We start from the raw sequence: 72089 nt of genomic DNA, 5'->3' as shown, positions 1-72089 counted from the left end.
TAATAATAAACACCATTTACATCTTTTTTTATAAGATTAAAATGAATTTAGGTCCGATTTTGGGGTAACTTGTATGCGTACAGTGTCAGAGAAAAACACATTTCAAATGATTTTTTTCCGATTTTTTTATCGTCTTGATATCTGCAAAAGTTTTTTTTTTAAGAAAGTTAATAATTGCTCTAACGAAAAAATCTTAGCTTCTTTATCATTTAATGTAACATTTTATCTACAAACTAAATTCACAGTGTACATGAAGTTCATGTGCGTCCTGTTACCGCTACTTAAAACAGCGGTTCAATTGTTCTCCCTATGAATATTGAATTAGTCAGTGTTAATTTCAAAGGGGGAAAGTAACCTTAACATTTAACACAACACGTTTCTTGAACGACAGTGTAGAGAAAAGAAATTTAAAGACATTAGTAAAACAAAATAGAGGGTACTTTTTTCATGTTTATGCTGTTACCAACATTTAAAAGTATACTTGTAAAAAGTGCAATAACGTGTTGGAAACCAAATTCACCTCAGAAAAACATTATCACTTCACCAAAGGGAGTAGATATTTCAAATCAGCATTCAAAAATTAAGAAAATTTGTCTTCCTGTTATGTCTATCCTGTAACTATGGTTGCTATGATTACAGTAACAGGTTAGACAATTGTAGACAGAAACGTCTTTAAAAAAATTATCATACCATATAGTTGCAAACAGAATGAAATCTTTCGTTGTTTGAACTCTGCTTGTTGTTTTATAACGTCTTAATCTTCCCAATTTAGCATTTGCAGGCTTGATGAACTATGTCCAATACTGATATCGGTAACAGGATTGACAAAAAGGTAACAGGATTGATAAAAAGGTAACAGGATTGACAAAAAGGTAACAGGATAGAACTGTATATAGTGATATATCATTAACGTACTACGTTCCTGTTACCAATGAAATGAAGACAAAAGTAAACTAACATATGAGGGATTTACTTGATGTTTGGTTTATTTTAAAGAGAGAAAAAATGCCGAACAATATGAATTGCTATTTAAGACTTGCATTACTGGTGGTAATTTTTATAATCTATAAAAACCAATTTTTAGAGGCATTTTTAAGTACAACCTGGAAAATTGACAAAAAATCTATTATTTCACAGAATGAATATATAAAGAAGATTATACCCTTGAAAACAATCTAATTGGCTATGAAAAACAAGCTTACAATTTTATCTAAACCTTTTCTTTACAACCCAAAATTTCTTTTGAAAATGGTAACAGGAGAGAAAAAATGTTGTACCACCTATCAAAAATCGTTTCAAGATAATCGTGTATGACATTATTAGGATTGCATCTGTTAATAATTTAGTTGTTGTAGAAGTACTGTTTGTTTTGATTTGCTTAGTAACTTTTAATAAATTTTTCAATTTCAAAATTCAACATCTTTTGAAAATTACCCATTTAATGTACATTGTATCAACATAATGTCATATTATCTATACAAGTATATCAATGATAAAAAGTGCTTGAGTTCGCACCACGAGAGACGAACAAGACGTACAAATTTTAGAACATTCAATGGAATGATTTCTCACTGACCAACAGAATGTACAAGATTTCGAACGAGCCGTAGTTTATTTGATGTAATAAGAAATTAATGGTTTTCATAAGCAACATAAACAACACGACACACTTATTTTTCAAAATATCAAACTGCGAAGGTTGCTTCTTCCATTATGTTATTTAGTTTCATCTTGATAAGGTACAATAGATAAAGAATGTTGATGGTAAACATTTTCTTTAAGATATGTTACCCTTCCCCCTCCCCCCCATTTAAATGAGTTTGTATTTGAAAGACAATTGTTCGGTCTAAGATCGTGGTACGTGCTATTTTACAGTAGTAAGAAATAATGTATTTACCTTCTAGAAGATAACAACATGTCAACAAACTTCCATAAGTCTCCATTAAATAATTAATCATCTCTGCAAGATTATTGTAAATGTTGATGTTTAATTTCTTCAACATGTTATTTTATGAATTAGTACTACAAAATCGTATTTGTACTGAATATTGATTTTAATATATATAAGATTCGTATTAATTCATATAACAGAACTACGACCATGTAAAATATTTTCAAGAATAAGTATGTACTATGAAAGTATGTACTATGAAAGTTAGACGGCAAATTTAAGCAATTTGATTGGACGAGAAGTTATAAGTATGTGCTAACATGAATTTATGTGACTTTAATAAATCAAAGTAACAAGTATTTAGGAAGGGCATGTAATTGCATAATCATTTCTTACTTAACCAACCTTTTGTAACTGAAAATAATATGTGTCCTACAGCATGATTCGATATTGTTTTGTTTAGATATTACAAACGAGGACGCCATAAATCAAAGACGTCATGTCCTGGACCTTTGTCTCTGCTCTTTGGAATTTCCCGAAAACAACAAACAATTGACATAAAAGTGTGTTTTAAGTATAACTCCTTATTTAGGTTAGATTCGTTGTAATAAATGAAGGAAATGTTGTTATTATTTTTTAAACATTCTCATCGATGCAAAATGTTGTGCTTAAACTATTATTAATCTATTCAATGAACAAGTTGCATAGATGTGTTGAAAAACATATGCATTGTATTGCTGAATTTTTCAACAATGCTTGCAAATATAACAATAATATTTAGAAATAAACACTTACCCTGTCCATGAAATTTTCAATTACGAAAAAACTTCCGCATTTTGACAACAATTTTTCAGGAAGTGATTCCAATGACGCATACATTTTTATAATCTGAGTGGACCAAGTGAAACTAATATTAAATCTGTAATGAGCTTGTTAGGCTAGAAAAAAATCTAGCACTTCATATAATGTATATCCGAATAATAAGTTATTCTAAATAAACATTTTCTTTTATTATTCATGTAATGATAATTTAATTGATCGTTCTGGTGATAATACATGTTTTGAATGTAATATTAACAATTTTTCATTTTAAACGCACTGCAATCGATATTATACATGTAACAGTTCGTCACATCTATGCAACTTATTCATTGTAGATACAACCATCACTCTCCTTACTTCTCTAGGTTTTATAATAAACACAGAAAAGTCAGATTTAATTCCTATGCAAAAAATAAAATATATATGAGGATTATTCAGACTAGATCTATGACTAGTGTATCTAACTCCAGAGAGAATCAAAAGCTTGAAAATAACAATAATTCAGTATCTCGATATTTTAGCGGATTTTTGTTGATCGATTAATAGCCAGTTGTCTAGGTATACTGCTAATATTATACCTTGTTTTCGCAGTTGTGCTGCCACAACTGAAACTATCTTTGTAAATACCCGAGGTGAGCTAGTGGGACGGAAACATACAGGGGCGGATCCAGCCATTTAAAAAAGGGGGGTTCTAACCAGGACAAAAAGGGTGGGGGGTTCCAACTATATGTCCCCATTCAAATGCATTGATCGGCCAAAAAAAGGGGGGTCCAACCCCCGGACCCCCCCCCCCCCCTTTCCCCTGGATCCGCCAATGTCATAGTACTTTGAAATGGTACACTGCTTCGTCTATTCCATACCGTAGGTATTTTCGATGTTTTGGAATTATTGGTACATGTAAATAAGCATCTTGTAAATCGAGATAACAAGCCTAGTCTCCTTTCTAGACTAGATTTAAGATCTTGGACATTGTATCCATTTTGAAGTGTTGTTTCTTGAGATACTGGTTCTGTGGTCGTAAATTTATAACTGATTTTAACCTCCCGTTTCTAACGAAAAGTGTGCTGTAGAAACGTATATGTGTTTTTGCACATTTTCTACAGCATCTTTTTCTAATAAACTTTTTACTTCTTGTTTTAGACGTTCTCAATTTGTGACATTTACAAATGTCCTTTTGACTCCTAAAAAGGGAGTTTTTTGTAAAACATTTAGTTTGTAACCATTTTGAATTATAGCCAATCCCATTTGTCGCATGTAATTTCTCCCCATTTTGGAAAAATGAACAAGACGACCACGTACTGGTATCTCCGGAAACAACACTATTCTCAACTTGTCATTTTCTATAGGACTTCCCTCCTCTAGTCGGAAAGGGAGTCTTCTTGTAACCAGTGTCTGGTTTGGAGAATTTTCAATCCTCTGTCTTTTTGGTGAACTTTCTAGGTCCTGTGTTGGAATACACTTTTGAGAAATGAAAATTCTCTGAAGGCTTGTTTTTGTTTTGGTCTGATTTCTCTATTTTAGCCTTCTTAGCTCTACTATAATCATCTGTTTTTCTTTTCCTGTCTTTTCGTAATCTATCGGGCAACAAATCATCAAGAGTTTTATCTTTGTCTTTTCTAGCTTTTAAAGCAGAAACTAAATGGTTACCAAAATACCTTTCCAGTAAGAGTATGAAATGTCTCTTGAATCATGAAGGAGAAACATGGATGTATTCGTCATATACATTTGACGTCTGATAATATGGCGAAAAGCACCTGCTATTCCAGCTTTATCTAACTCTTTCGTGGACATTGCAAAAATATCCCTCACTTGTTTAATTGCCTAGTCAATGTTTGGTTTCTCATCTGTTAATAATTCTAACAAATAATCCAGACTATGTTGCATGTACATCCAAATAACAATACCCATAAAACTTGCTTTCTGCCCTTTGTACATGTATGCTATTTTTTCAAGCATTTTGTTAGGCTGTGAATATAAATTCTTTCCTTTAGGAAAAGAGGCTTTACTGTCATGTCTTTTAACTAAACAATTTCCAATGAAATCTTGATACTAAATTAGGTTTGGGTGAACGCCAGTGACCCATTAAAAGCTCTTTTTGAGAATCATCCATAGTAATGCCAAATGATTTCTCAGCTTTCTTGGCAATGGCGTTTTCCCCCAAAATACCAAACAAATATTGTTTTGCCTTACTTTACAACTGTTCATCATTAGAGCCTTTATTGTCAGACTCTGTCTAAGCACTTCGTGTTGACCTGGTTGCAATTCCATAAAATCACCACGTTCATCAAGTTGATTCACCATTATAATCTCTAGACCTACGTATCTGTCTTTGACTAGAACTAAACTGTCTTTGTAACAGACTTGAACTGGACTATCTTTGTGATAGTGTATTTCCAATTTTCAGACGTATTTCTGTCCCCATCTGCGGTACTTGTCTGTCTAGAGGTTCTTTCATCCTTTATAAAATCAAACATATTGTCTAACTTACTGTTTAAATTTCCAAACTTAGTGTTTAATTTTTCTTCTAACTGAGTGTACTTGGACATCGACTTCACTTCTTCGTTACTACTGACGAAGGTGAAGGTGCACGTGGCTTCTGTCCTTCATGAGAGGAATCCTCCAAAGTATCTTCGAACGGTGAAATATCTTCATTTCTTATTTGCTCTGCGATCTCAAAACGGCAGAATTACGAGCACGTATTAAGACGACTATCTTTCAAGTGGCCAAGAAAGAAAACTGATAGTTCATGGTGAACCGGATGTAGTATAACATCAGGATCCCGCGCGTTTTGAACGTCCGGTCGAGTCTGATACAAACGAGGTTGAAATCCTTAAGTACATATTTCAGGTAAGTACCTTAATCTATGATATAAAATTAACGGCCTGATTTATGAATAAAACAATAAACCAAAAAATATGATATACAACAACACACGAATTTTGCGGGGTTAAACATGTTTGCGGATGTCTAAGTTCTTAACTCATCAATGGATGGATTGATGGATGCAAAGCAAAAACCTACTATTTTAAAAGGCACAATGTACTGATTTTGTGTCATTGATTGGTGATATCCACTATTCTCAGTTTTTATACGCCCGTTTACGAGACGTATTATGGTATATCGTTTTCCGTCCATCCGTCGTAAACACGACTCAAAAAACGCTTCCACCATTTTTCATGAAATTTTGGTGAATTGTTAATTTCTAATGATGTGAGTTCCCTTTAGATTGTTATAAATTTTAAACTTAACGTTTCCCAATAATGGGATTTTATTCATAGAAAATTGTTGATTTTCTAGTTTTCTGACCATAACTCAAAAATGTTTTTACAATTTTCATGAAACTTTGGTGAATTGTTTATATATATTGACATAAGTTTCCTTTCGATTTCCCAAAAAATCACATTTTACATTTTAGAGAATTTGGACTCAAAAACCCCTTAAGCAGTTTTCATGAAACATTGGTGGCTTGTTTATATCTATTGAAATAAGCTCCTCGTTTAGCCTAACATGCAAAAGCGCAAAGTGAGCCTTTTATATCACTTGGCGTCAGTCGTCTATCCTCGTCGTCCGTCGTCGTCTTTTAACTTTTACAAAAATCTTCTTCTCTAAAACTACTTGGCAAAATTTAACCAAACTTATCCATAATCGTTTAGTTTTAAAAATGTGTCTGATGACCCAGCCAACCAACCAAGATGACCGACAAGATGAGAAATAGAACAAAGGAAGAGGGAAGGGGGGGGGGGGGGCGAATGCAAGTTTTTTCTGTTATTTAAAAAACCGTTATAAATATAGAAAAATCTAACAGAGCAAAAACGTTAAAAATATTGAGCTCTACCAATTGTCCATATTTGTCAACTTTCAGACGACTTCTTATAGAAGTAATGGTCCTTGAATGACAAATTTTATAATTTTTGCCTATGTTTGCCTTTTATCTTGAAAACTATAATAGATAGAGAGAAACTTTAAATTGCAAAACTGATCAACAAGACAAGTTCGTTCTACGAGTAAGTTTGATGGTTGAAATCGTCAGGCGACTGCTAATGAGAGTCATTGCCCTCTGATGAAGGTTTTTACATATTGTGAGTGTTTTTGCATTAAATCTTAAAATTTATATTAGATAGATAGAAACTGAAATAAGCAAAAATGATCAGCAAGACAAGATCAACAATTAAGACAATATGGCGAAAATCGTCTGACGTCTCCTTGTTGGAGTTATTGCCCTTAAATGATTATTTTTTTGCGTTTTGCCTCATATGATAAAATGACTAAAACTATTTATAAGAGTGATTGCCCTTGAATGAGGTTTTTCTTTTACCCGCTTTTGTATTTTGAGCAATAAGTAAAGAAGATTGAGAGAAACTTAACAGACTAAATGATTACCAATTCAAGAAAAAGAATACATAGATTTTTGTCATGAATTCTACTCTCGTCTACAATGCTGGAAAGTGTCCTTTGTTGATTATGCATATAGACCAATGTGAATGACACATGCTCTTTAGAGCCTTTAGGTATACACATTTATTATAAGACATTGTGGTGATGTGGAACTTTATCAGTTGAAAATCGTCGAAAACTGTCCATATTTCACACTTTGAACGGTTTTTATAATTTTATTTTAGAGGTCACAAACATGGGTAAACTTAAGGTAGCCGTAATAGTGCCAAATTATTCATGTTATAAACACATTTATTGGATTTACGAATTTATTATACCCCACACAGCAAAAAAAAAATAAGAACATTTTCAGTCTTTTTGTCCGTCGGTCGTGTTCTTTTCATTGCAACACCTTTGAAACCATACAACATAATTTCAGGAAACTTCGTAGATATTTGGAACATAGTAATAGTTCATATCCACAAGATTTTTTCATCAATTTTTAAGACTTATGAGCAGCTGTATTGGTATCTACCATATCTGGCATATTGTCGTTCCTTAAAACCATACTATACCTTCTAAGAATCAATTTCAACATTTAAATGAAATCTTTTACTAATGATACTGGGATGATCCTTAACTTTACAGTTTGTGTTGACAAACCCAAGTAAGAACTGACCACCACAAACGAACATAAATAGAACAATGCATATAATTGTACATGTACATGCATGCAGGTTATCAGATACCTTCTCGCATATTAATAAAATCACATTATGCAAAAAAGCACCTAATGTGTTCCTCTTCTAATTTTGAGATTTTGCTGCTATCCAAAATCAAAGTCGTGGAACATATTTCATCAGAATCATTTGGTAATTACAAGAGGAAATTATGGGAGGAACACACCATTTGCATTTCATGTTATAAATGATATAGGGGAGATTGGGTAATTGGACATGTGGGGTAAGTGGTCATCGCGTCAGTTATTTCAGGTGGCTGTTTTAATGCGAGTAATCTCCCGTCGGACACGTAGATGATCAACACAACGGACAAAGACAAAAAAAAGTTAAAAGGTAAATTGAAGGTCAATGCACCGTAGCAGTAAATAGATATTATGCCCGCGTCACACTGTACCGATTTTAATATACGATGGACACTCGAATGCGAAAATTGTAAGTTCGTACGAAGTTGGTCCCGATCTCGTTAAAATACCAAAAAGTGACCGAAGCAAGTGCGATGAATAACGAAAAATTGCAAAAGTTGAACATACGAAGGTTAACCGAAGACGGGTATTTAAGCTTCATATTTCAGCCGAAGCCTACACGATGGATCACGAAGGCTACACGATGGATTACGATGATGGCGCGATGGCCATACGGTGTTTAAAAGACGTCGTGTACTCTATTACCAAAATGCTCAAAACTTGGTATGGTGTTACTCGTTAAGAATATCTTAAGCGCTATTGACTAGGTTCAAAGGTCAAAGTCACAGTGGCAGTTGTAATACAAGGCAATATCACCCTTGTGGACACTCTAAAACCAATATGCTTCAAAAGATTTTAACCACATTTGGTATATTGTTCCTCCTTGTAATGATCTGACATTTTTTACTTTCAAGGCCAAAGGTCAAGGTCATGCAGATGGACTTGTTTTTTCTCCTTGAAATAGCATAAAACACAGGAAGTTGGTTGCTCATTTTTTTACCTGCTGGTTCTAAAGACAATATTAAAGGTATTTCCAGTTACTGAATGTTTTGGTTGATTTCTAAAAAAATAGTTTATGTATCAAATATGCAAATTCAATTTACCATTTTCTGCATGTGTCATATACACATATAGTGTCCATATTTGTCCCCAATATGTTACATACGAGGGGATGCCACGCTCGGCATTGCCTTGTTTGAACTGTAAAATGTGTGCACTAGTCTGAATAATCACCCATAATTATGCCCATGTTTACTGATCTATCTTAAAGGTAAGATAATGGGTCCTTAAAGGTAAGATAATGGGTTCGTTGATCCCTTTTATTCAAAAAGAGCTCTTCCAAGAGAATATCATAATAATATAGACAAAAGGAAGGATGTGGGAAAAGCAACAAATGCGGAAAAATATGTAATATAGAAAACAAAATGGTTATGGAGTAAACATTCGTGTGACAACAACTCAGACGATACATAAAAAATCAGAAAAATGAAGAAAAAGTTGGTTTCCCTTTATACGTGTACCTGCAGTGTTGGTGTACGGGGCGCGTTTATGATTTTCATTATGTTACTTGATATGAAAAATTGACAAAAAATAATATTTTACTTGTAAAAGTAAATCCTGAGCCTGTAATAGCTGCTCTTCTTGTTCCATTTGAATTAATAGAAACAACGCTGTCGCCTTTCTTGTTCTCATAGAATCATATGATATGAGCTCCATGTTTTGTGAACGTCTTTCTTTACTGTCGTATTAGACTGACCAGTGCATATTGCGCACGGCACTTTAAATGTATTTTAGCGCGAAAATTAACTTACATTTAGCTGGATTTATTGCCGTCGTAGTTCCATCTTGTCGTATTCGTACTTTTATTCGATGGCAACACGACGGCATTACGAGGTCTTCACTTCGAAGTCGTGTTGCCATCGTAAGACCTTCGGGTAGCTTCGTGATTCATTCATGTAGACATCGTAATGTCAAAGCTGCCCGGATGAAACGATGGAAACACGAATGCAATACGATGTTCAAAGATGCATTCCCGGTGACATTACGATGGTGAGGATGGGGATACGAACTCATTACGAACCCTCAACATCGGACGCACCTCCGGGGATTTTTTAACATGTTAAAAAATTTAAAACCCTTCCAGAAGTTGTCCCCGAAGGCTAGAAAAAGTGGCCAATGGTTCTACGATGGTTAAAGATGGCACTACGAATAGCCCGATCTGGATACGATCAGTCCCGATTTTGAAAATTTCCACAATCGTGTTGCCATCGGCGTAAAAATCGGGACAGTGTGACGCGGGCATGATGCATATTATTTGTTTTGCTGGTTGTGATAATGGAAGTAAGAGATAATAAGTATGTATATATAATGAATCATACGTTTGTTTTAATGACATAACACAAAAAAGGTGTCCCGTTTGGCGACAATTTGTGAATGCCTGCTTGAGATTCTCAAAACGACACATATGCCTTAACATGAGACTTTCTATGATGCTTTTGTTAGTACAATTGCATAAAAAATACACATCTAGCTGCATGAAAACATGCTGCCTCTGCAATATGGCGGCGTACGTGTCGTATACCGCCGAATATGTTACTTTCTTAAAATTGTCTTTTACAATATATTTTTGTGGGATTCCGTTACAAATAATTTGATCTAACTTGGATATTAAGGATAACGATTCAACCCCAAAGACTTATTAATCTGTGCGGAAATTGCTGCTTTTAGTGAAACAGAAAAAGCGGTGCCGTGTTACAAGTAGCTTGCAATATGACGTCATAGCATTCATTAAAACAGAAATTTGCCTAAAACATATCCTAAAGCAGAACAGTGCGCACAAACCCCATTTAAGCTTCGTTATAGTTCTATACCTACAACAAATGCGTCATTATAAAAATGTATCACATTAAATGGTCTACAAGGAATACATTTGTTTTGTGTTTCTTGAAAACACGATAACAACCGAGGTGTCCACTTATCCCATAACCGTGGGGAAAGAGGACAATTAGTATTGTTAAAAAATAAACATACTTGGTATGTGTCTTTACTTTTCTATTGCTTTGTATTGTGCATCAAAATTTATGAAAAACTAACAAAAAGGTTATTAAAGGTTTTTTAAGGATTTTTTGGTACATCCTAGGAACAAATCCAGACGGGGGAATCGCGGTCAATAATATATTGGATTGGATACATCCAAAAGAGCTCGAGAATCTGATAAAAAGTTACTATTACTAGCCAATGTCTGTAAACAATATTTGTTTCCCGCAAATTTCTTGGTTTTAAATCTGTATATCGACGCAAATCTCAGTTCTTAAATATATAGCTTATAAAACACTCATATTAAGCAATACAACCTGCATCATTTTTATTTCAGCAAAATGGTTCGAAAGAAAAAACTAGAGGCTCTAAAGAGCCTGTGTCGCTCACCTTGGTCTATATGAATATCAAACAAAGGACACAGATGGATTCATGACAAAATTGTGTTTTGATGATGGTGATGTGTTTGTAGATATTACTTTACTAAACATTCTTGTTGCTTACAATTATCTCTATCTAAAATGGACTTGGCCCAGTAGTTTCAGTGAAAAATGTTAGTGAAAATCTACAAATTTTATGAAAATTGTTAAAAATTGACTATGAAGGGCAATAATTCCTTAGGTAGTCAATTGATCATTTTAGTCATTGTGACTTTTTTTAGTTTTTACTTTGCTGTACATTATTGCTGTTTACAGTTTATCTCTATCTATAATAATATTCAAGATAATAACAAAAAACAGCAAAATTTCCTTAAAATTACCAATTCAGGGGCAGGAACCTAACAACCGGTTATCCGATTCATCTAAAAATTGCAGGGCAGATAGATTTTGACCTGATCAACAATTTGACTTCCAGTCAGATTTGCTCTTTATGCTTTGGTTTTTGAGTTATAAGCCAAAAACTGCATTTTCCCCCTATGTTCTATTTTTAGCCATGTCGGCCATCTTGGTTGGTTGGCCGAGTTACCGGACACATTTTCAAAACTAGATACCCCAATGATGATTGTGGCCAAGTTTGGTTAAATTTGACCAAGTAGTTTCAGAGGAGAAGATTTTTGTAAAAGTTTACGACGCCGGACGCCGGACGCTGGACGCCGGACGCTGGACGCCGGACGCTGGACGCCGGACGACGGACGCCAAGTGATGAGAAAAGCTCACTTGGCCCTTTGGGCCAGGTGAGCTAAAAGGGACTCCAAAGCAAGGAAAGTGGTCAAAAGAGGGTCTGAAAGAAGCGTTTCGCCATGAAAAGAGTGGTGGCATTTCAAAATTATAAGCATCAAAGGTATATAATATACCAAAAACAACACTACTTCGGAGACTTAAAACTATGGATCTGGATTCACCAGCAACAAAACCTACAGTACTTCAATGTCTTTCTATAAGGAATGAAGAAGCTCTGGTCGGGCATATACTAAGAATGGAGGAAAGAGGGATTGATTTAACCATCACAGATATCCGAAAGCTAGCCTACGAGATAGCCGTGAGGTCGGGGAGAAAGCATTGTTTTAACAATGTCAATGAAAAGTGCCGGTTATGATTGGTGGCAAGGATTTAGAGATCGACATCCATGTTTATCTGTACGCATACCAGAGGGCCTTCGCGCAGCCCGCAGTTCAATGCTGAATCCAAATGTCATCTCAGCTTACTTTCAAAAGCTTGGGTGCCGAACTTCACGGACTCATGCCGCAAGTTCACGGGGTTATAGATAAACTGAACATAAAGGATAAGCCCAGCAAATGTTTAATGCGGATGAGACTGACATGAGTACCGTACATTATTCACAAAGGTTGTCGTTAAAGAGGCAAAAAGAGTGTTCATTACAAAACAAAGCAGAGAACGAGGCTAAACTGTAACCGCGTTATGCTATGTGAATGCAGAGGTAAGAGTTATACCACCAATGCTCATCTTTAAGGGACAAAGAGTAAGCCCAGCATTGATGGACAATGCGCGCATGCACCAGCAAACACATTATTTCGTGCAGTAAGAGTTCCTTTATTGATTCAGATTTATTCAATAATTGGTTTCAAAAGCTCTTTATACCTAATCTTCCTCCTCAGAGACCTGTTCTGCTAATACTCGATGGACATTCTTCACACATAACAGCCGTATCTTATCAGATACACATGTTCTGTCTTCCTCTCCATACAACGCAAAGGACACAGCCACTCGATAGAAGCGTATTTAGACCGCTGAAAAGGTGGTACAATCTATGCTGTGAGGCATTTCTTAGTCAGAATTCAGGAAGAATAGTTACGCGCTACGATTTTTGTGGCTTATTCAAGCAAGCATTTAATGAAAAAAATAATCTAGTTAATATATTCAGTGGCTTCAGAGCTACTGGGATATTTCAATTTAAACCGAATGCTATTCTTATAGAGGCATATGAACCATCAAAGACGTCTGTGCTCGATGTCGAGGTTGAAGCGTGAACAGAAAATGGCAACGAAGTAAGCAATGCGTAAAACCAGTCGCGAGTAACTGCAACCGCCAATGAAGAGCAACCTGGATCTGTCATGTCACCGCAAGTTCCATCAAGATCATCCGATGGAAACTATTCGAGGGAAATTCTAAGAACCCATGAAGTCGTCAAAGAAAGAACGGAGAAAAAGACCAGACGAGTAACTGAGTCTGACAGAAAGAAAATTTTAAAATGAACTGAAACAAAAAGAAGAAGAGAAAAACAGAGTTCAAGAGAGAAAAGATCAATGGAAAAGGGATAGGGAGGAAAAGAAGAAGACGGGAGAACTTTAACAAACATTGAGGAATAGCAGTAAGGCAAACAAGAACTGAAATAAGCATTTGACTAAAAATAAAGATAATGACGGGTCATTGGCTAAAGATCAGTCTGACTCCTGATGTACTTATTGTAACGGGAACTACAAGGATGACAACTCTGACGATGGAGACCGGGTTAAATATACGAGATGTAGCGATTGGTATCATGAGTCGTGTACTGGAAAATTTGGGCAGGAACTTTTAAACTTCATGTGTAACAAACATTAACATGTTTCAAAATATGACCAATTACTAGTATTATAGTGGGTTGTCAATAGTTTGCATATTTTGGCGTTAATATTGATTCACTTATAGGGACTTTGCATCGGAACTAAACACATTTATTCTTAATAAACCAGTTGTTAGCATGACACGGGTTATGTTCTTCTCATATATGTTATGATGATATGATACTAAACCCCTCACGGGGAGGATTGTGTCTGATATTCATATGATGAAGACATAATTTTTCAATCAGTTTAATTGAGGTCCGGAGCTGGCATGTCAGTTAACTGCTAGTAGTCTGATGTTATGTATGTATAATTGTCATTTTGTTTATTTTCTTTGGTTACATCTTCTGACATCAGACTCGGACTTCTCTTGAACTGAATTTTAACGTGCGTATTGTTATGCGTTTACTTTTCTGCATTGGCTAGAGGTATAGGGGGAGGGTTGAGATCTCACAAACATGTTTAACCCCGCCGCATTTTTGCGCCTGTCCCAAGTCAGGAGTCTCTTGCCTTTGTTAGTCTTGTATCATTTTAACTTTTAGTTTCTTGTGTACAATTTGGAGTTTAGTATGGTGTTCATTATCACTGAACCAGTATATATTTGTTTAGGGGTCAGCTGAAGGACGCCTCCGGGTGCGAGAATTTCTCGTTGCATTGAAGACTTGTTGGTGACCTTCTGCTGTTGTCTGTTCTATTGTCGGGTTGTTGTCTCTTTGGCACATTCCCCATTTCAATTCTCAATTTTATACATATATTTTCATGATTAATTGATTGAGATCTAGTTACAAACGTCACATGCATAATAGGCGAGTGACTTTAACCATAAAATAAAATTTCTAATGCACCTACCTAACACACGGCTAAATTATATATCATTTGAAAGCTACACATCTGTACTATCTGTTTTGCCCGGTCGTAAAAAAATCGTACGGTGCAATTTCCGTCAAATCAAGATCATAGGCCAAGGACGAATAATTGCATATTTTCTAAGATTTCAGCCTGATTGCATAATATGACTTTTATATACTAAATTCACATATGCAAACAATTTAAACTTTTAGCAGAGAGATTAACAGTCATTATTCAAATGCATTTTTTAATATTTAAAGCGTGTTTTTGTCAGAGAGCACATGTTTCCTGAAATTCGAGTAAAAGTTAACAAAATGTGTGAAAACTCAAATTTTTCTTTTTGGTGCAAATGCTAATCAATTAAAACTAAGTAAAACCCTGTAATGACTATCAAAGAAGTTTTTGACACCATAAAATTTCCTAAAATTATGCTTACTTCTAATCAATCAGCAAATCATAACAACTCATACAGTTGCCCAAAATACCGCCATCTACAAAAACACCTTTTTAAGCATTTCTTCCTATTTAAACATTGTATGTGGTCAATATAAGATTTAATAAACAAATTCTTAAGAATCTGAAAAATTTAGAGTAAAAAAATATGTGCGCGAATCATCTTATTGCTTGAAATAAAGGGGGTGAAACTAAGAGATTGCAATCTGCATTGTAACGTCTACCAGCCTGAAATAAACATATTTCGACTTTTCTAATTGTTTGATTTGTAGCTTCATTATAAATATTGATGTAGTGAAAAGACTTTTTATTCATTTAATGTGAATTGAAAATTTAGACCAAAATAAATAGAAAATAAATTGATGAAAATTAAAATTTCAAAGAATTTCAAAAACTAGTAAACACATTATAAAACTTGACTACTTGATTGCTTAAATTGCGTTGTTCATTGTTTACATGCATTAATTCATCAAATAAGAATAATTTTGAAGAAAAAATATCCATTAATACGCAACGATTCTAGTTACAACTAGACTTCCTGAATAGCTTGAATGACTAGTTCATTTTTCATACGAGGATGACTTCATACAAGAGTTTCTGATGACGACTGAAAAGAAGCTATCAGTATCTTGAAACTTCACTTTCCATTATATAGATGATGTAATCTCACTGAATAGTGCAAAATTTGTGACAATGTTGGCCTCGTATTTTCCATTGAAATAGAAAATAAAAGACTCAACAGATATAGTTTACTCTATCACGTATCTTGAAATCGATGATGAGGGTTGGTTGAGAACAAGTTTTACGACAAAAGAGATGAGCATAAAACAACCCATAAAAACACCCCTTACTACCAAATTATAAACTTTTCATTTTTATGTAACAACATTATAGCAACGCCTGCATATCTATACTACTAAAGATGGAGACCGATTTCATTGAGCCTCAACTCCTCTGAAATAAAGGCAACTATAGTATACCGCTATTCAATAGTCATCAATCGATTTACTAGTAACTGAAATAAATCCGGGTCACAAAGCAAAAACTAGGAAAACGCATCAACTATAAGAGGAACACAACGATATAACAGAAACACAGAACTGCTACAAAAACAAACGCCAACATACAAAGAAACAGATTATTCGATACCAACTGCCATATGCCTGACTTGGTACAGGACATTTGAAGAAAAATGCTGGTTTAAACATGTTTTAAACCAGAGTTCAAATGCAAAGTTGAAATCATCCCTTTGAAAATTTCATGGACGCCACTACTAGTTTGTTGACAATTATGAGATATCTGTTTAGCCAGATGACGACTGATAAGTTCCATCGACGTAACCAAATTGCCGTCATTTCTGCCGTGAATGTCACCAACCGAATAAGGCTTGGCACCGAGTTAGGAAATACATGAGTCAAAAGATGTGTAAAAGAGAGCCGTGGTGTAGTGGTTAGTGCATCGGACTACTAACACAAAGGTTCCTGGTTCGATTCCCGTTCCGTGATGAAAATTTCAGGGACTGAATTTTCGGCTCTTCCTTGACACCATTTGTGAGTATGGTCTTAAGGAAACGATGAAAGTCCGTCTGAAGGGGACGATAAATGGCTGACCCGTGTTAAGAGAGAGCCATATCTCTTGCACGTTAACACACCTTTGTAGATTTCGAAAAAGAGCAGGCTAATGCCGCTACAAGGCAGCACTCGCACCCGCAAAGTGGAAAGCGATTAATTTAAGTTGCAAAACTTGTTTCCCAATCCACTATAAATAAATATATTTAAACTAAGACGGGTGTCACATGTGGAACATGATCTGCCTACCCTTTAGGAGCCCCTGAGTTCACTCAAATATTTTTTTTTTTGGGGGGGGATTTGTGTAACTCAATCTGTAGTTTTATATGTTGTGTTTTGTATACTGTTGCTTGTCTTGTTCGTTTTTTGCCCGGCTTTGTCAGTTCGTTTTTAATTATGAGTTTGATGTCCCTTTGATATATTTCGTCACTATTCAAGTAGTAAAAGGTTTAAAAATTATAGATCCGTGTAGCTAAATGTATCATGATAACGATTTGGTTCTATATATATATCACCGTGAGCAAATTAAGTTATTTTTGCGGATATTTGTCTTATTGCGTTAATCTTCTTCACTTTACTTTGAGGTGATTTTTTGGCCGATTTTCATTACTGCAAGTTAATGTCTTTAAAGTAAAATAATACCAAAGGGGCAATCAACATCTCAAACCATGAATCAAATAAAGTTAATTAAAACCATGAACAAAATAAAATTAAAGTCCAAGAGACAAACAACAGTCCAAAAAACACAGCATACCATGAAAACGAACACTCATAAAACAGCGAATGATCTTATGAGATCAGGAAGGGTATTTAACTTTTTCATTTTGTTATTTCACAACTGCTTATAGTGTTTTACATACACAATGACATGCATTTGTATTTTTAAAGCTTATGTAGAAAATACTCGAAGCATCATTTATTCAAAAAGTTAAAGCGATTAAACTTCTCAACACATTTAATATGACTTCCTATAACACGATTTTAAACTAAATAAGAAGCAGCCGCATTTTATTTAGTTCGTTTACATCCCGCTTTAGACAACCAAGTGTTTCTGAACAAGGTTACTTATTTCAATGTTGCCTACAATTTAGTCGCAAAGTAATGTTTGCATTTAAACATGATTACAAAAAGAAAAGTAAAAAAGTTTGACTTCGTAAAAAACATATTTTAACCTCAATTACCTCGCATATATTCTTTTCTTACTTTAAATACCCCTTCTTTTATTATGGAAAATCATTCTCCTCCCTGATATTCACAATTAGCGATGTGCTATTTTAACATAGATTAACAAAATGATCGCTATTTGCAGATGGCAGATTTTTGGGCAACTACAAACACTTCAATAGAAGGCTGTTCCATGAACAATAATTCAGTAATAATTGCATCTTAAAATTACAAAACAAATATTCCTTGACCTAAAACATATACATTTATCTATTTTTTTAGCATACAAATATCGATTCCCCAAGATATATTTTGCTTTTTGAATAATTTTTCAATTTTTTAGGATTTGTGATAAATTTCAATTTTCGGGAAATTTTGTGCATCGAATCTCTTATTTTTTGTTAGATTTGGAAATTATGTATCATGTTCCATAAAGTTCATAATTATGATCTTTTGGAAAATTTTATGGTACAAGAATTAGAAAATGGCGTTTTCTTTAGTAATCGCAAAAATTGGAATGTTTTTTCGTGACCTTTGACCTTGATTTAACAAAAATTGCACCGTACGATTTTTTTTACGACCGGGCAAAACAGAAAGTACAGATTAACAGCTTTCGCATGATATATAATACAGCCGTGTGTTAGGTGGGTGCATTAAAGTCGTTAACTAAGCGTCTTTTTGAAATAAGTCACTCGCCTATTACACATGTTATATCAACTGATTTGGCGGAGTTGACGTTTTAATTTGCATACGGACAGTACTCTATTTGAAGATATGCGTGATAAGGATGGTTGCCAATATAATCATCATAATCGATTTCTAATCACCTATCAGTGTCACCAAATAGATAAACATGTATAAAAGAACTGAGCGAATGATATGGGACGAATAGATTAGTTTAAATGTTAGCATTTATATGTGCTATAGCTTGTTATTTTAAAGTATCGGCTATTGTATTTTTCTGTTAAAACCCTTTCTAATTGTAAAATTAAAATTGAATGTGACCTTCAGAAATCATATATAAAAAAATAAAATGTACATCCTTATATAATTATGATCATAATATACACGGTGGGTATGGTTGTCTTGCGAGAGAACGTTCTGTGCTGGTGATTTGGTCCTGTCAGGTGCTGGTGGGTCCTGATTCTGTGCTGGTGGGTTTGTTTACATTGTATCAGAACGGCAATAACACGACTGTTTTGTTGCTTAATTTTTCTCTGATGTGTCATAAGTACCATGCAAAGTATATTACAACAATATTATATTGCAAAAGTCATGCAAGTTCGTTAAACGGAATTGTCCTGACTTTGTGCTGGTGATAAGAAAAACGGTCCTGGTTCTGTGCTCCTATGTCCTGGTTCTGTGCCTTTATATTTTAGTTAAAAGTGGCATATATTCAAGATCATTGATGCTGTACTGTTATTGACTAATTAACTGTTGTCTGCTTTCTTGAAATTGACATTGTTGTGAATCTGTTTACTGTTATTATATTATGTTATATTTTTTTATTTTTTTTTTAAATTAACTGTAATCTTATTTATTGGGCTGTTCATGGAACCCTTCTTGCCGCCTTTTAAGATAAGAAAATATGTTTACGATTTTCGGGATTACGATCATTTTGCAAGATCCCCAAAATACGTTCTAATTTATACAATACTTATATAAAGTATATGATGTGGTATGTTTGTTGTCAATGGACAAATTTCCATAAGACACCAAAGGAAGTATGTGTTAACAACCATACGTCATCGTACGACCTTCAACAATAACCCATTAAATCAAAATGTAAAAGGTTTTGCATAAAAATGGAGAGCAAAAATATAGAACAAAGGAATTTCTGAGCGTTTGAAACATATGTCTTTAGCAGCTTAAAACACATTTGTGTGTGAACAATTTAGTGCTGACTATAAGAATGACAATAGTATTGCGGGTTTGTTTGTTTGGGTTTTTTTTGGGGGGGAGGGATGGGGGATAAGTTAGAGCGAGGTTACAGTGAAAGTTTTAAGCTTGGAATAGTTTCTCGTAAGATTTAAAAGTTGTATTTTAAAAGAAAAATGTATCTTACAGCTATTAAGAATCACTTGCTGTATCTGTAAGATTTTTTCAACATAATTTTTTTGTCTGGCCGGTTATCAGGTATTTTTTTCTTTTCGAAAGTTCGATAGGCCACTAAAAAAACTTCACTATTTTATGAAAGGGCAGACTTTTTTTTTTTGGGGGGGGGGGGGGGGGGTCATGGGGTTTATTTCACCCTTTATTTATAACAATTTAAGTTTCAATTCTTTACTAAATTTTTCTATTTCTTTTATTCTTTCTAAACTATATAGAAAGTTCTTGATGTTTCGCACGTCTAACCAGGTGTCAAAACTTCTCTTGATGTAGTTGTACGTATCTGCTCTCTGATCTTTATAGATAAAGTTGTCCAGCTGAAGTGTATCGCTTCTTACTAATAGATATAAGTTCTGGTCAGGACTATCTATATCTAACACGTACATCTGTTGAGGTAGATCTAGGCAGATTTTCTTTACTCTTAACCCTCTGGTATAGCTGCAAGCTTCAAGTTGTTTCTTTTTTCTTTCTCTTTTTTTGTCCGTATCTTTTTCTTGTTCTTTTGTTGATCGACCCTCGGCACCCTCTCGGGCGGGATCTTCTTTCGAAGACTTCCTTATTTCCATTGTACGTGTCGGTGTGTCAATCAACGTTTCATCAGCCGAGTCCTGGCTTGCTGATGGATTGCTGTCTATAGACGTGTCTTGTGTACCTGTTTCCATATCAGTGATGATCGGAGGTATTTCCAAGATCTCGTCATTTGTGGGTGGTGCGGTTGTTTCCAGCTCCTCGGTGTTTAAAGTCGGGTCTCCTGACGGTTGTGGTTTTTTGCGGGAGAGGAAAGCTTGTCGTCGACGGTTATTCCTATCTTGACGTGCTTTTGATGACCTCTTTTCGTCTCAGTTTTCTGTCTTTCGATTTGACGCCATTTTATCTTGATGGAGTATTTGCCATTCCGTTTGGTTAGTATCCAATCGGCGGTTTGGCTCTCAACTAGAGAAATGACTGCTGTAATCTCCTCTGGCAGTTGATCAGAAGTTTCCATTCTCAACTCATCAGTTTATGATTTAAGTAGTCGACATTTTATTCACCTTGGTCTACAGGACATATAATAAACACGTCCGTCCAGGTGAAAATCTACTCACTTTCACTTGAAAGGGCAGACTAGAATATGTCAGAGAATGGAGACGAGATAACCTTTGTACAGAGATTTCGTTATGTTTAGCATGGGATCAACACAAGGGTACATTATCCTTAAAGATCTATTTAAAAGTATTTTAAACTACCGTTTGCTTTGTTAATTGTGCCTTCAATTTCAAAAATTAAAATATCTCGTAGCTTCATACTACCAATTGAGTATAAAACAAGTATATAAGTTTAAAAAAGAAAATTCTTAGATTAAACACCTACATTTAACTTTAAAAGGTCATAACAGTTTAAAACAATACAAATCTACACACACAAAAAACTGGCTTAATTTCAACTGGTTATCAACCCGAATCGCTATAAGATCATATATAAGCTCACCTGTGTCGAGGGGTCGTGTGAGGTTCATGTATTGTCTTGGCGTCCGCAATTACAAAAAAGATCTTTTCTGAAATTACTTGACCAAATGTTACCAAATGATTTTTCAAGAGTGAATCTAAGAGTAGACAATATTCATCAACAAACATGACCACTGTCTGTTAAAATGTATTCGAGTTTTTAGTTACAGCCGATTCCATTCAGTATGTAGACAAAGGTAATATCTTTGGTTAGCTTGCTTGTTAGCTAAACCGTGAAGTCATTTTTAGGTAAGGTATACTACCCTCCTTTCGAAGTAGCCTGGTCCTACAGACAGAAAGATGTGTCATTTGTCGGACTAGTCTACTCTTAAAGTAGGGTAGTTTACATAACCTAACAATGACTTTTCTGTTCAGCAAGCAAGATAACCAAAGATATTCCCTTTGTCTACACACGCATTGAAATCGGCTTTAATATTGCAAAAGTTCAAAACTTACCGAGTAACAAAAATCAAAAGTCCAATGTCTATCTACCTTGCACATTTCAGAAAATTCAGATCAGATAACGAAACTAGGTCCAGCAACATTTATAAGCAATTTAAAATTTTGACCCTCACAGTTTCCAATCACCACAAATATTCTCGTTACAACGAATCATTTTAAATACAAAAATACCAGTTGCAGCCTTTTGTTTATCTATTAATCTATGTATACGGAAAAAGTTATGAAAGGCAGCAGGGTCACCAGGGTGAGGAGTCCATGTCATCTGAAATAAATGCTAAGCATAGATCTAGAAAGTGACAGATAATCATGACATTAAAAAAAACTCTCTTCTTTTCGACTTTTTTCGAACAAATTGACACATAAAATGAATTACATAGTATTGTGAAATTTTTAACTTGTGTTCAATTCATTGGTTACACCTTTTAATAGGATAACAATCCTGTCAAGTATGAGCTGGGAAAAATATTTCAGAAAAGAAGATGGAAATGTGAAAGTTTCCGTGCGTCAGGTGCAACAGCATACGAACAGCTAACATGTCTCGTCAGGGTGGAAGCTAAAAAGTCCACAAAAATTTGATTTAAAACCTTTATTCGTTCCAACAAAGTTTTTGAGATTTTGTTGAGGATTTAACCATCTAGGACAACAAGAATTTTTTTTAAAGAATTTACAGCTCTTCTATAAATATATGCAAAGCAAACCATTGATCAAATTGCTTGCTATGATTGTTTGGATGTTTGTAAACGACAGGTAAGTAGTCTGTTTACGATATACTAGAATTTGTTTGGACAATAAACATTAACTTCAATTCCTGTCAGTTTGTATTTGTCCAATCAAATCCCAGTATGTATAGGAACTCCGCCTACCTATTGTTTGAAAACATCCAAGCAAACATAGCAAGCAAGTCAATCAAAGTTTTTTTTTGCATGCTTTTATAGAAGATCTGTACTATATAATGCAAAGAAGCGTTTAAGTCTTTCGCCAAAAAATACTATCAATTTCTTTTGTCCTATGTAAACTTCCGTACCATTTCCTTCCATTCATGATCATTAAGTTGAACTGTAAAATATTTCTTGGTACCTACTTAATTCCTTTATGAGTCTTATGTAAACATAATTATGACAATAACTGCTGTGAGCACAAGATTCACTGCACACTTTTAAAGTTCTGCTTCATCAAACATTAAAATGTGAACTTAAGTTTTGAGACTTTTAATCGACACGATTGGAATTTTTGTATATGAGAACATGGTTTATTTATTAGTTGAAAATGCGGCTTTGAACTAGCTTTCAGTACGGGGCGCCGAATGGGACTCTTGTGGTTTTGTACTCAAAATTCAATTTTGTACGGACAAAAGTGACTTTTGTTCAACAAAAATGAGTTCAGTTTAACAAAATTTGTATCATACTACGGGGCGCCGAATGGGACTCTTGTGGTTTTGTACTCAAAATTCAATTCTGTACGGACAAAAGTGACTTTTGTTCAACAAAAATAAGTTCAGTTTAACAAAATTTGTATCATACTACAAATTTAAAATTTTGTCATACAAAATTATCTATCAGCGGACAAAAGTCACTTTTGTCATGACAAAATTCATTTTTGTTACACAGACTTGAATTTTGTTACCTAATTTGAAAATTGGGCGACAAAAGTCAATTTTGTATTCAAATTAGTTAAGTTTGGTTTCTGTGAACTAATTTGCATACAAAATCGACTTTTGTTACACAAAATTGACAAAAATGAATTTTGTCTCAACAAAATTGACAAAATTGACTTTTGTCTCAACAAAATTGACAAAATTGACAAAATTGACTTTTGTCTCAACAAAATTGACAAAATTGACTTTTGTCTCAACAAAATTGACAAAATTGACTTTTGTGAGACAAAATTGACTTTTGTCTCAACAAAATTGACACAATTGACTTTTGTCTCAACAAAATTGACAAAATTGAATTTTGTCTCAACAAAATTGATTTTTGTCTCACGAAAGTCAATTTTGTCTCACGAATGTCAATTTTGTCTCATAAAAGTCAATTTTGTTGTTACAAAATTGAATTTTGTCGTCACAAAAATGAATTTTGTCGTCACAAAATTGACTTTTGTCTCAACAAAATTGACAAAATTGACTTTTGTCTCAACAAAATTAACAAAATTGACTTTTGTCTCAACAAAATTAACAAAATTGACTTTTGTCTCAACAAAATTAACAAAATTGACTTTTGTCTCAACAAAATTGACAAAATTGAATTTTGTCTCACAAAATTGAATTTTGTCTCACAAAAATCAATTTTGTCTCACAAAAGTCAATTTTGTCTCACAAAAGTCAATTTTGTCTCACAAAAGTCAATTTTGTCTCACAAAATTGAATCTTACCTCACACAATTGACTTTTGTGATTTAATTTCCATATCAGGTAACAAAAGTCAATTTTGTATGCAAATATGTTTATATTTGCATACCTTTTAGACAAAATTGACTTTTGTCATGACAAATATGAATTTTGTCTACAAAAATGAATTTTGTCATGACAAAAATTAATTTTGTCTACACAAATGAATTTTGTCATCACAAAATTGAAGTTCTCACAAAACAAGTCTGTAGCACATAGTTTTGTAAGACAAAAATGATTTTGTTATGACAGAATTGAATTTTGTACAAAACCACAAGAGTCCCATTCGGCGCCCCGTACATACTACAAATTTGAAATTTTGTCATACAAAATTATCTTTCAGCGGACAAAAGTCACTTTTGTCATGACAAAATTCATTTTTGTTACACAGACTTGACTTTTGTTACCTAATTTGAAAATTGAGCGACAAAAGTCAATTTTGTATTTAAATTAGTTTAGTTTGGTTTCTGTGAACTAATTTGCATACAAAATCGACTTTTGTTACACAAAAATTACTTTTGTTATACAAAATTGACTTTTGTTACACAAAATTGACTTTTGTTACACAAAATTGACTTTTTTTTACACAAAATTGACTTTTGTGAGAAAAAAATTGACAAAATTGACTTTTGTCTCAACAAAATTGACAAAATTGAATTTTGTCTCAACAAAATTGACAAAATTGAATTTTGTCTCAACAAAATTAACAAAATTGAATTTTGTCTCAACAAAATTGACAAAATTGAATTTTGTCTCAACAAAATTAACAAAATTGAATTTTGTCTCAACAAAATTAACAAAATTGATTTTTGTCTCACGAAAGTCAATTTTGTCTCACGAAAGTCAATTTTGTCTCATAAAAGTCAATTTTGTTGTTACATATATCATTTTATATCATTTTATTCTGGTATCACCTAAGTTGGACAAAGGTATACAGAAAAACACATTAGTTTACATTACATTGCATATTATGTACATTTGTTGAGGAAGCATTAAATATGAGTTTTTTACAACGGTATGATCAGTATAGCCGACAGGTTAACATCAGAGAGAATCCAGTTTGTCATTTATAATTCTAATAAATTGGCACAATTTTCGAAGTTTAGATTTCTGTTTTTGGTTCATAATAGCATTAAATTTTAAAACATTCAAGTTCGTTAGGTATTTCTTGTCAATCAGTAGTGTTCTATCTGTCAAGAGACTTCTGCATTCCATTACATAGTGGTATTCGTCACCTATAGCAACTCTGCACAACGGACACTTTCTCTGTCATCACAAAAATGAATTTTGTCGTCACAAAATTGACTTTTGTCTCAACAAAATTGACAAAATTGACTTTTGTCTCAACAAAATTGACAAAATTGACAAAATTGACTTTTGTCTCAACAAAATTAACAAAATTGACTTTTGTCTCAACAAAAATGACAAAATTGAATTTTGTCTCAACCAAAATGACAAAATTGAATTTTGTCTCAACCAAAATGACAAAATTGAATTTTGTCTCACAAAAGTCAATTTTGTCTCACAAAAGTCAATTTTGTCTCACAAAAGTCAATTTTGTCTCACAAAAGTCAATTTTGTCTCACAAAAGTCAATTTTGTCTCACAAAAGTTAATTTTGTTTCACAAAAGTCAATTTTGTCTCACAAAATTGAATCTTACCGTACACAATTGACTTTTGTGATTTAATTTCCATATCAGGTAACAAAAGTCAATTTTGCCTTTAAGACAAAATTGACTTTTGTCATGACAAATATGAATTTTGTCTACAAAAATGAATGACAAAAATGAATTTTGTCATGACAAAAATGAATTTTGTCTACACAAATGAATTTTGTCATCACAAAATTGAAGTTCTCACGAAACAAGTCTGTAGCACATAGTTTTGTAAGACAAAAATGATTTTGTTATGACAGAATTGAATTTTGTACAAAACCACAAGAGTCCCATTCGGCGCCCCGTATTCAGTACCTGCGAGCATTCGTTGTTCAATGGTGTGTGTCTTTGTGTTATTATTTTATGTGATAAATTATTTTGTTGGTACACCACTGTAACAATGAAGGAGGAAATGAGGAGGGTTGGTTGGGTGGAAGTGGGGAGGGGTATGCGGAGCGCTAACAAACATGTCTATGCGGCATGGGCTTTGATCATTGTTGAAGCATCAATGTAAGGGGCATTTAATATCTTAATAAAACTATTCTTATTTTAGATACTATATATTGTTATCTGATATTGGACGAAAGATGTTGCCCTTTTATGTAATTATGTAATACAAGTGTGATGATTTTGTATCTACGGTTAGATTGTTTACATTGGTTACAGTTCGGTAGAAGCATTATTTTATGCATTGTATATATACTTTAATAAAACATAGAAAAGAGTAAGATGTTTCGCGGGTAAACTTTGGGTCAGGTCAAACGTGAAGAGGTGTTCCAAAGGAAACTGTCAATATGAGTAATGAGACACTTTGGAAGAACACCCCTCCTATGATAATGGTACGGCTACCATTGGGGTATATAAGCATGAGAGATTCTTAAGTAATAGCCAGTCAAGGTCGTTAAAAACTTCCATTTGTTGCTCAGGGTCGATTGTCATAAGTCTTCGTAGACATAAGACCAAGGTACGGTACGTTGGTATTCGAGATTTTCTCGTATATACTTGATTTATTAGATAATATTACTAAGTGTAATAAAGAACAGGTTGGTTCCTGTTATAAATACGGACTTGTACGTTTGCAAGCTGAACCGTATTGTACCGTACAGGACAAGCGTGAGTCTGTGTGACCACCTTGTAAGTACATAATTGTACCAAAGGAACAAAGACAAGTGTGTAAACTTGTAGGGTACATTATTGTACCAGGAGGACAAGTTTGTTCCTGACCCAAGGACAAATTTGTAATTGTACAAATTTGTACCAATTGTATATATTTAAAGTAGAATAGTTAATAGCTTTAATAGTTAGTTTATTTGAGACCACAACGAGCCGTTGTATATATTTTAGTTCATTGACGTAAATATTTGAATAAAGATTATTTGTTGTATATTTTGTAAATAGAACAATTTTGGATCCAGTATCAAACTGGTAACGAACACATTCTAAATAGAAATAGACACGCTTACCCTGTGTACACGTTACACAAGTTACGATCAGTTGAAAACACATATTAAACAGCCAAATGGATGCACAAGAGCTAAAATAGGAGTCATAGATCCTATTGACAACAATTATCTGCCCAATTTTATTGATTTTGTAACATTTGTTTCAAATATGACCAACTTCTTATCCAAAATCACCAGCACCGTATCAGGACCCACCAGCACAATGACAGGACCCACCAGCACAGTACCAGGACATGACTAAATTGAGAAAATGCTAAATTTTAATAACTTGCAATGTTTTTTCACAAAATAGTTTTGTCGTGTGGATTGCGGTATAGAAAGCGGACTCCATGAGCATTTTTGTTTTATTTTTTCAGTTCTAGATTTTCTTAAAATGAGCATTTTTGTGTTACGCTTACTGATACAGTTTAGAGGGTCAAGTTTTTAATGGTTTACATATGAACCCATAAGAAACAAAATTGAAAAATCTCAACTGTTTTCTTCCATTTTTTATGAGTGAAAACGTCAAAAATCCTCATTTTCGTCTTTGTTTACATTTTTTCATTGATCACCAGCATCCGTCAGGACCGAATCACCAGCACAGAACGTTCTCTCGCAGGACAACCATACCCACCGTGATATAAAGCCTTTTGAAAAAAAGAAAGTATAGATTTATGCGTGTATGTTTACTGTTCTTCGATTTACTACTTACGCACTTCTGCCAGTGCCTATAAATACTTCTGTTTAAAGAACCATGGCAGTGTATGAGAAGATACTTTTTTCTAAGTCTAAAGAAATAGGTTACAGAGCTTGTCAAAGTAATTCGAGTCACAGATTCAGCAACCGACGGTCACTCCAGTTTAAAAAGCCTTTACACAGAGGACTACAGAAGCTACTCATGTAGACGAAGCTACTATTCGGAGAAAATGAGAAAAGGGAGTCTTTTTTTCACTAGAAAGGCAGAAACTAAGAGGTTTTAACCTATTTATAATTTTGATAAATTTGACAGAAGATTAATAATGTTATACAGTCCGCCGTCAATAACCAGGCATTGATAAACTTTTTAAATCGCATAAATGTGACATTAGAAGTAAATCACTTAGTCTGAAAATTGTGAAGTAATTTGATTTTATATGGGAGCGCACACAAACAAAAAAAAAGGTCCTCATAAAGAAAGATGCAATCATTGAAAAGCGAATTCAGTATCTGCGCAGAATGAAAGATTACCGGAAGAAGGGTATGCTTTAGTTTTATGTGACAGTGAAAATTTAGGTGCAACTTCATGCCTTAACAGCTGCATTCAAACTTTAATAATTTAAAGAAATTTGTATTATTTGTTTCAAATTATTATGTTTTATATATGAACTTTTTAGTATGAAAATCTTGTATACAATATTTATGAATCAGTATAATTTAAAGTAAATTATATTATCTCATTACTTAATACTCATAGCCACGGAAATTAACATTTATGATCTTTAGCAATTCATCTAAAGACACAGGACAATAGAAATAAATAAGTTTTATCCGGACAAAGTGATATTACGTAATCTTGGGTCATTTACTTATTTACGAATCCCAATAATCCGTTTTATGTCAAGAAAAGTTAAGGTGAGATTTTTGTTAGCGTCCCCCTATATGACAGGGGCCAGTCAAAGAATATTTTCTAATTAAACCTTTTGTAAGCTTTCAAAATAAACCTTGTCGAACCTCACCTGAAAACTAAGCAGGAAACTTTGTTAACAAGCGTCAGTGTTGGTCAGTTTCATTCCGACCAGCACTGAATAAAGTTGTATTCTTAAAAGCTTGTTTTCATTACAGGTGAGTGTTCAATAATTTTTAGTATTTTTCATATGATATTTTAGTTTATTCAAATACAAAGTTACTTAGATTCAAAATCATTAATAAGCATTTTTATAAAGAATTAAGCCTTTGTTTTATTCAAATGTTTGGTCAAGTTACAAATGTCTTGGTGTCCATTCGTTGAAGTGTTTAAATGTCTTTTCTGGTTTCGGTCTCGGATGAATTCTCATCATTCATAGGTCAGTTTACATGTTTTTACATTTTTATACTTAAATGCTGATTCATTGTCAGACTATATATTTTTGTACTCTAAATCAAAAAGGTCTTAAGTATGAAGTCGAAATGTTTTGTATATATGTTAAAGAGGCATAGTCCAAGTTTTGATATTTTTATGTGTTAGCTTTGATCGTCAAAGAATTTACTTTCCCAAGCGTCCACGATGCGCAAAGTGAATAGTCACTCTCAAAAGAGTCGAGTCAGTCTAATTTGATTTTGTAAATACGTTTATTGTTTTTATAGATGTTATAAATTTTGAGAAATTAATAGGCGCTTTTGAGAAAAGCGGTCTCACTAATTAGCGACAACAAGAATTTTAGCGACAACAAGCGTCAACAAGCGACAACAAGCGACAACAAGAATTATTTTAGCGACAACAAGCGACAAGAAACTATTTAGCGACAAGAAAACTTTTTTTTTAATTAAAATTAATCATTGCAATAAATATTAAAAGAATATGCAAAAGAAAATAATTTTAGCGACAAGAAAGTTAAAATTGATAGAAAAAAATGAAACATTATTTACATAATATTTTATCATCTATTATGAATAACAGCCAGTATTACGTTTAATTATTGTATTATGAGATTACTTTTCCTTGTGTTTTAGAACATATTATTTATCTTATAATTTGTTTTTTAAAATTCTTTTCGTGCAATATATATTAAGCTCGCAAAATGAATTATTTGTGCATCATTGTCCTGAAAATATTGACACAAATTGTGAAATACAAAGAACTGAAATCAAACAGGAGGAAAAAAAATTGAAATGTGAATGTTTTCATCTTTTTATTTGTTTATTGCCTCATTAAACGATATTTATCATGTTTATACATATTGATTGAAGATGAAAGGAAATTAATCTACCAATATACTAAAATAAACTTCACAATCTCTTTCTTGCTCACACATGTTTCATTTCTTTGTCTATCTATATAATAAAACATTTTAATTAGACATATCTGCTCGTATATTAAAAAAAACACATTAAATACAAATTTCTTTATATCTAATAAAATATTGCATATTGAATTATCTCCCATTATTTGAAACCGCATTCTTCGCGACAAAAACAAAGATGTTGAATTATGTACATATCAGGCATTTCCAGGTATAGCAAAGAGATAACTATTATTATTTCAAGTCCATATGTCATGGCAAATTGCATACATCCAATGATTATATTTTACTATGTGTAAATTTAGTGAAAAGTGAAAGTTAAGGAAAAAGGGGGGTGTTCAGATGTGAATTACTTTCAGACATTAAATAACCCTCTGGGTTCTAGTTTAACAAACATGTATATAGCAAGTTCCTTTTATTTTAATTGTTTACAAGGCAATGTCATTAAATAGTTTACCTTATGCACTTTATTACAATTTATTGTGTGTTTTAAAGTCTGGCTAATTGTTTTGAAAAGAGACATTGCTCATATGCTTTATCTAAGCACTCTATAACATCCAGGCATCATTATTCTAATAATAGATTACATGAGCTAGTTTTCCCCCTTCTTGGTTAAAGTGAACATGTTTTGGGGTGTTTTTATTATTTTACAGTGGGGCAACTGATGATTGGTTAATTAAACACAAGACGTTTATATATGATGTTTATATTATGATGTTATGTATGTTTATATGTCGAATATTATGTATTGTATTAACAGTTTCATTTCGACCAGCACTGAATAAAGTTGTATTCTTAAAAGCTTGTTTTCATTACAGTCTCGCAAGCAGCAGAACATCAGCAAACATACAAACAAGAACATCATCACTGCATTCAGTTGTCTTAACCCCCAGAACACACCCAAAACCTCGTTCACAGCTTGGTGGAACCCTGAAATTTCCCGTCTCTACCGATGCCAGGGAGTGCAGAGTCAAAGAAGAAAGGATCAACGCCTTTGAACTTCTACCCAAATACAAGGTCCTTTGCAGCCACTAGCGAAGTTACAGATACAGTACCAACAGAAGACGAACCGAATCATATAGGTTTGATAAGCAATTCAAGTCATGACTCAGATGAACCAAATTTAATTAATCTAGATACACCAGATCATATTGATCATGTTGATGTTATAGTACATGTTCAACAGGCTGAAAACCTGAATAATCAACCGTTAGAAACTGTTAACGAAATCATAGAACCAGAAAATCTTATAAACAATATAGAAACAAACACTGAATTAGATATAATGGCGTCTGCAGGTATTGCCCTTCCAAAATTCTATGATGAATTCAACAACATACCTGTAGAATGGTGGTATTTATTCGAATCTTTTAAAATATTCCACAATTTACAAGACGATAGAGCACTTGCTTCACTAGCATTTAGTTTTGATGGACAAGCTAAGATTTGGCTTCAATCACTTGCTCCAGAAGTTAGAAATGATATGGCAGCACTAAAAGCAGCATTTATCATGTTTATGCTAAGATTTTCGAACAATAAGTCAAATAAATTAATATACAAATTGCAACAGTTACCGGGAGAAAATGGTAATGATTACCTAACAAGAGTGCAAAGACTTGCTATGAACACAGAATTAGGAGAAAGTACAATCGTTGAACTTGCCTTAAATGGACTTCTCCCACATTTAAAAGCATCAGTGACACAAAGTGATCCGAAAACATACAATGAATTAAGGCAAGCAATAGACATCGCTATAAACGTAACAAAATGCCACAATCACAGCGTACCATCAACAAAGGTTAACAATGTACCACATGTACCAGCAACTACAGAGAATCCTGCAACTGCTTCCGGATCAACTGACATTAACTCTTTACTTTCTTCTTTTATAGATTCCATGAAGACAGTTGTAAGGCAGGAAGTTATGGTGTTAACTCCAAACAGGGATAATAAAGAAGAAAGACAGTTCTCACAAGTGCCATGTAGAGGTTGTGGTAAGTCATGTCGCACAAGAAGGCAATGTCCTGCATACAATGTTCAATGTTTTAGCTGTGATAATATAGGTCACTACAAAGAGGTGTGTGAGCAAAACGACAGAAAAAAGCAACAATATCAAAATAACAGGTATAGAAGACCACAACAAAACTTCCAACAAAGACGATCAAATTTTGATCAAGGTCGTATGAACCCTCAAAACCAACAATCACACAACAACTACACACAAAATAACGGCTGGTAGGGATACGCGCCTATCCAGAAATTGGGTAGGCATTTCTCAGGGGACAAGAAGGGATATGCCAAAAGACAAACAAACAAATCCCCTATTCCTAAAAAGTCAACAAGTTTAAGAATAAAGAAGAAGAAAACTCCAGGAGTTTTTCAATTAGTAACTTTAAATGTAAATAAAATTCAAATTGAGGTTTATGGCAAAAGTATAAGTTGCTTAGTTGACACCACTAGTAACCCGAATTTAACTTGAACGGACAAAAACGTGTTAACGCTATTTAAATGAGATTGATCGTTTATTGATAAAGATTGACAAAAATTAAAAATTATATTTAATTCATATCAATTCATATCAATTCATTTTAACGCCAGTCAAATAGATTTCTCTGCGGTGAATCAATTGAAATCAAGTTGCTGGTTAGTTGCGTTAAACTAATAGGCCACGCCCCCGTTAAACTATTTCAAACATCCATTAATTCGTTTTAAACATGGATGAGACCCGAGCTTTTTACAGGTAAATCACCCAAGCAAAACGACCTCGATGTATCTATCGTTTTTTGTTTCAAACTTTAAATGCGTATAGTCTTATTAAGTCACATGATCCACAATTTAATTAAACGAACGTATAATACACGTGACATTTTCATATATAAGGCATTTAAATAAAAACATTAAAATATATATGCACGCGTGGTTTAAAAATGTCAAACTAGGGAATCTGTTGAAAATAAAATAGTTAGATGGATAACATAAATTTAATTTGCTCAAATGCACTAGATCTTTATCGCACATATATATGTGCGTTTCAAAAATTACTGAATGCTATGAAACCTCATGGCATGTAAGTAACATGTGGTCCTTTGCAACTATTTACGAAACTTTATGTATTCCTGTATATTTACCGTTTCTCTTTTCTCTTTTTATGTTTACTATATTGTACTCGTAAATCAAATGTAGACATGGAAACTACACAGCAATTATTTATTGTGTACATAATTTAAATCGATGTATCTTATATTTCCGGTAAGCAACAAATATTCATTCTCTTGCCGTATATTGATATACGGAAAAGCTTGTAATGAAAAACAAGGTTTTGATGAATTGAATAATAAAATTGATGAAGACAATGTTGACGTATGTTGAATATGATAAACAGAAAGTCATACCCAAAATTATAAATGAAGTAGCAGCCCACTGAACTTTTAAAACTGTGTTAAATTGTAATACCGGTCACTGGCCAAATCGGGCGTTAATTGTGGAAGAGAAGCAAATATCAAACAAAAATATTGTTCTTACGATTCTGTAAAAAGATTATTGTGCTGTCATGCACCCTGACGTACTTGTCATGAATGAACATATATATATGAGATAAATTTTAGTCTGCGATAACGATGGGTAAGTTGATTTAAGTTTAACGACCTAGACTGGCTATTTATCGGCATACTCTCACGTTTTTTAATGTTTTAAAAGAAAACATATATTTACGTTTTGGGCATTAAATATAAGTCTACTTACCAAATTGAAATGAACATAAACATTGTTAAAAAAAAATGGAAAAGAAACATTCTGCATTGTTGTTTTCATATAATTTTATTTCCTATATATTTGAGCGGAAATTTCTAAGTTAAAACTGATTGTAGTATAGATAAAATATTTCATCTAGGTGCTCTCGTTGAAGTTCGCGTTACATATTAAAATGAATTTCATTGGTCGGAACGTTTGCAAACTTTCAATTCAATACACAATATAGAGTCCAGTTCGGCAAAAAAAAATCAAATTAAGACTCTACTTTGTCCGATTAAACAAACAGAATTTAGAAAAATAACACTTTTACGATTCTTTCAACCACGACCAAAATATCTATCTTTTTCTCCGCTGAAAATCATTACTATTGATATTAGAACAAGTCAAAAGTTGCTGGAGCCGGTTGATTTATGATGCATACGAAACTTTAATAATTAATTATACGGTTTGTATTTTTCCAAATAACTACTATATCCGATAAAAATCGAAAAATAAATTATCGGTTAAAACTACCGATTTTTCTATGAGACAAACATTATCCTTATATGAGTCAAATTTGCAATATAGATTCATAAAGGACAAACCATATCCTCATGTTTTTTTATGCAACACTAGTAAGCATAGTTCGTCTGTTCTCGCTTCAAACCAAGCCATCATAAATACGCCAGAGATGACTAAAATGAAAGTCTTTTCGCTCATTGAGATTTTTTGGTAGGTATTAAGCTTCAATTCGACCATTAATTACCGTAAATTTTCGATTTTTGCAAAATTACGAAAATATGTTATAATCCTTGACCTTCCCGAAGCTTATACTTCGTTTAGTCGATTGTATGAAAGTTTTTTTTAAGAAACCGGTCTTTTACTGCAAAAAAAAAAAAAAATAAAAGCGATTTTTGTTTGAAGTAACGAATCTCATTCTTACAAGAAAATGAAAGTTTTCGTGTTTTATGTTGTGCTGAAGCAAACGTAAAAGTTGAAATAAAAATTACACTCCGAGATTACACTAAAGACATTTCGCTAGCACACATGGGACTAGATTTATTAATTGTTCATTTGCAAGTCAAAATTAATAATCATGCAAAACAAATGATAAAACTTCCCAATTTAAAATTGAGAAAAAACCGACAGGAAACCAAAGTACAAAGGTACGGCATTTATTTAAAAACAATCTCCATCCAACTTCAAAATGTGAGGTAAATCGATTAGCTTACGCTAGCCAAGCAACCAACAGACAAAATAAATCTTGACTCTCCGATCAAGACTATCTATAGACACGGAATAAAAAATAACGGAAAATAATAGCATGTTAGAAAGGTTACAAACACATTTATACAAACATGAAGCAGCTGTTTTTTTACTGAACTGGTCAGTGGTAATACAAAACTAGGGTTTCAAAAAGATGAAGAAAAAGAAAAAGACATTTAAACATGCTAAAGTTTCTGAAAAAGCAAATCAGACATAATGTTTAACTGAAATTGAAAAAAAAGGATCATGATAGTCTATAATATGTAAACATTTATTTCAGAAAGCCAACAACAAAATGAAAGGAAACTATGTATTGCTTAAAAACATTGACCAGGGCCGTAACAGCCTCATGTTTGAAATTTTAAAACAAAGTCACAGTACAAAGGCTTGTCTTCATATCAAATTGTTTTCACGGCGAATGTCTTGCAAGAAGCAAACTCCCATTACTCCGATGTCACCCCTGCTTAATTTTGCGTGATCCATGCATTCCCTATTTCCATTCTCAATTTTATGTTTCTGAATTACTTGTCTTTTGTTCATTTACTTCCCTACTAAATGTCTATAGTCTAAGTGTTAATTTTCATTTGTAAATGTCTGGTTTCGCAATAATGCATGTCCACCAATATCCAGACATTGTGCGAAAAAATATAGTTTAGAAGATATTATTCTATGCTGAATACAGAAAACATATAGTCGTTTCTTCATGAAGATTTGAACTCTAACATTAAAGAGAACCAAACTGGCTCTCCTTTTTGAGTATTTCCATCTGGTGTCTTACATTTAAGGGTTTAACTAGTATTAACATGATTAAGTCGTGTCAACTTACTGTCAAGACAGACGCCTTTATAGAAAATAAAGGAATATGGGGTAAACATACACGGGACCTAATCGAACACAGAGTCAGAGCTTAACAAAAATACAAATTATCAATGGTCAGCGTTTTTATTCCTGTTCATCTTTATAGTCGCTGGAGGGTCTTCAACGATGAAAGAATCTGAGAGTTCTTAAGTTTCTGACAGCTAGTTCACACTGTTACGTTTGGAGTCTTCCTGTCCGTCATCCCGCAATCTGATAATTTGATTATCTGTCTCAGGACCTGCGCATATATAAAATACATGCCACTGAACATTGAACCAAGTAAAATCAATACACATCGTTTCATATATAAAAATCAATCTACAGATGATTATGCATTTCTTAGTTGGTTAGATTCCCCTTTGCGGGACAATTTTCTTCTCATGGGAAGATATATTTTTCCCATGGGAATATTAGTTTTTGCTTTTCTTTTTTTTTCAGAATTTGTAAAAGTGCTATGAAATATCGAAATGGACTGACAATCATGCACTAGTAACCAATGACTGGAACAATATAACAGGCATTTCAATAAATTAAAAGTATTTCTATCATACTTTTACACTCAAAAGTCTTTTTATATCGTTGAATGATTGATAGAAATTCTACCGTTCAGCGAATGATTTTACAATTTGAATCTTTCACCTTTGTTTTCCGTCAATATCATCGTGCATTTCATGTAATAGTGTTCGCTGAACTGTCACGTATCAGAAACATGCCTTTTGAATTTCAGAATTAAAATTATAATTTTGTTTTAATCTATAATTATACATGGGGAATGACGAATCGTGTTTTAGATTGTTTTCTAATTATAACCTTTTAATTTCGTGAATTTACATCATAATTATTATGAATGTAATTATTCTTTTTCGTCTACGTAACTCGATATGCGTGTTTTTCGCCACTACAAAGATGAGCACGAACTTTTTTTGTTCAAATTTCCTAATCATGCTTATGCAATGTTGTAACTCGTCTACACAAAAATCTTTTATTTCAATTCATTTTTGGTCTTTTCTAGATCTTTTATAACCTCTCAGGTAATTTTCAAAGAAAATCCAGAGTTTTCGGCATTTACAAGGACGCGTACGGATGAGGATTAAATATAATCTTTTTGTGATATATTCACTTGTACTTTACCTGTAGGCTGTCTTCGTGTACTGCAATTTATGGTTTACATGTTTAAAGGAATACGAATACTTCATTTCTCATAAAACTTCAATTACTAGTTATCAAGAACATACATACACATAACTATAAGGTAAAATTAGTACATGCATGTGTAAACGATACAATTAAATTAGCTTGGAGGACTGACTTTCACATTTATAACTTTTACATAGTTTTTCTAATATTACAATATTTGATGAGTTTAACTGTTGATCAGCTTTAAAGATATAAGGGTTTGACTAACAGTAGTTCCTTAAACATTTCCTTCTTTTTCTATAGTTTATATGTTCTACAATTCATAATGTAATGGTACTCATCATCAATGTTGTTTGTGTCACAGAGACGACATATTCTGTCTTCTCTGTGTAAATCCTGACACCTTCTGGACTCAATCGGCAACTACCACATCTATATCTGCGTAATATATGAATTTAGAAATGTAAAAAGGAGTTTTCTAATTGATAATTCTTTTTGAAAATATGACAGCATTATGTTTTATGCGATTCTGCATAAAAGCAAAGAATTCTTCTTGAAACTGGTCTTTGGGTTTCTGTTTAATACATTTTGACACCCATTTATCACAAACTGTGCACAAGGACGGAAAACAAATATACGTCCTTGCTGTGCACTATAATTCGAAATAGTTGTAAATTGCAATTTTTTTTAATTTCTATTTTTTTCCTCACTAGATAGGTGAAAGTATGTATAACATTTATTGTAAATTGCGAAAATGCATTACGAGCATAAATTTATAATTTTAAGTTAGAATTTAGAGTCTCAACTTTTTTCAAAATCTCTGTAATATTACTCATGTATTATTTATGTTTATGTCAAAGGCGTTTGATTGGATAATAGGTAAAGGTAGGCGTGGTTTTTGGTAACTTTCCTCCAATCAACTGCCCCATTCGAGAAACCTGTGTGCGCTGATGCGTGTAAACTGGGTAGTGTAATGGTACGTGTCTTACATCAGAACCTATCGTGCGTGACCAATGTTTATTGTATAATTTCTTGTCACGTGGTCAAATTATCTGAAATACAAGTTCTAAAGGTGCACTACAGCAGAATTACAGTTTCAGTTGTTATAATTCAGACACAAATCAATATGGTTATTTTGAAATCTGCTGCATGGTTTATTCCATTGGCAATCATATTCACGAAAAGTTGTAAATCTTGAATATTCTGTAATATCTTTATGAAGCGTGATTGAGAAGTAGATTCACACAGATACTGCAATCATTGTCATCTTTAAAATTTACTTTGCATGCACTAAATTTCTAATCCATTTGTTTAGAACAATAAAATATGTTTAAACTACTAAATATCTAAATGAGATTACATAGGAATAACTTGTGGTGTATTCATGTATACTAGTATGTAATAATAATAAAAAGAAACCAACAGCACTATTTGACGAAGACGAAATAAAGGATTGAATTTTAACGTTCAGTGACATATATTACAATGATGTCGAAACAGAACTTGAACTTGACAATAGGTTTTCATAGAACCGTCGCTTTTCCAAAGTACGCTTAGTTGCGATTTCACAACTTTGAGTTCGCATTATAGTTATACATGTACAAAATAACTTACAATAAACAAATTCTGATGATTTCTTCAACTGTTCGAGGACTTTCTAGTTGTAATATAAATCTGTGATTTTTCTATATTCGTACTTTCGACGAAGCAAAGCAGTTCGATCTAGATCTGGACATGTATCATCATTAAACATTTACAATATTCAATAGTTGTACATTTTTTTTGGTACATGTAGAACATGTAGAAAAATCCGTCTTTTCGAATAAAATCTTAATTTACGTACCATTGTAAAATTGAGAATGGAAAATGAGGAATGTGTCAAAGAGACAACAACCCGACCAAAGAAAAAAACCAACACTGAGCAGAAGGTCACCAACAGGTCTTCAATGTAGCGAGAAATTCCCGCACCCGGAGGCGTCCTTCAGTTGGCTCCTTAACAAATATATACTATATATATATATATATATATATATAGTCCAGTAATAATGAACGCCATACTAATTTCCAAATTGTACACAAGAAACCAAAATTAAAATAATACAAGACTAACAAAGGCCAGAGACTCCTGACTTGGAACAGGCGCAAACATGTTTATGATCTCAACCTCCCCCTATACCTCTAGCCAATGTAGAAAAGTAAACGCATAACAATACGCACATTAAGATTCAGTTCTAGAGAAGTCTGAGTCTGAAGTCAGAAGATGCATATACGGACCCTGGATTTAAATCAGATATTATCTGGCGGTTTTTGTCTTTTTTTCAAAATACAAATTTTTAATTGTGACTATCTTTAGTTTCGAATCTTTCTTTCATTCTAATTAATTTAGTTTAAATGAAAATAAGGAAATTGGAATTAAAACACTGTTGAAGAGAAACTACATATTCGGGTTAAATTCACCTTAGTTTGTTAATTCAAGTTTGACATCTAACATCTTAATCCGTAATCCACATTTACCCGACAACCTTAAATTGTTTATTGAATTTTATCAATCAAATATCCTCACACAGGAAACTAGACAAAATTATTTGTAATGGTATTTATCAAAACTAAAATGATTGAAAATATCTTTGTAGAATATGAATTTGCCTAATAAGCGAATAATTATAATACATATATTTCAACATCTTCAATAGAGAGATTACTGATAAGATGCCCAAAATATATGTACATGTATACATATTGCGATTAGTGCTATATAGTATGTCAATGATATCGAATGCCCGCTGAGTGTTAAACATGTTTGACACTGCTGGTTTTAATTTTCTGACTCAAGTATAAATTTAAGAAAAGTTAATAGTTTCTGAATATTTTTAGATTCAATATTTTATCATTATTATTATTTTTAAAAGTCTCACCACATACAAACATAAAATGAGAATCACAGAACTAAACAAAACATTTAAACATTTGCATTGTGTGCATCAATCTTTAAAAAGATAAATGAGACGCGTATCAGACACACAATATATAAATAAAAACAAATTTTTACTCATTTACATTCAAAATTTACAGTGTCCATATATAACAAATGAAATGAAACATCTTTTTATTTAAGAACAAGTGAAATAAAATGCCGTTTCTTTTCAATAAAATATTGTTGATGTTTTTGGCATCTATTGCAGCAACATTGTCGTTATTGAATAAATATATAATTTTTTCGCTATTTGATATTTATAAATTGAAATGTTAAGCCTAATGTATTATTATATGTCTATAATGGGCATTTTAAAAGGACAGGAATATAAAAAAGAAGATGTGGTATGATTTCCAATTAGACAACAGTCCACAAGAGACCAAAATGACAGAGACATTAACAAATATAGATCACCGTACGGCCTTCAACAATGAGTAATGCCCATACCGCATGGTCAGCTATAAAAGGCCCTGATATGACAATGTAAAAACAATTCAAACAAGAAAACGAACCGCCTTATTTATATAACAAAAGAAAATGAATGAAAAATAAATATGTAAAACATAAACAAACGACAACTACTGAATTGCAGGCTCCTGACTTGGGACAGGCGCATACATAAATAATGTGGCGAGGTTAAAATTGTTAGCGGGCTCCCTATCCTCACCCTAGTCTCGATCAGTGGTATAACAGTACATGTACAACATAATAAAAAAAGAGGGTTTGGATGGGGTTCAATGATTAGAGAATAATGCCCTTGAAAAATGAAGATTAGAGAATAATGGGCATAAAAAATAAAGATTAGAGAAATGCGTGGTCTAAAAATATAATGAACATTGAATGATCAATAAAAGAAAACGCTAAAAGATACCTGAATTTTATTGAATGATTAATAAAAGAAAATGCTAAACATTATCTGGTAACAGAATTTTCTCTTCTTAAAATTTAAAGAAAATTATCAAAGTTATCATTGTAAAAATATGATAAAAGTGAAAACAAACTTGGTAAACCTTTTTTTGGTTTCGTGGTAACAGACTATAGGATTCAGTCAATATGAACTGGTTTCCGATACTTCTACTCGGGCTTTAAATTCAGTGGCGGATCCAGAGGGGGCGTAGAGGGCGTACACCTCCCCTTTTGCTTGGACTTTTTTTTTTAAATGATTAATCAGACTAGACTTCGTGAATTAATAGGGAGATGCAGCATCTAAAATGTCCAACCCTTACACCTTACCAGCAACTACAAAATATGCATGCCCCACGCCAAGAACCGTTTGAAAATTTCACTTATTTTATGTTTTAAGTCCTAAAAAAGGGGCAAAAAAAAAATTTCGCCTCGCTCCCCTCGTTACAAAACTACAGCCCCTCTTTCAAAAAGCCTGAATCCGCCCCTGTTTATATCTAACTATGCGGTTGGCTTTAGCTCATTGTTGCATGCCGTACAGTGACCTATAGTTGTTAATTTCTGTGTCATTTGGTCTCTTCGAGTTGTCTCATTGGCATCTTCTTATGTGTAGTCAAAATCACTGGAAAGAACTGATGAAAACTTGGACTTGTTACTTCATAGAACTAGCACTTAAATCATGCAGAACAATGCACACCAACACGTCATTGTTGAGTAACAAATGAAAGCCTTGCTGTTGTTTGGAAATCACCGTTCTCATTCATTTAAAAGAATGATTTTTACTTTTTTTTTTAAAGATTAAAGAAAACTGGGGAAAAATTAGAGAACAATGCGTAAAAAATTACTTTTTAGACTTATTTTTTGAAGATTAGAAAAAAAGGGGTGAAAATTAAATGTTTACAGAAAAACAGCCCCCCCCCCCCCCAATTCAGACCCTCCTATAAGAATCATTTTAAATAGGATGGACAAAAAGATGGAGGGGTAGAGTGTAATATTTGTAACTGGGCGTTAAGCAATTATGAATCATTTAATCTATTCTGTATATTTTCATCTCTTTATTCTGTAATTTAAAGTGTTTATTCCACTATCATCTTTATTTCTGTAAACTTACTTTCATAGCCTCATATATGTACATGTACATGGTATTTGATACAGGAACAATATACCGTCGTATATTACAAAAATTGAGAATGAAAATGAGGAATGTGTAAAAGAGACAAAAACCCGACTATAGAGCAGACAAAAGAGGAAGGCCTAAATTACGAGTCTTTAATGTAGCGAGAAACTCATGCGTATACATACATGCATTATTGTATGCACATGCTTGTTCCAGAGACATATAATACAATTATATGTCTCTGGATAAACATAATTATTTAGAATTAAAAAGTGTATAGTTATCAATAAGTTCATTTTCAAAATCATTTATTTAAAGTGAAAAATCGCGAATTATCCCTTTAAGGCTTGTTGAAGATCTTCATCAAATAACGAATGAATATAAGAAGATGTGGTATGCTTGTCAATAATTTAATTCACCGTACATGTGGAATACCGTATGATAGTTTTTTTGGTCTAAAAAAAAATACATCTACTACATGTCTTTGATTTAACAAATGATAAAAGATCTGGCATAAAAACGTGATTCTGAATATAATCTAAAAATTGAAGAGAAAGCCAGACTAAGACGTTATACAATTTAAAGAATACAAATCTTAAAGTTTTATTACTTAGAGGTATACTGTCCCCTTCTTTTAACCTACAAGAAAACTTCACGAGAGCCGATGATTAAATATCCACCTTGTTTTTCCGTATAGATACTGAGCCAAAAAGGTTTAGCAACACTTTTTTTTTATAATTTTTTTGTTGTTGTTTTTGGAAAAAAATATTTAAACATCATTGATATAATCCTTAGTTTTACCTGTAACAGTCGTACTTTTTTCCTGCTGATTGATTTCCCGCCATTTCAGCTTTGCACGTGTCAATGATGTTTTACCTTCTGTACCTGTTATTTTAAAACGATATTAAAAAATTCTTTTTCACTAACGTTCAGAAACACACCATTGGTAAGAAAAACACAAACACCGTTGAAAAATTTGCTTGGGACGTCAACCAGGCCACCCCGAAAATGACAGTCAGAAAGGTCTTGAAACGGTTGATGCCGGAATGAGGGTTGTTGACATCATGGCTCGATTTAATGTGCACTAGGCAACAGTTCAGAGACTAACAAACAGATATCGACAAATTACAACTGCATAGGATAGGTCGATATCTCGTAGACAAGAAAAACTATCGTCAAGGGAGGAGCGCTTCCTTCGCTTTACGTCAACACGTGACAAGTTTTTTCGGCTAAAAAAGTACTGCATTGACTAAGGGAAGTTGCTGGTGTTCCTGTCAATCCTTCATTGGTGCACTAAGGGCATGACTGAGAAATTGATTTTGAGAAACACTATACTCATTTAAGCATTTTGACCCTCCCGCGCTCCATACAAAGAAAATCCTAATTAATGTGAGTGATAAACATTCATGTTGCTTCTGACATATCATAATTCCATTTTTGTGTTATTAAAATTATATGTTTAAATTTTATGATTTTGTAATAAAACAAAATTTCTGCTAAACTTTCTTGGCTTAAAATAACTTAAGAAGCAATTCAAAGGATATCCAATTTGTTTCAATATTGCCGAAAACTGAGGCTACTATAAATTTTATACATGTAGTCGTCTCAGCCGAAAACAATACATAATATTGATAATATAAGCAAGTGTGACAAACCAAATTGAATCACAAATTTGTTGTTTGGGATTATTCATGGTTCACTAGTATTCCTTTCACGAATTTGGCTATACTTTTTGACCTTTTGGATTATAGCTCTTCGTCTTTTATATTAAATTTGCTTTTGATTTCATATATTTTGGCCTCGAGCATCACTGAAGAGACATGTATTTTCGAAATGCGCATCTAGTACAAGAAAATTGGTACTGTTAATTGTATTCTATATTAACCAGTGACACGTGTCCTAATTTTTAAGAAAAGGGATAGAAAAAGTATGAATAAAAAATATCCGGTTTTTCAAAACTATATTTTCAAAATGCATTGCATAATTTAAACCGATTTAAAGTGTTTCATTTTATTGTATGTTTGTGCGTATACGAAAAAATGATAGAAAGTTAAACTTCAATGTTTATGACTTACAAGTATTATAATATTTCTTGTAAAATTGATAAATGAGCGGTTTTCACAAATACTGAACATTAGAATATATCGTAAACGTCAATTAATGAACAAGCAACCCAACGAGAAAAATATAATTTCAGAGGCATCTACATGTACATGTATAACTAGTTTTGAGTTAGAGAAATCATTCAACATGTTCATTGCCATATGATTCTATTCAGATTTGTGAGTTTTTTCGATTTACGAATAAGTCTATAAGATACAAAAAATTAATTGAAGCAAAAAAAAAAGAAAGAGACATGAAATAACGAATTAACATAAGTTTACAAATACATGCCTAGGTGCATTTACCAAAACACATTTGACTTATTAATACATTTTTTCATATTATTGTAATCTTATGTTTATGTACCCGATATGGAGTTCTTCTGAAATTAAAAATCACTTGAATGGGTATTTCTGGTGTATATACATGTATCACACTTGCTATCTACATGTACAATATACGGAAATGACACGGCTGGGTATTGTAAAGTTACTGAAGGTAGATTACTGGCAGGTGTATATCCCCGGGCGAAGAATTTACTGATTTGTCAAAACGGTTAGGTGTAACTTGTCATATTGTAAAGTTTTGAATCGCGCTCATCTCTTTTTTTTATTATATGTATTGCGCCAATAAATGAAACTTGACACATTCCCCATTTCCATTCTCAATTTTATTAATTGTGTCATATTTATCTCGAAACTATTAACCTATTTACACGTACATGTAACATTAGAATACCTACTTCAACTGTTGAATAACTTTATAATTACTAAAATTCAAAATTATGTACTTCTCCTTCTGTATGCTATGTTTTTTTGTGTCAATTCTATCTTTCCATCAGGTCCATAATGCACTTTTTTTTGTCAGTCTAAGTGCACTAAGGAGGCCCTTTCAGTTTGCGATTTCTGTACCTACATGAAAATACCTAAAAGGACCTCCTCAGTGCACTAAGAAGAAACATTTGAAAAGAAGTCTATAATATTTGCGCAATTAAATGATTGTTTTATTGGCGCTAATGAATGTTGCAGTTTTCAAGATAAAGTTGTGCAAAAAAAGAATTCGCGTAATTAACTTGTGGTGCAAATTACTTCTTTTTTAGCCAAACTGGATATCGGCCTTCAAAACATTGTGTATACACAAACAAAGCAAGATTTATCTTTTGCGCAGTCTAGCCGGAGAATACAAGTTTTTGCAATTTGTGAAGGATTTTAATTTTAGAATGTAATGAACAAGTAAGAAGATCGTTAAATCGGAAAATGAGCTATGCACAATGAAAGTTTGGTGCGTCGATAAAAATTTCATGGATTCACTTGATAATTGTAAAGTTTCAAGTCTTTAAAAATAACACCCATTTGTAGAACTGATTATTTCGATCCTTCAAATATGCATGTGTAGAATAATAATAAAAAAAATATATTATTAAGTCTCTTTCATATAGATACTGTAGATTTGTATTTGAACATCGATTGCAAACATAACGTTCAGTGAGAAATATTTCATGTATTCGTACAGAAAACAAATCAACTTCTTTCAGAATACAATTGATTGGTTATTGAAGTAAATGATTTGCGACAGAATCAGTGACACTTGGCCAGAAGCTTACCTCTAAAATAAAGAAATATAAAAAAGGTAGAGTTATTTTTAATTCTGTATTTTACTCATAAAGGACTTAAGCACTTTTTACAGTCAATGCCGAAAATATGAAATACATCGATTTAAATTATGTACACAATAAATAATTTTTGTGTACATAGTTTTCCGTGTCTACATTTGAATACGAGTACAATATAGAAAACCATCATGTTATATATTTAACTATTTTTTTTTCAACAGATTCACAAGTTTTGCATTTTTAAACCGCGTGTGCATATATATTTTAATGTTTTTATTTTAATTCCTTACATATGAACATGATACGTGTATTATTCATTCGTTTCAACGTTTTAAATTGTGAAGCATGTGACTTAATAAGACTATACGCATTTAAAGTTTGAAACAGAAAACGATAGATACATCGAGGTCGTTTTGCTTGGGTGATTTACCTGTAAAAAGCTCGGGTCTCATCCATGTTTAAAACGAATTAATGCATGTTTGAAATAGTTTAACGGGGGCGTGGCCTATTAGTTTAACGCAACTAACCAGCAACTTGATTTCAATTGATTCACCGCAGAGAAATCTATTTGACTGGCGTTAAAATGAATTGATATGAATTGATATGAATTAAATATAATTTTTAATTTTTGTCAATCTTTATCAAATAACGATCAATCTCATTTAAATAGCGTTAACACGTTTTTGTCCGTTCAAGTTAAATTCGGGTTACTAGTGCACTGGGGCAGCTATAAGCTGTTGTTCTAAAAACTTACTTAACTTCTTGAGAATAGGCAAAGATAAGTTACAACATTCAAACTTAAAAGATGCTATGGGAGTTGGTGGTAATGTCCTTCCTATTTTAGGTGTGATATCTCTTCCTTTAGTCATTGGCAATAATTCTTATTGGAATGATTTCTATGTTTTTGAAAATGTACAGCAGAGCATATTACTAGGAGGACTTTCTTCTACCCAACAAGGTAGATATTTTGAATTCAGTTGGATCTGTTTTCTTTCCTGACAAAGAAAACAACACAATCAATACTCTAGAGTTGAATTCAGGGCTAGCTAGAACTGTTAGTGGAACAACAATTCCATCTTTTCACCAGGCTGACATACCTGTTACTATCTCAAATGTGCGAAATCAGGTTGCTCTTTTAGAACCCTTGCCTTCCAGAAAAGTCACTTGCAGGAGCAAAATGTTGTGTTTCCCTATATGAGACAAACAAGTCTATTCTTAGAGTCATGAACCCCACTAAAGATGCAATTTATCTCCCTGCAAATTATGTAGTTGCTTCTGTGTCTGCATTGCATCCTGAAATGGTACTACCAATGTCCACTTCCTGTCACCAGTCCCCACCAAAAATACCAACACAAAATGAGAAATGTGAAGAAGAGTATTTAGACTTTGACTTAAATAATGCTGACCTTAGTTCGGAACAAAAGCAACTCCTGAAATGCTTTCTTAATAGGAATCGTCAAGTATTTGCCAAAGATTTAAGTGAATTAGGTCACACTCACCTGTATAATCATGTCATAGATACAGGTAATGCCTTGCCAATCAAACAGCGCTTTTATAGACAGTCACCACAAGTTTTAGCAGATATGAATAGACAGATTGATCAAATGTTAGAGTATGACAATATAGAAGAGTCAGATAGCGAATGGCAAAGCCCAGTAGTCATGTGTAAAAAGAAATCAGGGGAATTAAGGTTCTGTGTAGATTATAGGGCCGTGAACAAGATCAGTCGCCCAAAGTTTTTCCCTCTGCCACGTCTAGATGTATTTGATGCCATAAGTCAAGCAGACGCAAACATTTTTAGTACTCTGGATCTCTTGTCAGGTTATTGGCAATGTGGCCTTGACCCTGAAACAGCACATAAAGCAGCCTTTGTCACCCCCAGTGGAGTATATCAGTGGAAACGTTTACCATTTGGTTTGGCCTCAGCCCCATCCTCTTTCCAACATCTGTTGACTCAGGTTCCAAGAAACCTAAACTACAAAATTGCTCTGGTTTATGTAGACGACATTTTGATATTTAGCAAGTCCTTTGAGGAACATTTGAATCATCTCCAGTTGGTTTTTGACAGGCTCATTTCTGCAGGTCTTACTCTCAAGCCCAGCAAATGTCTTTTTGCTCGTCCTGAGGTGATATATCTTGGTCATAAGATTTCAAAAAAAGGAGTCCAGGCAGATATTTCTAAAGTAGAAGCTGTTGAGTCATTTCCTGTCCCCAAAACTGAAAAGAATGTTCGATCCTTTCTAGGCTTAACAAACTATTACAGGAAGTTCATTAAAGGGTATAGTCACCTTGCAACTCCACTAAATAGACTCTTTAGAAAAGATGTTCCATTTGAATGGTCAGAAAAGTGCCAAAAGGCATTTGACCAACTCAAACAATCTCTGTGTTCATCACCTATATTGGCCTATCCTAATATGTCAAGACCATTTATTCTTACTACTGATGCCAGCGGCTCAGCTATTGCTTATATATTAGGTCAATTGGACTCTGAAGGTCAAGAAAGAGTGATTGCATATGGAGGTCGTTCTCTGACTGAAGGTGAAAAGGCATGGCCAATTAGTGAATTGGAATGTCTTGCTGTTCTTGAAGGAATTAAAACCTATCATGTTTACTTGGCAAACAGTCATTTCAAAGTATATACTGACCACCATTCACTCAAGTGGTTAAGTTCTATCAAGCAGTCAACAGGTCGTTTGGCAAGATGGTCAGTTCTATTGCAAGGTTATAGTTTTGATATCTGTTATCGGGAAGGCAGTAAAAATGGAAATGCTGACGGTCTGTCTAGAAGAGAATACTCTGTTTCTCAGTCCTCTTCAGAGCCTGAAGACGTTATCCCCTCAGTAGATTTAAACCTTGTTTCAGTTGAACAAGAAACAAATGAACATTTACAAGTAACATTTCTGTACAATTCTTGTAATTCACCAACCACAACAATCATGGAGATCACCACTGGCAATGCCACAAAACAACCAGTTCCAAGCACAAATGAAAAACATCCAGAACAAATTACTGAAGTAATTCCAGAGAACGTTGGTGAATCCCAAAAGGAATGTCACGATTTCAAACACATTTATGGTTATCTTGAAACAGGTGTCCTTCCAGAAGATAAAAAGTTGGCAACAAAAGTTTTCTTAGAAGCTAGTCAATATGCCTTACTAGGTGGTATCTTGTTTCATTTCTATCAACCAAGAACAAGAGGTAGAAAAAAGGATATCTTTGTTAAACAACTTGCTTGTCCTCGTCAGTTCCGAAATGACCTGCTTAAATCTTATCATGAGTTGGGACACTTTGGCTTTGACAGAACTTATCTTGCTATCAAACAAAAGTACTTCTTTCCTGGAATGTATCAAGCAGTCGCAGATTACATTCGTGGTTGTGATTCTTGTCAGAGAGCAAAGCCACATGCTCATGCTAAAAGGGTTCCTTTAACTCCCATGCCTATTTTGGATACTTTCTCACGATGGCATATTGATCTAATTGGTCCGTTCAAAGAGACAAAATTGGGTCATAAATATATCCTTATTGTGGTTTGTGCTTTTAGTAAATGGACAGAGGCTTTTCCAGTTAGGTCAGAAACTGCTGCAGACATTGCAAAGGTTCTTCACAAAGAAATCTTTTCTCGTTATGGAAGTTGTTCTAGCTTGGTCTCAGATCGTGGCCAAGGGTTCATGAGTAAACTTGTGGCAGCAGTTACATAAATTTACAATGTGAAACACTATTTCACAAGTTCTTACCATCCACAGACAAATTCTGTCGCTGAACGCACCAACAAAACAGTAATTCAATGCTTGAAAACTATAGTAGATGAAAATCAGTCAAATTGGGCTGAACTTTTACCTGGAATACTCATGGCTTTTCGAATGTCTCCTTCTGCATCCTCAGAATTTTCTCCTTATCACCTACTCTTTGGCAAAGAAATGAACTTACCAGTAGACACTACTCTTCTTCCAAAAACTGACTTAAACAAGAACCTAAAATTTCACATTGAAAATATTCTTGATTGTCTGAAGATAGCCAAAAGATGTGCAACTGACAACCTTCAATACTCACAGGAGAGGCAAAAGTCACATTATGACAAGAATACTGCATTGCCACAGTTTGAAATACAGGACCTTGTCCTTATGCACAATCCCAAAGTTCCAGTTGGACTCTCTTCTAAGCTTCATAGGAAAAACAATGGTCCATTCTACATTGTTGCAAAAGGACCTAACCACACATTCAAGTTGCGTCGTTGTGAAGACAATAAGCTTTTAAAAAGCATGATCAATTCAAACAGATTGAAGAAATACATTCCCCCAGATCATCGCCCAGATCAAAATGCTCCTCCCCCAGATAAACCCCGCCCAGACCCCCGAAGGACAGAACAACCAAATTTTCAACAACAAGAGTCCAATCCAGATCCTAGTCAAAATAGTCAAACCAATATACATGATAGTGATGAACCAGTTGAAGATAACTCAAAACAATTTTATGACATTGAAAAACTTCTACAACGTAGAAAGTACAAGGGTTATTAGTCAAGTGGGTCGGTTTCAAGAAAGACTTGGGAACCAGAACAGAATCTTCCCATTCAATTAGTTCGTCAATTCCTGGCGACCAAAACTCAAGGAGGTAAAAGAAGAAAAAGGTTCATTAGGGACGCTGGTCTACAAGACCCAACAGTTTAAAAAGTCATGTCCAAGTCAGACTTCTAGGTCAATCAACTCATTCATTGAGTTTGTTATAGCCAAAATTGTTCAGTTCCATTCGGTCTTATTTTTCATAATGCATACATATGATAAATTCATATAAAATGGTTATACTCCATAGTAAAATTGTATTTCTCTAATGTACCCTAATTATCTACACATGGACTTGGCATAATTTAGACTCATCTACTCTAAAATTCTTCAATCTTTTGTTTCTATGTGGTGTTTGTCAAAATTATGAGGTTTCTCATGTAAATAGTGCTACGAGGGAAGAGCTCTCCCTTAACCGACTCACACTACACATCTCTTTACATTCTTTCTTTGTTTTCTTTAGGTGCTTTGAGTTATGCCACAGTTTTTTCCTGGATTCTCTTGGTTGGCATATATGCCGTAAATGCAGATGGAGAAGTACAGATGCACCGCATCAACTATGGAGTAACTTTTGCTAAGGAAGCAAACATTGTTTTCGGTAGTGAAAACTGGCTTCACACTTTTGAGATACCTCTTCCACACAAGATATTGTCAGTCCAGTTCCCAAGATGTGATATAGTGCACCAGAATTGTCATATTCTCAATCAAGTTATTTCACAGCTATCAGCTGTCTGAACAGGAGTCACAGCAAATATAAATAACACTATAGATATTATTCATAGATTAGTTAAGAAAGCCGATTTCAACTTAGATACCCGTTCCCAGAGTAGAAGTAAAAGAGGGCTTTTTGATTTTATAGGATCTATTTCTCGTTCTTTATTTGGAACCGCTACAGTAAAAGATGTCCAAAAGCTAGCAAGACATATCAATATATTGGCTGAAAGAAACAATAAGTTTGCAAAAGCTATGTCACACCATGATGAAGAGTTATCATCATTCATGACAAATACTGACAGTCGTTTCAGTAATGTGATGCGTGGTATTCAGAACAATTATGACAGTATCCAAAATGTAACTTTTGAAACTGCAAAATTTGTCGCTCACTTTGAAGATGTTAGTCTTAAGTTATCCAACCTGTTTATTGATCAAATGAATGATAGTTCTGTAATTACAAAATATTTAGAGGAATTGAATATTGGAATTCATGAAATGATGAAAGGAAAATTATCCCCCTTTCTTATTTCACCCAAAATACTTAATGATGCAATCAAGCACATTAAACTTATTCTTAGTGACAAGTTTAAAGGTTTTTATCTACTAAACTCAGATCCTGCATATTATTACTCAGAATGTAACATGTTGTTTGCCAGAAAACATTCCACTTTGTACGTAACCGTAAAGTTTCCTATATCTACTTTTGCTTTTCCACTGTATTTATACAAAATAACTTCATATCCAGTTCCTGTAAATGTTACAAGTACCCATGCAACGCAGATATTAGATTTGCCAGACTATCTTGTTACACATAATAATCAATACTATGCTGCATGCATCACTGTCTTTTGATAAGTTAAGATCTTGTTCTTGAACAAACACATTATATTGCTCTCATAGTTTACCTCTAGTGTCAGCTGTCAAAAAAATTGTATATCGTCATTATATTTTAACGCAAAATCAGATATCCACAAACAATGTGATTTTAGATTTCTGTTAAACGCAATACAACCTTCAATAGAACAAATTTTTGACAACACACTTTTAGTTTATAAAACAAACACACTCGCATTTGAGTGTCAGAACAAACACAGCATTGTAAAAGGCTGCAACTTTTGTTTCATTCACATTCCATGCAGATGTTCATTATCTTTTTTTTTATTTTATTTTTATTATTTATAACTTCCAATTTACAACATAATATACACAAATATAATAGCAATATATAATATATAAATCTATAGATATTATCTAATCAATACATCTTTCTATTAGGAAGCAATTTTTTTTTTTCTTTTTTTTAAATATACAAATATAAGATAAAGAGTAAAGCAGTTTGAACACCGGAGAGAGAGAGATAGAAAGAGAAAGAGAGCGAGAGAGAATAGTGTGGTGAGTTTTCAATATAATTCATCTAGAAATTGAATTCTATTTTAGTATAGTAAATACAGCATTTTCATTTATAACATGTATATACATTTTTGTACTTAACTAAGCATGCTAAGTAATATATCAAAAGCATTCCATTCTCTGAGAAACTGATGTTCACATTTGTTTTTCATAGCAATATTTTTGTCCATTGCATACACATATTTTATCTTTTCTTTTACTGAGTTTATTGTCAGTTGTTTTTTAAAACATCTGGAATTATAAATATATTGCTTTATGGTAAGAAAAATAGTATTTTCTGCATTGCCTTTTGATATTTTTGCAGTGTTACCAAACAAAAAAACTTCTTTTTTAAAAAGTACACTAATTCCATTGGTTAGAAACCAATTTTCAATCTGTTCTAATAATAATTGTGTATGTTCACATTCCCAAAATAAATGTTCTATGTTCTAATGTTTCAATTTCTCTATTACAAAATGTACAATTTGGATTATCATAAATCTTAATTTTATGAAGAAATTTGTTTGTAGCTAAGATTCGATGATTGAATCTAAACTGTAGCCACTGTAACTTAGTATTATTTGTGACAACAAATGGCAGTTTATAAATTTTTTTCCAATGATTTTGATCAAAGCCAAAAATTTCAGTCCATCTTAACTGACTAGTGGGAACACTTCCATTTTTATTCAAAACAATATACATATCTTTAGATCCTTTTGAACTTTTAACAAGTCTTTTAATAGCAGATGGAATTAAAGGTAGTTCTAATTTGTGATTTTTTCCCACAAATGATTTTGATGCTTGATGTATAGCAGATATAATACTATTATATCTCATGAAATTCACATTTATCTGATACATTTCTTCTATCTTTTGATGAGAGAAAAAGGTCCCATCTTCATTTACAATATCATTTATAAATCTTATACCATTTTCAAACCAGTCTTTATAAAAAATAGGTTTATTTGCTACCTTTATATTATTGTTAAGCCAGATTGGACTAGCAAGAAAGCATTCCCAACTGTCATATTCATCTTTTTCTCTAAGAAGTTGCCATGCTTTCAGAACATCTAGCCAAAATTTATTTTTGATATGTTGCTGTAATTTTTGGATATAAACACTTCCACAACCATAAAATTTTTCAAGTTCTACATGAACATTTGACAAAAAAACATTCTGCCATTTGTTGTCTGTTTTAAATAATCTCCTTATCCATGTACACTTCAGTGCTAAAATAAATGCACTAAGATTTATCATTTTGAGTCCACCATCTTCAATATCATTTTGTAAAACATCTCTCTTAATTCTATCAATTGGTGAACTCCATATAAAATTGTACATAAGTTGAATAACATTTTTTAAAATATCATCACTTGGATTTGGTAAGGATATAAACAAATGATTTAAAATAGGCAATATCAATGTCTTTACTACAGTAATTCTACCAATAACAGTAAGATTTCGTTTTGACCATTGTCTTATTACACATTTAATTTGTACAATTTTTTCATCATAATTAATTTTTACAATTCTATCAAGATTAACATCAAAGCTTATACCTAGTACCTTAAAACATGTTTCTCCCCATGTAAGGTTTCTATTTTGGCATAATACCTCATTACTATACTTTTTATTTTCTATCCAAATAACTTGTGTTTTAGAAAAATTAATATTTAAACCAGATATATTTCCAAACCAATCTAATTCATTTAATGCTTCATTCAGAGATTCTTCTTTACCATCTAAAATAAGAGATGTGTCATCAGCAAATTGTGAAAGTTTGTGCTCAACTTGCGTAATTGTAATACCATTTATCTTATCATTATTTCGTATTTTTAATGCTAATATCTCAGCACAGAGAATAAAAATATAAGGCGACAAGGGATCACCTTGTCTACAGCCTCGTTCTATAGAAAAAAATTCTGATAGATGTCCTCCCTGGTTTACAGCTGATTTGATATTGTTATAAAAAACTTTAACCCAATTAATTATTGATTCTCCAAAATTGAACAACTTCAAGACACTGGTTAAAAATTCCCAAGAAATCGAATCAAATGCCTTTTCGAAATCTATGAGCAGCAAAAGTCCTGGAATATCTTTTTCCTCAGTAAATTGCATAATATCATAAATTAAACGAAGATTTTCTCCAATATATCTCCTACTTATAAATCCAGTTTGATCGAAATCTATCAGTTTATCTAAAACTGTTTTAAAGCGTTTTGCTATAACTCCAGAGCCAATTTTATATACTGTATTTAATAAAGATATAGGTCGCCAATTTTTTAAGAAATGTCTAGGCTTATTTCCCTTCGGCAGGCATGTAATGATTCCTTGTTTTTGCGTAACAGATAGTTCACCAATCTCAGTACTGTAGTTCAAGGAGTTTACAACAAAAATTTTCAAATCTTTCCAAAAAAATTTAAAGAACTCTGTGGAGAAACCATCAGATCCTGGTGTTTTATTATTTTTCATATTTTTCAATATCAAACCAGCTTCTTCAATTGTTATTTCACCTTCAAGATTTTTTTTCTCATCATCAGTTAGTTTTTTTAATTTTATATCTTTCAATCCTTCTTTAAGTTTACTGAATTTATCTCCCTTTGACTTGTCTTTATTCTTGTACAAATTTTCATAAAAAGATTTTACTTCTTTTAAAATATCTTTTTGTTTTGAAATTACATCTCCATTTTCTTTTACTACTTTTGGTATTATCTTATTTGTAAAATTTTTTGATTCTAGCCCACAAAAATAGCTAGTAGGTTTTTCACCCTCTTCTACCCATTGTATTCTTGATCGAATTATCTTCCCTTTAATTTTTTCTTTTCTTATATTTTCTAATTCACATCTTTTATTTTCCAAAATCTGTATTGAACCTTCATCTACCTTTTCTTCCAAAATAAGAATTTCATTTCTAAGATCTTTCTCTTGTTTTTCTTTTACCTTTTTCTTATAACTTGAATAAGATATAGTTTTACCTCTAATTTCCATCAACATTGTCTCAAGAAATAAGTGACTATTAATATTAAAATGGAGATCTTCATTATTCATGTCTTCAATTCTATCCATATCATAAATTACATATTGTTTTTTAACTTCTACTATTTTTTCTTTAACAATCTTTATATATTCTGGATCATACAATAATGAATTATTAAATTTCCACAATCCTCTACCTCGATCAAAAGGATTAAATTCTAGATTTAATACAACCATAGAATGATCAGAGCGATAGCTAGGCTCGATATTACAATTTTTCAAACAGCATAGTAAATCTTCAGATAAAAGAAAAAAATCTAGCCTTGCTTGTTTAAAGGGGGTTCTTTTTCTCCATGTGAAACGCTTCAAATCTGGGTAAAGTTCACGGAAAGGGTCAATGAGACACCTTTCCTGAATGATTTCTAAAACTTTCTCCCGAGCATTTGGGTTATTTACATGTAAATAATTATAATAGTCTATATCAGGGTTGAGAACAAGATTAAAATCACCACATATCATATAGCTATCATTACCAAAATCATCTATAATTGACATAATTTGATCATAAAAAATAGGAGTATCTATATTTGGTCCATAAATAGTTACAAATGTAAAATGTAAAGTATCAACAACTAAGTCTAATACTAAATAATTACCACCAACATCTTTTTTTTCTTTTAGGACCTTAAACTCAAAGTTGTTATTAAACATAACTGCTACACCTCTTGAATTTGAGCTATAAGATGAAAAATAACTATCATATCCCCACATAGCTCTTATATTATTTTCATTTTCACATAAGAAATGAGTATCTTGTAAACAGTAAATATTGTAATTCTTTGTTCTTAAATAGTTAAAAACATCTCTTCTTTTAACACTATCTCCTAAACCTTGACAATTAACAGTTAATACCTTCAGGGCACACATGATATGATGTCAGTAAATACACTAGCACATAATATGACCTTAAAAAAATTTAACAGTAATATCTGATTATTCTCAATGTGTGTAAAAATACTAAAGAAAAACATTTCACCAACATAAAGATGCATAAAAATGATAAACAGGATAACTCACCATAAACTAAACCAAAACAAAATGTAATGGAATGATATTGCAGAAATGCAATAATTAATAAAAAGAATAAAGGACTGGAAAGAAAAAGAAAGAGATAAAAACAAGAATTTAGCATCAAAATGGCAGACATTTTTGATTGAATTAATGTCAAAACAAAATTCTAGTTTTTTGCAGTATAATTGTTCTTTCAATTTTATATATCCTGTATATGATTTATCAGTTATGACATAGTCAACTATTTTACAAAGTGGAGACAACTTTTATAGTATTAAGATTTGTCCCATGAAAATAAGAATGGCACTTTTAACATGTTTAAAAAATAGATCAAAGTTCATCAAGACATAATGTACATGTAACAATGAGAGTCAAGTACTAAGTTAACTACTTATTTCCTTTGTCTCAATCTAAGAAAAATGTCATCAAATATATTGAACTTCAGCTGTAGACCATCAGATATCCTTCCATATACACCACAGTTGAAGTACCATACGTCGCTGAACCATTCAGTCTCATTTAGTCTTTTCATCAGTTCAATGTTCCTTTTGGAAATGTCATCATAAAATCTTACATGGTCTTGTAAATTCTTCTTTTCTCGCATCACTCTTCGTTTGACATCACTACTGAATAGTCTCACAATAAGAGGTTTTGGTCCTAATTTGTCAGATGGAATTCTATGGATGGCGACAACATCTCTTTCCTCAAGTTCAACATTCATGTCCCTTTTCACTTTACTAATTAAGTCCACACGCAGATCTTGTCGCTCTCGCCATGGAAAGTTTATAACTCTTATGTTGTTTTTGCGAGAATATTGTTCATTGTAGTTGCTGCTGGTAATAGCTTCTCTTGTCAGTTGTTCATTTTGGTGTAGTTCTTTCTTTGTTGCAGATAGGCTTTTCATAGCTACCTCCGCTTTCTCCCTCAAGTTCTCATTTTCTATTGATAATGCATCTATTTTCTCTTGCATTTCCTCTATTACTTCTGATACTTTTTTATCAATTTTTGTCTCTATGGATGAAGTAAATTCTTTAAATAAATTCTTCACTATAGAAGTTACAATGACTTCCAGATCACTTGACTTAACAAGGACTTTTGTTGCATTTTCAAGGTCTATCTTTTTTAATCCACCCTCCAGGTTTTGTTTAATTTCTTCTATGTCCCTTTGTATACTAATTATACCAGTCAGATCAACACTTGTATTTGATTCATTTGACACTTCAGAGTGAGTCCTTTTTGGTTGTTTATTAGGTTTTTCAGTTTTTTCTTTGTCAACTTTATCTAATTTGGCAGCTAGTAAAGTCTGAACAGTGTTTCCACATTTTCCACTTTTCACAGATTTGTTACTTGTAAGGCTATTGCCTCCAGGCATGTTGAATTAAATCCTTTGTTATCAAGTAAATATAATCAATAATAGGTGAACACTTGAATCCAAAAAAATGGTTTTCTGTAAATATCACAAAAGTTCCACCAAATTTTTCTCATAAGTTGGCATCCAATGATTCAGCAAATTGTTATCTATCAGTCTATCCACTTTTCATCATGCAACAATTCATATAAAACACAAAAAACTGCAAAAAACTGGGAGCTGACTTTTTACAGTGTTTTCAGCTCGGCGGCCATCTTAATCTCTCCTGTTCATTATCTACCGACTCAATTTTTGTTCCAAAGAAAATAGAACATTGTCAAAACAACACAGACACTATAACGGTATTACACCCAGTGAATCTTGCACTTATTCAACATTTCTTTTCACATGAAACATACAACTCTATTTTAGGAGATACTGTTTTTACAAAATCTATAAACATAGATATTCCAAAAATTCACATTTTTAACCACACATTTTCAAACATTTTGGCACAGGATAAAATTTTACATCTAAGTTTAAAAAGAATTGCAAAGGCAACCCAAAAAGAACGTACAGTATTCACATCACTATCGGCCTAGCCACAATCAGATGTGCATTTCGTGTTTCACATGAAGTCAAAAATGAGTATCACCTCAGGGAAAAACTCTTTTGATATTTTGGTTCAAAAATGGTTTAAATTATGAAAAATTGCCATCGTTAGGCTAACACTGGAAGCATTTATATAATTACATGCAGTTTTTGGAAGAAATATTTAATATTTTTATTAAATAAATGTTTTTTAAAAACTATATAATTTTCTTTAATGGTTGGCTTCAAGACATGGTCACCAGTGTCAGTTTTTTGGTCAATGACAAAGACAACAAAATATGTTTAGAATTATTGAATATCAAACATTTTAATTGAAAAAAAATTGACAAGAACATGTTTAACTCACAGTTATTTCAAACAACAGTAGCTTTTTTTTATCATTAATCTTATCTGATAAAACTGTATCTAAAATTATCTATAAATAACAAAACTTCCAAAAAAAACCTTTCTTTTGGTGTATAGAACATTAAAATAACTTGATGCAAATTCTTACAATAAACAATCAAACATAGCAATACAATTTATATGTTTTGTCTACAGACAAGGCATTGTATTCATATTTAATGAAATGCATTATTAAAACCTAATTTTGATATAGCTGAAAGTGTTCTCTTGAAAAAAAAGCATACATTTTATCAGGTTTATCTATCAAATGATGCTTAACTTAGAGGAAAATGGAAACAAATACATTTTGATAATGTCTATGGACAAGACATTTTATTGATATTCAATTAAATGCTTTCAATGATGATTGTTAAAGTTAAGATTAAAAGTTACTAAATAAATTTTTAGCTGTGTTTTTTAAAATTTTGGAAAATATAAAAATGTACCCACAATTCTTTACATATCTCAATAATTTATCGATTAACCCAAAATGAAGACACAATCTTTTAACTGAAATCCATATATCTGACTGTTTAAAACAATCAAACTATTATTAAAACTCAATTTTGACATAGTTAAATGTGTTCTCTTGAAAAAATAACATACATTTTACCTATCAAATTAGGCTGAACTCAAGGAAATTGGATACAAATATATTGTGGTAATGTCTACGGACAAGACAATTTCAGTTAAAAAAAAAATCTGTTAGAATTAATTGTGACTATATTTATGTTGAAAATACTGAGTTTTAATTTGAATAGATAACTTTCATCACCTATAGATAAGATTTAAGTTCCATAGCAGACAAATAATTGAATTTAATACTTGTTATGTACAAGTGTCTGTCTTGTCCGTAGACACTTCCTCATCTGCAGTTAATACTGAAATGCAAAAGATAAAGTTGGAGAGAGAGAAATACTTTTTCTTCATTTGATTTAGTTAATCTTTTAATTATGCAGCAACTGGAATAAACAATATTGAATCTGTCTTGTCCGTAGACACTTCCTCATCTGCAGTTAATACTGAAATGCAAAAGATAAAGTTGGAGAGAGAGAAATACTTTTTCTTCATTTGATTTAGTTAATCTTTTAATTATGCAGCAACTGGAATAAACAATATTGAAGTAAAATAAGGTATGCTTTTTATGACTGATAATCTGACACTTTTTAAAATCCACTCCTGTAAAGTAATTTTACAAAAATTGAGAACACTTAAATCAGTGTTCTAGGATTTTTTTGGCACCTTGACTTACCACGGGTAAGATCAATAAAAAAATTACTTGCCCACATCTAAAAGTTAAATCCGCCTTATGGCCGGGGGTCGCCCCCAGAAGCTCTGGGGTAAATGATGCAAAATCCTGCATTCTAGCCATTTCCTGGCACCTTTTTCATGCTTCAGAAAGTACCCTTTTTTGTGATGTCAAATGATGTTTTGTATGAAGCAATGATGACTAAAGTGTATTGAAAAGTATTTGAAATATATGGCTTAATTGTAACTATATACCTATACCACCAGAAAAGTACATTGAACTATAACAGTACTTCACTGACTTTCATACCAATAATCCACTGTAAAAAAAATAAGGGACTTACATGCAACTCTTTTTAAAAATCAGACATGCTCTTTATAAAATACTGAATATTTTTCAGGCTGATTCACTGAACATTAATGATTAAGGATAAGTCATTTGTTGCACATAGATTTTAAATTTAAAAACTTTTATGACATGCTTTAAATTATATGTTGTGAAGTTTGTCTGAACAAAGCTGGATTCGGATACGATTGAATTTTGTACAAAATTTAAAAAAAACGATTTCTTACTAAATTTGACAAATATGTTATAGTTATTACTATGTCATTTATTAAGAGCTATAATAAATGCAACTGTAAGTTTATTTTCCTCCAATGACAAGAAAAAAAATCGTTTATGTCCTGATTTAAGCACCAGTTATCAATCCGGATTTTCCGATTTTACCGACACCGTGACCGACTTTTAGAATGATAGGAGAAGAATGTGGTCTCTTTTGCGCTTGATTACACCTAGTAAACGAGTGCTTGAATAAAAGCGCCGATAGACATCGACAAAATCTTCGATCTTTTAACTAAGTTTTTTCTCGTGATTTAATAAAAATAAAAAGCAGATATGGGAAAATTGAAGAGGACCGGGAAATTTCAAGAGTTTTTCAGCTTCCCCGAACTTGAAAATTGACTTACCACCGGGTGACAAAGGCTAAAAAATGACTTACCCGTTGTCCTAATCCACTTACCCCGGGTAACGGGTAATGGGAATCCTAGAACACTGCTTAAATTACCATTTATTTATTAAAAATAAGATATTTCTAAGTTTAAACAACACATAAGACTAATTAAGACCCATAAAGCCAAGCAATATTGATAAAAAGACATGTCTACGGACAAGACATGTGTCTACGGACAAGACATTCTGACATATTTTTGATTTTTTTCCTCTATTAATAGATGGTAGAAAAAAATGTTAGTAGTGTTTTCATATCTACAAAAGAACAGGAACTTAGCAATGCAACATTAATGTAATTATGCTTCCAGTTTACTAGGGAATGCATGTCTACCGACAAGACATTTTTTCACATAATAGCATAAATTTGATTTATTTTTCTCTTTTATCACTACACTGAGTAAGCTAAAAACAAAAGTACAAAATTTCATAACAAGCGCATAGTATTCAACTTGTTATCATAACTTTGTAACCACTGAAGATTTTTTGTTGCAACAACCAGTAAAAGAAAGATGAATAAATTGTCTATAACAGTGAACCAATAATATAGTTCAAATTAAGTTCACTTATTAACTATCAATTGATAAAAACAGCGAAATTTTAAATGAAACAACATAACGTGAAATTTTGCCCATTTTCAGCGTGTATTTTAGTGTTTTTTTCAAAACGATAACACCTATACATGATATTTGACATTCATTGTGAAACCCTACATTCTCTTCTTCAGTTCAAAGATGTATTACTTATGTAAAGTTTATCTTCTTGTCTTTACAAGCCTATAACATAGACCTAATATGAAATGCACATCTTCTGCCATATTTTGCTTACACACCACAACCATTTTATGATATTGAAATAGAATATATAATTTATGTAAACCTGTATGCAACAGAACAATGCCTTTTTGTATTTTCATGACTTATGATAAACTCTCAAAATAACTTGTGTAAAATGTCTTTCTTACAAAAAGGGGAAATATTTATTTTTACTTTTGGATTTATCTACAATTTTGTTTTTCGTCGGGGTCGAAGAAATTTTCGACCGGGTGGGATATATGTGACAGTGAAAATTTAGGTGCAACTTCATGCCTTAACAGCTGCATTCAAACTTTAATAATTTAAAGAAATTTGTATTATTTGTTTCAAATTATTATGTTTTATATATGAACTTTTTAGTATGAAAATCTTTTATACAATATTTATGAATCAGTATAATTTAAAGTAAATTATATTATCTCATTACTCATAGCCATGGAAATTAACATTTATAATCTTTAGCAATTCATCTAAAGACACAGGACAATAGAAATAAATAAGTTTTATCCGGACAAAGTGATATTACGTAATCTTGGGTCATTTACTTATTTACGAATCCCAATAATCCGTTTTATGTCAAGAAAAGTTAAGGTGAGATTTTTGTTAGCGTCCCCCTATATGACAGGGGCCAGTCAAAGAATATTTTCTAATTAAACCTTTTGTTAGCTTTCAAAATAAACCTTGTCGAACATCACCTGAAAACTAAGCAGGAAACTTTGTTAACAAGCGTCAGTGTTGGTCAGTTTCATTCTGACCAGCACTGAATAAAGTTGTATTCTTTAAAGCTTGTTTTCATTACAGGTGAGTGTTCAATAATTTTTAGTATTTTTCATATGATATTTTAGTTTATTCAAATACAAAGTTACTTAGATTCAAAATCATTAATAAGCATTTTTATAAAGAATTAAGCCTTTGTTTTATTCAAATGTTTGGTCAAGTTACAAATGTCTTGGTGTCCATTCGTTGAAGTGTTTAAATGTCTTTTCTGGTTTCGGTCTCGGATGAATTCTCATCATTCTTAGGTCAGTTTACATGTTTTTACATTTTTATACTTAAATGCTGAGTCATTGTCAGACTATATATTTTTGTACTCTAAATCAAAAAGGTCTTAAGTATGAAGTCGAAATGTTTTGTATATATGTTAAAGAGGCATAGTCCAAGTTTTGATATTTTTATGTGTTAGCTTTGATCGTCAAAGAATTTACTTTCCCAAGCGTCCACGATGCGCAAAGTGAATAGTCACTCTCAAAAGAGTCGAGTCAGTCTAATTTGATTTTGTAAATACGTTTATTGTTTTTATAGATGTTATAAATTTTACTCATTCAGTAGGATTATTACGCATCAAAATTTATGTCCAATGTAAATACGTTAATTTGTTTATTTTGATAGATTACACTTTCTTTTGTAATGTCTGTGCGACACATATCAAGACTATTTTCTTTGTCTGTATTAATTTCATAATTATAGTCAGGTAATTGAATCATAGCACGTCATAGTGTATGTTTACCTTTTTGGTCTTTAGTTGTAGCATATTGAATTATCTCCCATTATTTGAAACCGCATTCTTCGCGACAAAAACAAAGATGTTGAATTATGTACATATCAGGCATTTCCAGGTTTAGCAAAGAGATAACTATTATTATTTCAAGTCCATATGTCATGGCAAATTGCATACATCCAATGATTATATTTTACTATGTGTAAATTTAGTGAAAAGTGAAAGTTAAGGAAAAAGGGGGGTGTTCAGATGTGAATTACTTTCAGACATTAAATAACCCTCTGGGCTTCTAGTTTAACAAACATGTATATAGCAAGTTCCTTTTATTTTAATTGTTTACAAGGCAATGTCATTAAATAGTTTACCTTATGCACTTTATTACAATTTATTGTGTGTTTTAAAGTCTGGTTAATTGTTTTGAAAAGAGACATTGCTCATATGCTTTATCTAAGCACTCCATAACATCCAGGCATCATTATTCTAATAATAGATTACGTGAGCTAGTTTTCCCCTTTCTTGGTTAAAGTGAACATGTTTTGGGGTGTTTTTATTATTTTACAGTGGGGCAACTGATGATTGGTTAATTAAACACAAGACGTTTATATATGATGTTTATATTATGATGTTATGTATGTTTATATGTCGAATATTATGTATTGTATTAACAGTTTCATTTCGACCAGCACTGAATAAAGTTGTATTCTTAAAAGCTTGTTTTCATTACAGTCTCGCAAGCAGCAGAACATCAGCAAACATACAAACAAGAACATCATCACTGCATTCAGTTGTCTTAACCCCCAGAACACACCCAAAACCTCGTTCACATTTACATCGACGAAACCTGGATATACACTGCATATAACGCATGGAAATGTTGGCAACATGAAGATATGTGCGGTGTTTAAAACCAGTAAGCCGAGGACAGCGTCTTTTCTTCGTTCATGGAGGCGGAAAGTTCAGATTTGTTCCCAATGCACTGCTTATATACAAGGCTAAATCGTGAACTGGTGACTACCCAGGGGCGTAGCTAGAAAGAAACGATGTGCAAGCAAGTACCGCAGAGCGGAGCGAGGCGAACATTTTTTTTAGACCCTTTTATGCAGAAACATGTGTTTTTTTTCGGTTTTCGGTCATAGGACGGTTAAAAGAGGAGCTCATATGTAGATAGGACTTATAAAAAAATTATGAATGTAAAACTATAGATAAATCTTCTGAATAGAGTAATACATAAACAACACATATTTCGATTTAGAATTTACTCAAAATTGTCCAAAATCTGCTCTTTGGGTCTAGGCAGAAACAAACTTCTCAGGTTAGGGGGAGGGTTGGGATCCCGCTAACTTGTTTAACCCCGCCACATTATTTATGTATGTGCCTGTCCCAAGTCAGGAGCCTGTAATTCAGTGGTTGTCGTTTGTTTATGTGTTACATATTTGTTTTTCGTTCATTTTTTTATATAAATAAGGCCGTAAGTTTTCTTGTTTGAATTGTTTTACATTGTCTTATCGGGGCCTTTTATAGCTGACTATGCGATATGGGCTTTGCTCATTGTTGAAGGCCGTACGGTGACCTATAAACACTGTGCGGGACAAATTTGCCATTCCAGGATTGGCAAATCTGACTTTGTCGGTTTACAAGATATCAAAAATATTTTTTGCCCAAGTGATAGATAATCAAAAATATTAAATTTCCCCATATGTCCCAACATGTCACCGTTGTCACTGTTGTCTCCAAAGCTGATTAAAGACCAAACAGTCTATTGTTTATGTGCATCAGCTAACGCAACTTGGTAGTGACATAAAAGCTCTATGACGTTGTTTCTAGCAATGAAAAAACGTCAAATTATAACATCCTATTTCGCGTTTTTCTCGGATACCTAGGTACGCTACGTTTCCCAAGAAAAGAGGAACTGTTATGTGTCACGCTATTTTAATATCCTGTGGAAATTTAACACAAATGGACACATAAGATACTACACTATATTTAACCTTCGTTCTAATAAAAATAATAAAATATAAATTTTGAGATCGACTTTTTGCATTTGCAGCGTTCTGCATTTCATCTTTTTATACGACCGCAAATTTTGAAAAAATTTTCGTCGTATATTGCTATCACGTTGGCGTCGGCGTCGTCGTCGTCGTCGTCGTCGTCGTCGTCGTCCGGCGTCCGAATACTTTTAGTTTTCGCACTCTAACTTTAGTAAAAGTGAATGGAAATCTATGAAATTTTAACACAAGGTTTATGACCACAAAAGGAAGGTTGGTATTGATTTTGGGAGTTTTGGTCCCAACATTTTAGGAATTAGGGGCCAAAAAGGGCCCAAATAAGCATTTTCTTGGTTTTCGCACTATAACTTTAGTTTAAGTAAATAGAAATCTATGAAATTTAAACACAAGGTTATGACCATAAAAGAAAGGTTGGGTTTGATTTTGGGAGTTTTGGTCCCAACATAATAAGGGGCCCAAAGGGTCCAAAATTAAACTTTTGTTTGATTTCATCAAAATTGAATAATTGGGGTTCTTTGATATGCTGAATCTAACTGTCATGACTGTGTATGTAGATTCTTAACTTTTGGTCCCGTTTTCAAATTGGTCTACATTAAGGTCCAAAGGGTCCAAAATTAAACTTAGTTTGATTTTGACAAAAAATGAATCAGTTAGGTTCTTTGATATGCTGAATCTAAAAATGTACTTAGATTCTTGATTATTGGCCCAGTTTTCAAGTTGGTCCAAATCGGGGTCCAAAATTAAACTTTGTTTGATTTCATCAAAAATTGAATAAATGGGGTTCTTTGATATACCAAATCTAACTGTGTATGTAGATTCTTCATTTTTGGTCCTGTTTTCAAATTGGTCTACACTAAAGTCCAAAGGGTCCAAAATCAAACTTAGTCTGATTTTAACAAAAATTGAAATCTTGAAGTTCTTTGATATGCTGAATCCAAAAATGTACTTAGATTTTTTATTATGGGCCCAGTTTTCAAGTTGGTCCAAATCAGGATCTAAAATTATTATATTAAGTATTGTGCAATAGCAAGTCTTTTCAATTGCACAGTATTGCGCAATGGCAAGACATATCTAATTGCACAATATTGTGAAATAGCAAATTTTTTTTTAATTAGAGTTATCTTTCTTTGTCCAGAATAGTAAGCAAGAAATATCTAATTGCAAAATATTGTGCAATAGCAAGATTTTTTTTTAATTGGAGTTATCTTTCTTTGTCCAGAATCAACTTAAATCTTTGTTATATACAATATACAATGTATATTCACTTTTTACTACCAACTGATAAATTAAAATAATTTTTACCATTCAGTGATAACAAGCAGTTTTTTTACATCTTAATATTTTATGATGTATTTAAATGAGTAGTTATTGTTGCAAACTCCATTAGAAATTTTAATTGAGATTAGTTTTGGAATAAGGGAAAGGGGGATGTGATTAAAAAAAATGGGTTCAATTTTTCTCATTTGAAATTTCATAAATAAAAATGAAAATTTCTTCAAACATTTTTTTGAGAGGATTAATATTCAACAGCATAGTGAATTGCTCTAAGAGAAAACAAAAATTTTAAGTTCATTAGAACACATTCATTCTGTGTCAGAAACCTATGCTGTGTCAACTATTTAATCACAATCCAAATTTAGAGCTGAATCCAGCTTGAATGTTGTGTCCATACTTGCCCTAACCGTTCAGGGTTCAACCTCTGCGGTCGTATAAAGCTACGCCCTGCGGAGCATCTGGTTTATTCTTTCACATGCGTAGATTTTGTCTTATATTTGCGTCGATCTGCATTTTATTTTTTTTTCTTCTTCACTTGCGTAGATTTTGTCTTTCGTTTGCGCCGATTGTGTACAGATTAGGTGAACGTTTTTTTTTTATGCCCGATTTATGGGCATTATGTTTTCTGGTCTGTGCCTCCGTTCGTTCGTTCGTCTGTCCCCCTTCAGGTTTAAGTTTTTGGTTACAGTTTTTGGTCAAGGTAGTTTTTGACAAAGTTGAAGTCCTATCAATTTAAAACTTAATAAACATGTTCCTTATGCAATGATCATTCTAATTTTAGTGTCAATTTTAATTTTTTTTTTTAAATTGAGTATTCACATGGTTGGGCCGATAATCAATTATTCCTAAAAGTTTTGACATACTGGCAACATGTGGGCATGTAACTGATGTCTGGATGATTCTCGTAAAATAATGTCCGATCTTGCAATGAAGTTAAAATTTATTTATACTGCTTATTTGACAAAATCTTATAGTAAAAATAAAATGATGACAAAGGGTTGTTTTTGTTTGTCATTTGTTTCACTTCAAATTGCTTTAAGTAGAATTGATAATCATATTGTTTAATCTCACTGAAGCTTACAGCTAATTTCCTACTGTATGTAGATCAACACTTTGGTTTGCCTGCTTGCTTTGTTTGTATAATTATATTTTGATAACGTCCAATTCAATTAAATAGCATATATACAGGTTTACATACCTATATATATAAAGATGTCAATCTTAATTACAGAGCTTGAGTAAACATTTATACAAACAAAGCAAGGAAGCCAACCAAAGTTTTACCCTACATGCATTAGGAAATTAGCTGTAAGGCAAAAAATATTAATAAAACTAATACTCAGCGAATGTGAATTAAAATCAAAATTCTCGGTGTTTAAAATTAAATTGTTGTAAATTTAGCTTATGACAAAAACAATTGCCCCAAGAATAATATCTTACATAAAATCGCTCCTTTTCATTTAGCTACAACTGTGACCGGAAAGATTGAAAACAAATTTCGATTTTCAATGCCGGCAACAACCTTTTCTTTGTTTTAATTTCCAAAATGAGCAATTTAGATTTATTATATTTTATCCTGTTGGAGAAATCTTACTTTGTAGTTTTCAACGGAAAATTATTTCTAAATTGATAAAGTTTTGAATCTAAAACTTTTTTATTTTATATTTACTGTCGCGTTTATTGAAAACACATGAGGTAGTAATAAAAGTATTGTATCTTAAGATAGATGTATAACGTTTTAGAATCAAAACTTTCATTCATATATTATACCTATAATTTTAATTTCCTTATATCTTAATGATATTCTAAAATAATCACAAACTCGATGCAATAATTTCTAAACGTTCGTCTTAGTCGGGAAAAATAATGGTATAAAGTACTCCTTCCATGCTTTTGTATGTCCGTCTTTCAACAGTACTGAATGAGTTCGTTACGGCAAACTTCTGAAATTGACGCGAAAAAGAAACAAGCACATCTAGTCTGGTGTATTCAAATACTCTGTAACCAGTGCCATCCTTCATTTCTATTTTTATTTTCAATAATTTGGCTTATGTGGGATAGAGGACAAAAACAAACTTTCAATACAAAAGCGGCGTGAAAGGTTATTTCAAACAATTTTCCATTCCGGCGGATGGTGTTTCTGAAGGTTTATATTGTGCGGCAACAACATCATAAAGATCTGAAACTGATACATGCTTAATCTCTAGTATTACCGGATAATAAAGAAGGTGAATATAGTTGTTATTCTTGGAAATTTAAATGTGGGTTTCAAACGTCCAATTTGCGATTTCTTTTTTCAAATAGTGCGCCAGCAAGGAAAGTTTGTACTATGACGTCAGATGCAATGTTCTGAAGAAAGACCACTTTTTCTTCAAAACGAACGAGAAAAAAACATGAAAATTACTCATAACTTTTTTGAAAGGTCGGTGACATACACTTTTTTTTGCTTTATTTTGAAGAGTACACATGGCACTTTCCGTCTTTAAATTTTAATGAAGAAATCACTGGTAGATATTTTTTAATACTGGAAACGTTTTTCAGTTTTACGTTTAATTTTTGGCGGGAATGAAATAAATCCTAATTTTAAAGATCAAATCAATATGAGCCTTAAACTCTTGAACCTGTATTTGAAAGATACAAATCTACTGTTTAACGTGAAACAAGAATTATGCTTGTAGGTTTGAAAAAAAGCATTTTTTTGAGAGTTTAGATAACAAGCAAATATTATGTTAATATTCGGGAAAACACGAAACTAAGGTTGCTATAGTGACAAAAAAAAGTCGGTGACCCCCAATTGTTTTCATCATATTTTGTTCCTCAAATCATGCAACACCTTCACACAAAATTTTAAGGAAAAATCACTGATAGAAATGAATAGGCTGTTTGGTCTTTAATTAAAAGTACATTTCCCATGGGAAATTTAAAAATTCCCATGGGAATATTCCAAGTTACCATGGGAAAAGTTAAAGTTCCCATGGGAAAAGTAGAAGTTCCCATGGGAAAAAGTACTTTTCCCATTGGAATTTTAAAGTTCCCATCGGAACTACAATTTCCCATGGGAACATTGGTAGATAGTTTCTTCCCATGGGAAATTCTAAATTTCCCAAGGGAATTTTTCTTCCCATGGGAACACCTTTTTCCCTTGGGAACATTTATTCTTCCCAAAATTCTTCTTGACTGGAAAAGTTTAACAAGAATTCCATTTGATAAAAAGGTGCTATTTCAACAAATTAAAAGTATTTATATCATACTTTTACACTCAAAAGTCTTTTATTATCGCTGAAATCAGAATGATTGATAGAAATTCTACCGTCCAGCGGCTCAGTAATTTTACAATTTGAATCTCTCACCTTTGTGTTCGGTCAATAGCATCGTGTATTTCATGTTATAGTGTTCGCTGAACTGTCAAGTATCAGAGCCATGCTTTTGTATTTCAGAATTTAATCTAAGAATAAACATTATAATTCTGTTTTAATCTATATACATGGGGAATCACGAATCGTGTTTAAGATTATTTTCTGATTAAAACCCTATAATTTCATGAAATTGACATCATAATTATTATTAATGTACTTATTCTCTTTCGTTGACGTAACTCGATATACGTGGTTTTCGCCACTAGAAAGATATATACTTACTTTTTAAAAGTTTATTTCATTCATTTTGTCAAATTTCCTAATCATGCTAATGCAATGTTGTTACTCGTCTACACAAAAATCTTTTAATTTTGTTCATTTTTGACAAACTTTTGAAAGTCTTGTTAGATTTTTCTTCTATGATCTCTCAGGCAGATATCAAAGAGAATCCAGAGTTTTTCATTTCCAAGGACGAATCAGGATTAAATTTAATATTTATGATATATTTACTTGTACTTTACTCGTAGGCTTTTTTCGTGTAATTTATAATTTAAAGCAATTATTTGATGAGTTTAACTGTTGATCAACTTTAAAGATATTAGGGTTTGACTAACAGTAGTTCCATAAAAATTTCCTTCTTTCTATAGTTAAAATGTTCTACAATTCATAATGCAATGGTACTCGTCACCAATGTTGTTTGTGTCACAGAGACGGCAGATTATGTTTTCTCTCTTTAAATTATGTCACCTTCCCGATTCAATCGGCAATTGGCGACTGACTACCACATCCATATTTGCATAATATATAAATGAATTTAGTAAGGTAAATATGTCATTATGAAAATTAGTTTTCAAATTATTAATTCTTTTTAAAAATACGACAACACTAAGTTTTTTGCAATTATGTAATAACAGCAAATCATTCTTGTTGAAACTGGTCTTTGGGTTTGTTTTACACAATGACACCCATTTATCTCAAACTGTGCATCATATATTTAACATAATCATACCGCAGATCAGATCGTAATTATCAAAAACATTTTGCATATATGATATCCACTTAGTTTCTATTCCGTTATTCACTGGTGGTAAGCGGATGGTCGTAACTAAAAGTTACGACCATCCGGAGATGGGAGACAACTCTAGGTATAAGTTTTTCTTTTCCGATTTTCGTGCAGTAAAAGGTGCATTTGAGCCAAACCGCTTGTCTCATATATACTATTCGGCAGTTCGGTGATATTGAAACCAAATTTGATGCATTAAAACATTTCAATTTTCGTAAAATAGTCATTAAAAAATTCGAGCATGATGGTCGTAACTATAAAAACAAAAATGTTGAGGATGGTCGTAACGTAAATTTGTGATGGTCGTAACTCTGTTTTAAAAACGACCGAATAAGGCAAGTCAAGAGTTTTAAACGTGTCTTTTTTTATATGCATATCTTATATGATGTATTTCTGAAGATTATTTTTTTATTTTTAAATACAACGTAAAATAAATCAATTTCAATCCGTGTAACACTTATCAATTAAAAATTTTAAAAGTTTTCAAATATTAGTTTTTGGGGAATTTTGATTAAAGTTTGATTTAAAATTCCAAATTTTTAAATAAAATGTTTTGGACCAAACAAGGAGGGTCAAGAGTTTTAAACGTGTCTTTTGTTATATGAATATACTATATGAGCCAGTCCATGCGACAAGGTACAAAACCGAAAAATTTACGAAATTCTAAAAAGTGTGCATACTTATTGCTAGA

General features: G+C 32.5%; 1 protein-coding gene across 2 annotated transcripts; it reads left to right on the top strand.

Annotated features, from left to right (window-relative positions):
- Positions 1-30507: 30507 nt before the first annotated feature.
- LOC143075933 (uncharacterized) lies at positions 30508-52114 on the top strand. 2 transcript variants are annotated; one of them, XM_076251515.1, is made up of 4 exons: positions 30508-30590; positions 31198-31461; positions 32272-32373; positions 51101-52114. In XM_076251515.1, exons 2-4 carry the CDS (start codon positions 31332-31334, stop codon positions 51370-51372), a joined length of 504 nt encoding a protein of 167 aa, XP_076107630.1. In that variant the 5' UTR covers positions 30508-30590; positions 31198-31331; the 3' UTR covers positions 51373-52114. The 2 variants fall into 2 exon arrangements, with proteins under 2 accessions (XP_076107630.1, XP_076107629.1); XM_076251514.1 differs by lacking the exons at positions 30508-30590; positions 31198-31461 and having other exon boundaries at positions 31899-32373.
- The last annotated feature ends 19975 nt before the right edge of the window (positions 52115-72089 follow it).

This window comes from Mytilus galloprovincialis, chromosome 5 (assembly GCF_965363235.1).
Source record: "Mytilus galloprovincialis chromosome 5, xbMytGall1.hap1.1, whole genome shotgun sequence".
Lineage (NCBI taxonomy): Eukaryota > Metazoa > Mollusca > Bivalvia > Mytilida > Mytilidae > Mytilus > Mytilus galloprovincialis.
Note: the sequence above shows the minus strand (reverse complement) of the source record. Positions and strands in the feature narration are given on the sequence as shown.

Excerpts from the sequence above, each read along its gene's own strand:
- LOC143075933 (XM_076251514.1), top strand. The coding sequence starts at position 32,001 with ATGAACACAGAATTAGGAGAAAGTACAATCGTTGAACTTGCCTTAAAT. Across the intron at positions 32,374-51,100 it reads AGTGCCATGTAGAGGTTGTG|GTGCTTTGAGTTATGCCACA; the intron begins GTAAGTCATGTC and ends TGTTTTCTTTAG.